General features: G+C 36.0%; 1 protein-coding gene across 2 annotated transcripts; it reads left to right on the forward strand.

Moving 5' to 3' along the window:
• Window positions 1–12,494: 12,494 nt before the first annotated feature.
• On the forward strand, window positions 12,495–54,196 carry LOC138713402 (acyl-coenzyme A thioesterase 13-like). 2 transcript variants are annotated; one of them, XM_069845479.1, is made up of 3 exons: window positions 12,495–12,639; window positions 43,937–44,121; window positions 50,208–54,196. In XM_069845479.1, exons 1-3 carry the CDS (start codon window positions 12,625–12,627, stop codon window positions 50,359–50,361), a joined length of 354 nt encoding a protein of 117 aa, XP_069701580.1. In that variant the 5' UTR covers window positions 12,495–12,624; the 3' UTR covers window positions 50,362–54,196. The 2 variants fall into 2 exon arrangements, with proteins under 2 accessions (XP_069701580.1, XP_069701579.1); XM_069845478.1 differs by lacking the exon at window positions 12,495–12,639 and adding an exon at window positions 36,574–36,730.
• The last annotated feature ends 11,562 nt before the right edge of the window (window positions 54,197–65,758 follow it).

The following is a 65,758-nucleotide window of genomic DNA, read 5'->3' on the forward strand; positions in this document are numbered from 1 at the left end:
GAGCGAGTATCTATTTCGTGATATGAGGGCAAATATTGAAAACGAGAAGCTAAGTAGCTAGGGTTAGAGTTCTGAAGAATATTGAAGAGTAGAGTGGGAGAGTGAATAGTTCTTCGTTCTTTGAGACGGACCCAGGACAGCATATTTAGTGAAGGTGTAATACTGTCAGATCTACGGACATTGCAAATAAATCGAACACATGCATTATGAACATGCTGTAGTCTGTCTGTCAGTGTAGAGAGTGTCACGGTAATCAAAATGAGGTATCAAAGGCGACAAGGAAATTTCGGATTGTTTTTAGTGTGTAAATTTTCATAAAAATTATTTTACATGAATGTGTGTAATTTGAGTATTCCATCTTAAGTTTTTGTCCATGTAAATTCCTAGATATTTTACTCTATCACTGTAAAGGATAATAGTTTCATTCATTTTAACAGGAGATAAGTCACCTGTGTTTAATTTACTTAAAAGTCGTTGATGTCCCATAATAATTGCCTGTGATTTCTTCGAGTTCAATTTTAGTCCAAATTTTTTCGCCAATGAAATAATTGATTTTAGGCCATTGTTAACTTCATTTATTGCGTAATTTAGTGCCGGTGTAGGTGCAGAGATATATATTTGTAAGTCGTCAGCAAATATGTCTACAGTGTTTAATAGATTGTGATGTCATTTATGTAGATCGTAAAAAGTACATGTCCAAGAACTGAAACCTGTGGTACACCTGCACCCACAGTACGCCAGGAAGAAAAACGATCGCAGACCCGCACACATTGCTGGCATGCTTGAAGGTAGGAGGTAAATCACGACACTGAATTTTCTGATAGATAAAGGCAGCGTTGTCAGACAGAGACTAAACGGAGCGGAGCGCTCCACTATGATTCCTTGCATGCTCCGGTGTTTCCACAGACATAACAAAGTTCAAAGCATGGCTGCGTCCACAGCAAGAGCGCTGGAAAATCGAGGTCAAGTTCTAGTCCCTTCTTTGACCCAAGCTGAGAGAACGTTGTTCACAAAAGTGAGGAATAATGTACAGTGTCTAATTTTGTAAACAGTTCCTGTCAGTGAAAAAATTCAATGTGAAGCGTCATTATGGGAGAAAGCATAAAAATGATTACAAAAATATAAAAGATGAGGAACGTGCTGATCTGGTGAAGCGTATGAAATTGGAAAGTGATGAAGATGAATGCAATGTATTTAAACTCTTTTCACAGGAGAATACTATATTACAGTATTATCTGAGCTTCTTCACGAATTTAGCAAACTTAGCCTTGACACTGAATTAGCTGTATTCGAAACTCCATTCTCAGTAGATATTAAAACTGTGTGCGACCCTGCTGTACAGTTGGAACTCATGAGATCGTCGCCTTTGTGAATTACTGAAGACAAATGCTATTGATGTGGTGCAATTCTATAAAGGCCTTGATAAAACACAATTTCAGCACTTACGTAAGAACGCCGCTGAACTTATTTCTATGTTTGGTAGCACTTATGTTTGCGAGCAGGGGTTTTCCGTATTGAAACAGCTGAAAAACAAGAATAGAGAAAAGCTTTCTGACGTCAATCTGAAAAACAGACTTCGAATTTGTTTGGCAAATAGCATCTCAGCTAACATAAAAATATTAGTAGACAATAGAAAATGTCAGGTTTCAAGCAGTAAGCGCACAGTTATTGGAAAGTGAATGAACAATGATAATTGTTTGTGAGAATTAACAGAACAATATTTCAGGTTTTATAATAAAAATAGGATTTAAGAAGATAATTTATTTTATTTGTTCCTAACCAAATGTTTACTATTAAAACTTTGAATACTGGTTAAATATGTATTTTGTATTCTATTATTATTATTATTATTATTATTATTATTATTATTATTATTATTATTATTATTATTATTATTATTAGGCCTATTATTCTTATTATTATTACTATTATTATTACTGTTATTGATATATGAGCATCTGAAAACTAATTTAAGATTGCAGTTGTATACATCTTGATTACACAACTTTTAACACTGTATCACTTCGGAATATGTATGATAAGAATATTCTCAACACACAACTCAATTTTAAAACACATACACTCTTTGACTCTACACTACGAACGCACCCACACAGGAAACAAGAGGCGCCAAGACCAACAACGACAAGTTCCGAAGATGACCGAAAATAGGTCGAAACATGTTAACAAGGTACGTTAAAATTTAACACAAGAAAGTTCTTATCATACATATTCCGAATTGCAGTTCTCTTTGACTCCGTTTCTAAGCTTAGCTTTTTTCCTTTCTTATGTAAGTTCATACTTTCATTACGAGAAAGATCTAAAAACAGAAATCAAGCGAATGCCGCATACAGCTGCAGCTGCTGTTCAGGATACACTGTTGAACAGACCCAAGCGGAGAACGTAAACAGCGGAGCTCACGCTCCGATTGCAGTCTCCAGTTCCACAACCAGTTTTGGAGCTTACAACTCTGACACTACTGGATTAAGGGCTCAGAGCTTGCATAGTAACAGATCAATGTGAAATGAGTCAAAGGCTTTGCTGAAGTCAAGAAGTGTCAAAATTTTTGTTTGTCGGAGGCTTCCCGTATGTCTTCCGTAATGCTGTATTTGTGCTATGTCCAGTTCTGAAGCCTGTCTGATACTCAAGTAAATTGTGTTCGTTCAGGAAGTCCGTCAATTGTTTGTGAACAATGCGTTCCAAAGCTTTTGACAGGGTGGACATGATGCTTATAGGCCGATAATCCTTTAGGTTTGAAGGATTATTATTTTTAGGAAGGGGACGTACATAAGCTTTCTTCCATAAGATCGGTTATGTCGAGGTTATAAGTAAAGCTGAGACATCTAGGACATTTGTCGTTAAGTTACGTGCACTCAAACTATAGCATAGCAAGTAGAGAGAGCGGGGGAGATCAGTGTATAGACTTTGTACGCTGTCCTATAGAGTAAACAACAGAGAATAAGGTGTATACTCACATGACAAATAAACTGGAGCTCAGGTCATGTCAACATTACTGGATTTTCGAGTCTGTTGCAGTAAACACTACCTACGTTTTGATTACGTCTTCAACCCTTTTATAATGTGTAGCAGAATAGACTGCAGCATCCAGCCATGTCCACCGTCTAATTACAACGGGTTGCGACGGTAGAGGGGCTCCAGGAGGTATTTCACTGAATTTAGTAACCCGTCCTGGTGCCTTAAACATATTTCTTTGACATTCGATATGAAGCTGTTCATATCACTGTAGCAGAAGCAACTTCTTCGACTACTTGATGTAGTCCATGGGCTAGGATAACTTTCGGCTAAAGCAGTTGAAGTTCCTTACCAACTTTTAACATATAGGCTAGCATCCGTGATGAAAATAACTATACATTATCATTTTTTATTTCGTCTGGCCATGAGAGGGTAATAGGCGTTTCAAAACTTTGATTATATTTAAATGATCCACTTTCTCAAGAATTTCAGAGGTTAATAAAACGTTTTATTGGGTTTGTGTGGTGGAAGAATGTCCGTAACGACGTTTGGAACAAATTGTCCAGCGGCGTCTGTGCTTTCATTAATGAAATACATATTTTACTATCTCCTATACTTAGTCGTAAGCAAGGTAGACTATAACATTATAATAACATTTCGGTGTATAGTATTTCTGTAAAGTTGATTGACTAGGGAGTTTCCTTTTCACGTATTTCCGCATAAAGCTTCTAAAGTGTGTATTTTCAACGTTATTTATTAGAATGTTGACACATACCATCGTTTTACATAAATCGTGAAAAAAGTCTTTCTTTGTGGTACACATTTAATTCAAACTCAAATGCGATTCATGTCCTACTTCCTCAGTTGAAACTGTCATCAGTGCTTAATGTTTTTCGTGTTACAATGTTGTGCTACGAATTTACGTTTTTTACCTTTAATTTCTGTGCTACATAAATTTAATAGAATATTTACCCCACTTACTGCAAACTATTATGTGTCTAATTCCTCCATCAACCTGTTTCCTATTCATATACTTGATGATTCTGCCATTATAAATATTATACGTTACGTAAGATAGATAATACTACTCTGGAGATCTGTCCACTACAAAACGTAAATGTGTTTTGTTGCTTGAGTCGCATGCCTGTATGCAACCACTCCCCCACCCCTTCATACTATTTACCTTCGACAAACATCGCAATACAGTTAACTTGATTTTGTCCTGCAGTCCTACATGTTTCAGCTTTAGTCGTAAGCGAGACCTTAAAGATGTGTGTTACAGTTGGCAATATTACGTCTATGATTTTACGCAGTAGAACAATGCTGATACAGTCAACTCCTTAAGGTTTTGTACTTACCCGTTTTATAGTTTTCTTTACGTCTAAGTCTGTTACATAATTTGTGAAGAAATATTTCTCGCTCGTTTGACAGGTCGCTTGCAGTAGTTCGTGCAATGTCTGTTTTCTCTCCTTGGGATCAATTGGTTGTGAGTGTATCGTGGTAAAATGGTTATTAAGAGCGTCCAGTGAAATAGAAAAGTCGTTTGTTTGGTCCTTCTGCCTCCCTATGCCCGTTGTTTTCAAGTCTCGCCGTACTGCTGATGGGTTTGAAGATGGTCCAATAATGTCATGCATGTGTCGAATTTCTTATTTCTTCGGTAACTTTGTTACGTAATTGTTTGTACTCAGATTGTTGTCAGATCTGGTCTTTCTGTATTTACGGCAAGCTGCGTCACGTTCAGTCATTAGTGCGTATTAAGGTAGTTAACCATGGGGTTGCTGGTCTTTTCACTCGTTTCGATTTCAGTGGTGCGTGTTTATCGTAAAGTTGGGTAATGTAATCATTAAAATCGAAGCCTTGTCATCTAGAGTGGGAGTAGTCCAAATTGTGTACCAGGGAATCATTTTTGCCTCTAATATTAAAGCTGTCTGGTCAATGCGTCTTAGGTCTCTATATGTCGCTGTTTTACGAATGATTGGAGGGCATTTGAGGGAATAGGCAAGGTAGATAATGTATGCGCCGAGATTCCCGGTGCAGGTATTTGTCCGTGCGTCAATACTTTGTCCCGGTTTGTTGTAGACATTACGTCCAGTAAAGTCTCAGAATGCCAAGTGTGGTGAGTAGGATTGAGGGGAAGGACTGTCAAATTGCATGCTTGGAACTTGTGAATAGTTGTGTCGTACAGTTCGATTGGGTGGCAAGCAGATTTGTATTTAGGTCGTCCATTATAATTACGTGTTCATAATGAAGTAGATGGTTTATTAAGGATTCTTCAATATCCATTATTCTATTGATGTTTGGGGGTTGATATATTACGAAAAGGAGACATTTTTGAAAATATGCAGTTATTTCAATAAAAAGAATTTCAGGGGGTGCAGAATATTCACTAGGGGTAGAATATATAATTTTGGGTTGTAGATCTGACCTAATGTATGCTCCGACACCTCCACCACCTTTATTTGTACGATCATTACGCAATAACGTGTAGCCGTCTATATTGACTAGAGCCGAACAAAGGGAAGATTTTAACCAAGTCTCGGTTAACAACAAGGCATGAAGATTAAGTGGAGAAAATATGTGGTAGAACTCGTCAAAGTGGGCTAATAGGCTTTGAGTGTTAATGTGGGCAAGCTGTAGTGCGCGAGGGTGAAGAGAGAGCGGATTTTAGAAGACTGATTTAGTTCAGCAATTAAAATTACTCGTTAGTTCCAATGGGGTTACCATGTTGTCCGCCGTTACTTAGTCTTTTCAGGTCAAGGGCAGGTTGTAGTTCGTGTTCAAATCGGTTTTGTTTGGAAATTCCCACTGCTAGTTGTCCAAGATTGAATTTATTCTGTTATTCTTGGTACATATTTCAGAGGAAAACGGAATTCTTAATTGATTTGCAGGCTAATTCTTTTAAATTTGAGTTTTCCCAGGAAACTTTTTTCATCTCGTTGGTATTAGATCTTTCCCTCCACCTTTTCTGGTAGGCGGGTCGGGTGACCCCTTGTTTCAGGGGGAAGGTGAGAAGCGGAGTGATGTTAGTTGCGATTATTTGTCCCCTTCCACGCGGGCTTCATGGAGCGGGTAATACAAGAATATCCGAATGTACTTAATGATAAATTAAGTTTGACTAATTTTATAAAACATGAGGTTTTTCTAAATGATATAGAACCTGTTAGGATCAGGGGTCGTCAGCACAGAGTACCCTGGGGCTAGCGTCTCTTACCCGCGGAAAACGCAGTGCACCATGGTGCACTCGTAGTCTGCTAGCGGGTATGCTATCTCTTCTTGCTGCACGACAGTGCACACGGGACGGCACTGCTTACCCTTTGCACATTTCAGCGAGTGCTGACGACCACTGTGTTAGGTTGTTATCATATAAGCTTTCACCCCATGCATGAGATTATGGACAATATTAATGAAATTTTGGCTAAGAATATCATACGTACTTCTACTTGCAGTTATTCTTCGCCTATTTTCTTTGTGCCTAAGGGTGATGGTAATTTCAGCCCGGTTGTTGATTACCGAGTACTTAATAGTAAGATGAAGATCGAGTCTGTTCTTTTACCTGACATCCATACTTGTTTTCATTGGTTTGCCCGAGCGAAATATTTTACCACCCTCGGTCTCAATAGTGCCTATTATCATATGTCCTTGAGTGAAGGATCGAAGCAGTATACCGCTTTATGAACCGACTGGAATCTATATGAATTTTGTCGGCATTGCTACCGGAGCTCAGGTTCTTACTAGACTGCTAGATCAGATTTTCTCCGACGTTAATTACAAATTTCTGTACCACTATTTGAATGATTTAGTGATACTGTACATTCTACATAAATGACATCACAATCTATTAAACACTGTAGACATATCCTATTTGCTGATGACTTACAAATATATCTCTGCACCTACACCGGCACTAAACTACGCAATAAATGAAGTTAACAATGACCTAAAATCAATTATTTCATTGACGAAAAAATTTGGACTAAAATTGAACTCTGAGAAATCACAGGCAATTATAATAGGACATCAACGACTTTTAAGTAAATTAAACGCAGGTGACTTATCTCCTGTTAAAATGAATGAAACTATTATCCCTTACAGTGATAGAGTAAAAAATCTAGGAATTTATATGGACAAAAACTTCAGTTGGAATACTCAAATCACACACACACACACACACACACACACACACACACACACACACACACACACACATGTAAATTAATTTTTATGAAAATTTATACATTAAATAGAATCCTAAATTTCCTTCCGTTGGTTCTCAAGAAGAATTTAGTGCAGTCGCTCTTGATCATGGGTCGGCAACTCGTGCTCTCAAACTGTGAACAAACTCAGTCAGGTAGAACGAACTCTGTGCTAGCTGCAGTGTACGTGGGCCTTGCAACACGAGTGGTTGTTGGTTCGCTTGCGTCTACAGTGATTGGCTGCTTGTAACTGCAGCGGCTGCCTCGGTGTGTGCTTTTTTTGTGCCAAGGTTTTTAGCGCCTTGGGAGTACGAGTTGCCCATCCATGTCTTGATGCCTCATTTTGATTACTGTGACCGTAAGCAACAACTGTGACACTCTCTACACTGACCTTAACATGAGACTGACAGACTACAGCGTGTTCATAATGCATGTGTTCTATTTATTTGCAACGTCCGTAGACCTGACAGTACTACATCTTCACTAAATATGCTGTCCTGGGTCTGTCTCAAATAGCGAAGAATATTCACTCTCTCACTTTATTGGTCTTTATTTGCTCAGAACGGGTTAAGAGAGGGTTATGGTTTTAATGCACGGTGCCACAGAATTTGTTGATTTCGAAAACATTGAGGCTCTAAGGCACATGTTTAATATGGTAAAAAGAACTCCAGTCTATTATGGTTGCCAAATACAAATTTGGAGAAATCTCACATGTTAACAATAAATTATGGTAGCAAAAATATGTTTCACTCCTTTATGATTGTTAGCTGTTGCTTTACAGATAACTTCAGATGTTATCACAATGCTTCATGATGTATAATGCGCAGTTTGCCAATTCCTCATCATGCACTCCTATTTCCAACTTCCTCTGTTTCACAGATGGACACTTGGTTTGGTATATTGATAATGATATTATCTTCCTGTCAAAATGGTTAAATTAAAGAAGACGCAGTACTTTCAATTGCGAAAATAATATTTATTTATACCTGAACTTTTTCCCAAAAACGATATATTTCTATTATTTGGATTTTTGCCTTTAATATAACACTTTCAACGGCGCTATTATCGCCATCCTGAAAGAGAAACAATTTCAGAGACTGAAAAACTAATAGATTCACTGTAGAAAATGAAACAGAGTTTTATATTTTAATCATCTTATGAAGTGGAGAAACATATATAAGAAAAATCTCTCAGTGCAATCGCAAGTTGCAAGACCTATATTCTGTTTTCTTTTAATCATCTTATAAAGTGGAGAAACAGATATAAGAAAAATATCTCAGTGCAATCGCAAGTTGCAAGGCCTATCTTCTGTTTTCTAGCAACAATCACACCTTGTGAGTACAGCAGCCAGCAATATCCAACGGTCTATTACACCCAGCACATTTCGAACTGGCGGATCAAGGTCACGTACAAACGTACTAACCACTCACGAGTCATTGAACTGAAAGTTGTGAACTAAAGCACTGGTAATCCCGGCTATCCCAGCTTACTTCAGTTGAGAAGAATGGTCCAGGAATGGAGTAATCAGGCGTGGCAAATGCAGTCCATAGCTTGGCCTTGATCCACCAGTCCGAAATGCGCTGACAGTGACAGCAGCGAATAGGGATTATAAAGAAGGGACACTGAGCGAATTTTCCTGTGTTTTGTTTCTCTGTGCGCCAGCGGTTAGTTCCACTTTCAAGCGCTAGAGGTAGTGTAATTGAGCATACGCTAAGATAATAATTGAGAATAGAGTTGAGACACAGGATCCAAACATCGCCTACCTCATTGCATAATCCAGTAACGCTTTGCTTCAAATACATTCAAGTTAACAGCTTTTCCTTATTTCTCAGTGACAAACTAGTTGTAATAATAATATTTTATATTTCAGATATAATACATTATAAAATAATATAATACATTATAAAATTAAGTGTCGAATTCGTTTAATATTTGTATAATAATATAATATAGGTATATGGTTTTACTTCTCGTAAGAGTTTTGTTTTTCCATTTTCAGCGCTATCAAATCATTACATATTTTAATTGTTGTTGGGGTCAACGTCTCAACTCTCATTATAAAGGAACTCTAGCGTCTAGACATTGCAGTTAATGAAGGATTTATTATTTTATGGATCCAATTTATTTTATTTGAATACATAATGTACCTAGATGTATTAATTGTATGTGTTATATTTCCGCTGTGTCGACTGCTAGCTGGTGTGATGTCAGCGCCAACTCTAGGAAGAAAGCAGAATCTGACGCTTTAGCTGGCTTGAAGATCATTGAAATCAGTCCGGCTACATCAAAGGTACCGACGCGAAGTGTCCATTCTTTATAATCCCTATTCGCTGGTGACAGTAACTGTATGGTAAAAGTCAATCGGTTTCAAAACAGTGCCAGTGTTCTGATACTGTTTCAGAGGACTTAATCTGTTTCCTTCTTTGAGGTTTTGTTCAATGAGATAGTCTTTAACCAAGTTATTAGAACATTAACACTACCATTTATTTAATTGATCACCTTTTTAAGTCTTCCTCATTAGTGAATGGACAACTAACAGAGTTACTTATCCTGCCCCTCTTACTAACAAGTAGACGTAAACAAAAGTAAAATATATGAAATATTCCGATTGACTACCGAAGAAGTAATACGACTAGCAAAAGCCTAATGTAATCGATATAAAATATATATTGAGTGAAAGTGTGCAGGTTTTAGCTGCTTATACCTTGGATGAAGTACAACAAAAAATTCTAATACCATAATAGTCCCAAATGAATACATTTCTCAGAAAAAATAATGTAACTACTGTATAAATTTAATGTTAACACTTTTCTCTATAAATACTATCGGGACTATTCTGACTATTATACTTATAAGCAGACAAACTGATAAGAAATGCTTCATCCCTTTGGAGTTTTTACATAGAATAAACGGTTTTCTTGCAAATTAAATAAATAAGAGTAACACGTATCGTTATTTCCTGCCATTAGGAAGTTTTGCACCCCTACTGCGATGATTAAGGGTCGGAAGGAACTCTGCTGTTCGGACCGAGTGCGTGTGTGCATTCGTACTGTACTCCAGCCAGGAGAAAGTCTCAGGGGAATGAGACGCAGCGGGGTGATGCTATGAATGAATGTTGATGTCGTAAGGTCACACACGTGAGTACACGCATCTCCATTGGCTCTCAGAGCACAAACGATAACACTGATACACACATATTTATACTATCCTAGTTACAAAATTAGATCACGGTTAATTTCCTGGTCTTTTAATCCCTCCATACAGAAAATAACATATGCAGGAGAGAGCATGTTTTTTAAACTGATGTTATAATTGTAATATTATCTATCTACTTCGCTCCAATAGATGACGCAATAGTAAGCACATTCCTTTCACGTACACGTTTGATACCATTGTTCCCGAATGGGAACACTGGGGAAAAAATTATTTAAAAATTATATAAATGTGAAATGCTTCTGCTAGCCATTTCACATTGTTGCTAAACGTTCAATTTAAAAGTTTTAGTCCATTGTTGGGCTTGAATGTAAATGATTTCCATTTTATTACGAACTGAAGTAGCGATATTTTGAAGTTAGCTGCAGTGCTGTGTATTTTTTTCTATGACTTTCAGTACAATTCTTTATTTTTATTGCTATCTAATATAAATTTATTATGCATATTACATAGAACATGCCTGTGTTCGCACATTAAAAATTTTCTGTAATTAAGTTTATTTATAGTGAATACAAAATGCATGTTCCCGAATGTATAAGCAAACTTCCGTAACGTGTCAGATTTGGTTTCAAATTACGGTTATTATGTTCTTCATCTGATTATCCCTTCAATATAGAAATGTACTGTGGGAAAAGCAATGAAAAGAGAGACATGCCACTGGGTACACAAGTTGTGAAATCTATGCTGAGTTCTGTTGAAAATCCTTCCTGTCATGCAGTATTCATGGACAATTTTTTTACGTCTTATGACTTACTGGCCGAACTACGTATTTTAGGTTTTCGGGCGACAGGAATTGTAAGAGAAATTCAACCCAAGAAATGTACACTGCAAAATATCAGCCATACAGATCAAAGTCGTCGGGGAACATATGATTACAGGGCAGACGGAAATATTCTTGCAATAAAATGGAAAGATAACGAAGTTGTTTGTGTGGCTTCAAATTATGACACAGTACATCCACACATCAGACAAAGAGATTCAGCCAGAGTCAGAAGAAACATATTCTAGTCCCTCAGCCAGCAATGATAAGGTCATACAATCAACACATGGGAGGCTTTGATCTATTAGATCGCTTCATTTCTCAATATAGACAAGCAATAATGTCAAAAAATGGTAGGCCTACTGGCCAATTCTGATCAACCGTATCTCAATGTTGAAAATTGCTGCTTGGCGTCTTCACATTACACTAACACCCTCATCAGAGTCTAGAATGAATTTGCTGAGAAGAGAAGTTAATGGATTGTTTGAATCACCTCCGACTTCTCCAAGATTAGACCCTACTGGAAGATTTTCGTTTCACCCCAAACAAAATTTTGGTCATGATATTCTTCAAGCAGATAAGCAGGGGCGATGCAGAGTGTGAAAGAAGAACAGCAGAATGAAATGTGTAAAGTGTTCTGTTCCATTGCATGTACACTGTTCACCAATGTATCACAAAACATAAATGACTAACGCATGGGACCATTGTTCCCATAGGGAACATGCCACAAAAAGTGAATGGTTGACTAAATTTCATGTTCTCCTGGTTGGAGAACAGTACGTGAGCCGGCAACACGCTGTTGCCAAACTACACACACTTTCAGCCTAAGTTTCTATTTAACCATGCACTTGATTGTAAAACGCGTAAGAGGTGTTTTATTTATTTTAATGTATTCTATTCCTCCCTTCAATCTGCACAATTAGGATATCACTTCCACCCTTTATACAATCAAACACTGCTGTTCGCAAATGACTGAGACACATAGGCTTAATATATTCGTATCATTACACTGGCGTTACTACTGCAATATCTTACCATATCGTGTAGAGATAAAGCATATTTAGTTAAGATAAGATTAATAGTGTCATGAACCCTCAAGAGTAGGAGCAGGATAAAAAAAAGGGATTAAATCACGGTTAAGAATAGGGAAATGAAAGTAGTGTGTAAATATAAACCTTGTTTATTGGTACAGTTATATGGCTACTAATAGTAGGCCTATATATGGTAGGAGAAACCGGAGTGTGGGAACAGAGATAGGTCTACAATATTTGCCTTGAGAGTTCGATATGGCGAAAGGTCAAGAGAGTCAACAAAAAAAAAATGTGATAGTAAGTGAAGAGAAGTTCTGTTGCCCTGAGACGGAGTGTAATCAGTAGACCTGAGATATATGCCATTATATTACCAGTGCGCTTCGTGCGCCTCTAACTTTGAGTATGTCTCAGAGTTGAGGTGAGTTAACGCAGTGTCTTTCGTTCGTAGGAACTCATGCTTATCATCACGGTAAGTTAGTCCTCAGCATTTGGATGGTTGACTTCGAAAAAGAACAAATTAAAGACATCATTTTCTTTGTTAAAAAAAATTGCACTATTTTAAAGACGATTTATTTTCTGTCTGTAGAAAATACACCTGATATGACACTGACAAGTATCAGCCTTATTATTTCACTATGTTAATATGACAGTGTATTACGTTTTTGTTTTACATAATTTTTCATTTCATATATTGTTGCAGTGAATAACAAACCACATTTTCAATTTTCAAAGGAGAATGTTGTTAGAAAAAACAGCCTTATATCTAGAAAAACTTCGTTCCACTTCTGCAGAAACAATGAGGACATATTATTTGAAATATTTTACACAAGTATTATCTGTCTCAAAATCTGTATCATTATTATTAGGATTCGTAATTCATCTACCTATAAACTGGAATGAGGTTGCCTGATTCGAAGTATATATGACGTCATAGCGCAGGTACAGGTACGTTCGTATACAAAATAGTTACGCATCCTCTGCCCTCTTCTTCTAGAATCTAGTGAGTAGTCTTATCGATCACTGTTCTTACTAGTCGTATTATTTAAATCTTTGAAGCTGATTGAAGGTTCATTGCAGAGGTAAAATGCCTTAGGTAAGACGTTCGAGCGTGTAATATTGCAGGGCATAGTTGAGGATATTTTAACTAATATTTTCACTTTCAATATAGACGACATTACACATAAATTGTGGATTGTTTCACGAAAAATTATCCTTATTGCGAGATGTATCGATTCCCAGAGTTTGTCGCAGAGGTCCTGAATCAACCTGTATATAATAAAGAAGCACGTCTTCCATCCATGGCATGAAGAGCAAAACAAATCACTGGAAAATTCGCACTTTCTCTGACTGTTTTGTAATGAAACAGATTCAGTTTATAATAGTTCGAAATAGAGAATGCTTTTCATTGTTTTCATAAATTATGAACTCTGCATCTGAAATTGCAGTAATACGAAAAAAGCATTAATTGTGACCGCATCAACTTTTAGAAAATATTTGGTGGCCTCAAACACTTCAGTTGTAAGTTAAAATAAATAAATCTCAATAATAATAATAATAATAATAATAATAATAATAATAATAATAATAATAATAATAATAAACTCGACAAATTATTGGGTGGGCCCATATAAGTTGGATCATGACCTACTGTATACGGGTTTCTGAACGATAATGTTATGTTTTATTTAACGACGCACGCAACTGCCTAGGTTATATCAGCGTCACCAGTGTTATACCAACTCCACCAATCAGACAGTCTCTGAACGATATATTGAATACTGGTATAGTGAGGATCATGTAAGAGCAGTTCTAAAAGGTTAATTTGACCGTATCTTCAGTGTTACCAACTAAAACCAGATATCACCAAAGAGGGTAAAATCATAATGCCATGCACTACAATAATAATAATAATAATAATAATAATAATAATAATAATAATAATAATAATAATAATAATAATAATAATATAGTATTAAAAATAACGATGTCTTATTTATTTACTACATCAAATCTTTATGTTGGGAGGTTTTTTAAATGGTTCAATAATTTGTGAAAGAGTAGGCCTATATTTTCCTCCTGAACCTCTCCACATTATGTTGCTAATAAATTAATATGATCTAATATTCAAATGTATTTTGTCTGATAACATGAAATTCATTGTTTTAACTAAACAGTTTACGATTCACGAGAACTAACCTAAAATTTATTTTGTTTGATCACGTGAAGTGATTAGTACAAACTCCGAAAACCGAATGCCACTTTGAAATGTATGCTTAAGAATATTTACTCCTAATAATTTTGCTATTCTAGTTATAATTGCTGTCTCCCTGCGCATAATTTCTTCTTCATTATCGTCTTTCTTCAGTTCATTATACATATGAACTATAGATTCCTCAAGCGCACTCTGAATGGCACACGCTTTCTTTCTTGGAGGAGTCACTGCCATGCTATTTCCTCTCTTTGACATTATTGTAAAAAAAATCACAACAAGAAAGAAATTAATTAAAATCAGAAATTATATTTCTATCGATCACCCAAGTACATGCATCACACCGTATGTGATATTTATTTACACTTAACTGACTATAGTCTTGAATTGTAACCACAACGCAACGCAACACACAAAATAACTGTTATGTATTAATATTAATACTGATATTAATTAATTATTAGTATGTTCAAATTTCGCTGGTTTCCAGTAATCGCCTCAGAAATAAGAAATATGAATTTTCAGAATTTGCACTACCGACAACTACTGCCAACATAACAGTTAGAAAATCACTACCAGTTGTAGTATTTCTCAGTACCGAAATTCGAAACGAAGTTGGCAAAAGAAAATTCAACCCTCAAACTAGAAAAGTCACCATAATCCACTAGCATATGTAGTAATGGGGGGAAAATGGTTAGATTTCACCCTTAGGGTACTAAGTAAGCTGATCCGGACATAGTACTGTACATCTATCGATAAGTCGAAACAGTAGCCTACTCTGAATGTGGTGACTCATCTGTACGTTGTTGTTTAGTCAACTGTCCGAAGACAAGTTTGGGCCCCGCTAGTGACACCAACACGGCATCACTCATGAGGCGACTATGTTAGGAGGTAACGGGGTAGGGTGGCCTGTTCCTTTCTCTCTCTCCATTGCATACATCGCTGACTAGCTACATATTACACTAATCAGACTTGAGATGCATACAAACAATTGTTGTTCCTCTGACACATAGCGTCAAGTGCGATGTACTGCCTGATAATAGATGTACATATCAGCCAGAAGCTCAATCAGAGATGTATCTGTATTATATATTGAAAATTAATGTTGCGCCTGGTGCTTCGTCAGTCGTTAAAAACAAGTGTAGAAAACATTTGGGAAGTGACTCAGAATAATTCTCAAGATAAGGAACAATTTTAAAACATTTAAAATATCTACTCTCGATTCTTAACTAACATATCGTGTTATTAACCAGACTATACATACAGCATGCACGTTCTAATTCGCGCGCTGTGATTGTACAGCGAATCAAGTGCAGTATACTTTGGCGCAGAAATGCATTTGTACTAGGGTTGCCAGGTTGTACGCTTTTCCCGTATTCTTACGTTTTCTGAATGCTAATGTGGCCTAACGTTTTTTATTCCCCCGTACAACACTTTCTTCCTTCATTTCAAATTTGGAGCTGAGTAATAGAAAATAATGTGTAACAGTTTATATAATTTTTGTTATTTTATTGCGGGATTTTGATTTTGAAAATCTTTTTATATTGGTACTATTGCAGAGATCACTCCATTGCTTACAATCGAATGTCGCAGAGATCACTCATTGCTATCGATGTAATACCGGTACTTGATTACTGACTACATTGCTAAAGATGATGGTGATGTGTCTAGGTGGGTAAATTCTTCACATTGGTGCATAGGCGGAGCTATGGGAGGCACTGCCCTCCCAAACTTGTCTCAACTATCGTTTTTTCTATTATCGTTAGAAAATATTGAATTCAGAAGATTTTTCTTCCTTTCGTTTATGATTAAGTTTCTGTGCTTAAATTAACGAATTAATGTCTTCAGATCATGTGTCTGAACTAAAATATTTATTTTAAATTTCTGAATGTAGGCCTATAAGAATTTCTATACCTCATTTGAGGAATGGAAACACAGTACCGGTAATGTTTCTTTTGTAACAGCCTATAATCATGTGTTAGAAGTCTGCAGATGTTCAGGCCGCCACTTGGAGAAATATGAATAGCATACTGCAGAACAATGCAGAAAAAAAAAGTGATCCCGGTACAATGTGTAAGCTTAAAGACGAGAGATTAAGTAAAATAATTACAATTTACATTTCATACGATATCTTCAGGAAGGTAAGTCTCAGATAAAAAAGTTTCTGTTAGCACTGTTAAGTAGTGTTCTTGATATATACATATGTTTATGTATGACAGAGAAAAATAGGGAGATTGTTTTCAGTTATCCCTATTATAATTTGTAGTAGACCTACAGTTCAAGACCTTTACAACTCGGTCCGAAAATCGCAGATATGAATGTAACACTGTAAGAAATATGCCCCCCGAAAATACCTTTATGAAATGATCATATTACGATATACTGTACTGTTATTTCAAGTTATCTTGAACTTCCTGAGCGGGGACAGAGGGGCAGAGGGAAGGAAGCGCGTAACGCGGGTGGAGCCAACTGAGTTGTTTGCGCATGCTCCGCATTATAATCTCTTGTCAAGAAACATAGGACTATTTCCTTCACTGCGTACCAGTATTGTTAACATGGAGCAGCAACCACAGGGTAGTAAGTATGGTGAAATCACACCACCGCGGAGAAAAAGTAACGCTGTTATCCACAGCGGAGAAAGAGAAATTATCGCAAATATAGTATAAGTGTTGCGAGGAGAAAAAATTAAACAAATGTTTGCTGGAACCTCTTGATAAGGAATATAAGAGAGCGGCTAAATACCCTGGCAAAGGTATTAGTTCCGTGAAGAGAATTAAGAATACTGAATTACAACCGAATGAATCTCACACTACTCCGGGAAAGAATAGGTAGGCCTATGTAATGTTTAGAAATTATTGCTGTAATAGTTATGTACAATAGTGTGTGTACTGTGAGCGACATAATGAATTACTGTTGTAGGTTATTATTTTGTTATGGTTCTGCAAAACAATCTATTTCATTCCAGAATTAGGACTTGTGTAAAGTAGAAGTGGACGACTTCATCAACATTCGGGATACAATCGAAGAATTCCATCTTGTTCAGAAATTAGTACCTACGGTTAAGAAGATAATTCCGAATGAATGATGCCAATGACGAAATAATAATTAATTTTGGATCAAGCGATGAAGACGATGACGGCAGCAATAATAGGGATCTGGATTGTGTATAATTGTAAATTAATGTAAATTCAAATAATAAGCCTGTAAAATATTGTTATAAAAATATGTACATATCAGCTGTAGGTGTAAGTCATGTAGGCCTATATAATGTATATAAATAGCTGTAGTAACTCCGCCATTGCCGGTCCCCAGCTTGGATGAGAGAGGAGGAGTGTACACACGATTATATTTAAATACTTACTCATTACAGGTTAATTAAAACCTGCTACGAAACTATGTTCTCCTCTCAAAACCGGAGTGTCGTGAGATAATGATGTCTGTATTGAACCAAGTTCTTTTACAGTAGAGAGCCGTGAAGTGAAAGAACCAACGTTTTCTGAAAAGAGTCACGTTACCCGAGGGGGGGCATCCTTGCCGTGCCGTTACGTTGATGAGTACATGCAGTACCGAGCAGTTCCAAAGACAGACTTAGGGGATGTAAGGTTTAAGATAACTTGCAATAACTAGTACCACGGTCAAGCTATAAAGGGTGGAGAAGGTAAATAATATCCCACATAACCTTGTTTATCGAGATTCTATGGTTTTGCTTTGCCCCCCCCCCCCAACGAAACTTTTCTCTCTCCGCCTATGCACTGGTGCCTCAGCAGAAAGTGCCAAATAGTTTCCAACTCATATGTTTCATACTGAGCATAGGCCTACCTGAATCGAATGTGTTTGTGGAACGAGAGCTTTCAATGATGAGGAACAAATGGACTGATCTGAGGAACGGATGTTCACCGGAACTGACAAATTCAGAGCTTCAAATTGTTATAAATTTTGACGTGCCCTGCAAAGAGTTTTTTAATATATTAAAAAGTGACAGTAAATTGCTAAATCAAGCTAAATCAGTTTCAAAATATGAACATGTCGTTAAAAATTTGACACTAAGACACAAAAATGTAAGTGTGTGTACAATTGCAATTTTAATAAAAATTAAGAAAGCATGAGTCACTAAAAATCTCGATAAAATCTTCCTTTTTATTTTGAAAAGTTTGCAAACCTAATTTGTACTGTCTAGTTCAGGCATGCCGAAACCCTGCACATTGTGCAGTAGTCTCTGTGCGATGTGCACTTTCTATTCCCCTACCTGGAAGGAGTGAATCGCTTTGGAGAGGAACGCGACAGGGCTATACAGACCTGCAACAGCATATCAGCTTTTGTTTCAGTAACTCAGTTTCAGGACGGGTACTGATTTGGCTGTCTGTGAATGAGTTGTGGTAAAACCTGACATTGGCGTTGTTTTAGAGTCTGTACTAATACAGCCATCAAAGATTAGTCGACTTACGACTTACATTTCATAAGCTGGTATGTGATGAGAATATTGTGACGAATACATGTAAGGCTCTTGAGGTTGTAAGGAGCGGAGAAAGCAACTATTTGCTAGGCGGAAAAATTTTCTGGAAAAATATATAATGGCAAATTTTCCATCTCACGTCACTATATTATGCTAATATACTTACATTAATAAATCTTTAAACCTGACATAAATAGAATATCGTCGCTTCACAGCTTGTGAACTACACTTTTCATTTCTTTCAGTAACGCTGCCAACTTGTCGATACTTGCTCTCATCGTTTTCCAAATAAGCTATATGTGAATTTAAATTCTAAGCTTAATTTATATTATTTATTAATATTAATGTTAATTTATATTGACTTACAGCAAGGAAATAATTTCAGTGTAAAACATCACAATGTTCTACTGCATGCAATTAATTGGATGTGTATTTTCTTCAACATTTGTGTACCAATGGTCCCAATAAATAATAATGCTTGACGAACAATGAAAGAATAGGGTCTATTACTTCAAAATAATGAAATACTGTGTTCGTTTTTTTGTTATTTCGAAATTACTGCAATATATTTTTTTTCTTCAAATACTATATAAAAATCATATTAATAAATTATGCTTTACAAACCACTACTTTGTCAAGTATAACTGAGTAAGCCTAAAGTTTCTTGTATTACAATTTTCAAATGAGGGGCTCACAACCAGAGTGGACCAGGTCCACCAGTGATCAGTTTGTGGATTAATACAATCTCGGATGAAGAAAACTTAGATTTATTCATTGCCATAACAAACAAAGTCCATAACTCATTTGTTACTCCATAGAGGGCAGCATTTCCTATGGAAGGTGAAGGTTGCTAAGCGTGAGCCAGGAACTTTAAGACTCAATATCTCAGAACTATTCCAGATGGACTTGGTCCACTCTGGTTGTGAACCCCTCATATATAGGCACTGATAATAACCGTGTTTTTTTTTTTCCTTCTGCTAAGTGTGTTTATAATGTCCAAATGCCTATTTAATCCAACCCTAGAAGCGCAGAACAGATTATTGTACAGCCCTCCAGCTAAGAACTGGTAAAGGTGCGTCCAGACTTGCAACAGAACATCGTAGCGCAACCGCGCTGCGATCCTATCTGGACAGCGAACGATACTTCGCAACATCGGCGTGTAACGTGAGCCCGCAACCTGAGCGTTACGGACCGAGGGGCGCTGAGTTGCACCACTTGTCGTTTATTCCAAGGAAAAATCAAATGATCCAGAGCGTTGAAGTTGCGGTAAGTGTGGACGTGCATGGAAGCTGGACGTGTAACACCCATTCGTGCCGCATGTGTGGCTACAGTGCTACAGTGCTTCCATGAAGACGGTCAGGGTTCGGTCTGCGTGGAATGTATGATGGTAAAATAGACGTTGCATAAGGGTTTTCTCGGGGTACTCTGTTTCTCTCTTTCATTCCAACACTACATTTCTCCTTCTATTCCTCTCTCGGAACAACTGGATAAGGCGGACCCATGGCGGAAACATAGTAAAGGTGTGGGACTGCGCATGCTGTTGCGATAGCGGCCGAGGCGTGTGACGTCATCTTCACTGCAGACAGCGATCGCAGCTCATTGCGTTGAGTACATTTTCTTCAATATAACTAACTAGACAATTACAATACATAATGAGTAATTGTGCAGTGTACGGTTGCAGTACTCATTATAGAAAAACCAGAGGCAGTAATATTAAATATTTTTCATTCCCGAAAGATAAACATCTTCGTAAAAAATGGGAGAATAGTTGCAAACGCCAAGATCCTCTACCAAAATCAGACGCTCCACATTTATTGAAATTACACAGGAATCACTTTCTAGATCATGGTTTCAACTTGAACGGATTGAACATTTTATCAGAATCCATTCATGAACGTTTACGTGCATCCTCGTCCTCTGATACAAAATTAGCTTACGAGTTAACTCCTTTACACTTAAGTGTCCGTGGTACCCAAAGACAAAAAGTTAGTTTGGCAGCACAACTATTTTCGAACAGGATAGCAAAGGCTTTGAAATGGTGTGGTGAAAACGAAATAAACTTAAAGGCAATAAAATTAACTAATGATTGGTTTGATTTATTTAATACCGTTTCTAAATTCGGTACTCACCGTGGGCTGCATAGTTACGGAATAAACCTTCAAGATCAGAATATTATACTCTCAGTAATGAATGACTTCATGACCACAGTTAAAGTAGGAGAAGCAAACAGGAAATTACCTTATCAGGAGGGAATTCTAATAAATAATAAGAGTAAATGATTAACAGGATTGTATGAGGCAATGAAGTGGAAGTACAAAATTGAATACATCATCACAAGAAAACTTAACCAAGATCTGATAGAAAAACTTTTTTTTTTTTTTTCGGAAATTAGAAGCATGGGTACAACAAACGATCATCACTCTGCTTTAGATTTTAAACATAGACTGAAGTGGTACATACTAGGTCGAAATCCATTATCCCAGTTTTATGAGAACAAAAACACCTCCGATTTTCTTTCGGAAGAAGAGGCATTAATAATGGGTCCTAGTACAAGCCAATCAGAAGTCAATGATAATCTGCAGAAAGAACTGTGTGCAACGGCAGAATTTCTTAAAGGCATTCTGAAACCGGTTAAATTTACCAACGATGGAGATCCTGAAGAAAATATAGGCCTCCCAGAAAAAATATATTAAATATCTGCAAGACAGCGGATATTCCAGGAAGGATTAAAATATACTGCAGAATATATTACCCGAATCTTGGAAGTCCCACAAAATTGTAAACTTCTGCTAATCAAAAAGACTGGATTACTACAGTGTCGCGTGGAAACTTAATTCTCCCTTCTAAGGATCTACAATTGGTTTCCATGCTTGTTGACAGTATATTCTCAGATGTACACGGAGATTCCGTTTCTCATGAGACATTTATAATAAAAAATACTGTAAATTTGGTTAATTCTGCCATGAAAAACGAAGCAGAAATCAGTTCCCCTCTTCCGCCAGAAGTACGAGTAATTACGACATTGATTAGAACAAGAACATTTATTAGAATTAAAGAAATTAATAAAACAATAAAAATGTCTGGAATTTCAAAGAAAAATGTTATAAAGAAAATGAAAAAGATTGCATAAGAATAAGTATTTACCTAACAGAGAGGGATTTAGAATAGTGAAATTATTCTATGTCGTGAGTGGAATAGTAAGGTAAATAATGTAGTAGATTATAATATATTATGTCTCCATTAGCCTAAATATATAAAAATATTTGTTTACTATATAATGACAAATTATTCAAAAAAATGCGTATACATATAGGCTACGTTAATAAAGATTCAAAAGTATTTGAATTCTTGTATAAAATAATGTATGCTATAAATAATTGCATAGATCTAAGTATGTATATATTTATTGCACACTGTATTGTAATTATTATAAAAGCATGTGTATGTTACAGAAGGCATTATTAATGACACACTGCCATATCAGATTGTTTCTTAAAACTTGGTTTGATATGTAATAGATCATAATTGTATTACGTTATCATTTCAAGGCAGTCCCTATTGTACTTGAATTCATGTGCAATATAATGTGTGTGTTATATGGGCCTAATTTTGTGCATATTTGTAGCATAATGTATAATTGTTATAAAAGTACGTGTATATTACAGACGGCAATTATTAACGTTGCACTACCATATTACATTATTTCTTGACTCTTGAATTCAATTTATTGTTCACTATTTTATAATGTTATCACTTCAAGGTAGACCCTAATATAGCCTATACTGTTAATATTTACTGAATACACAAACCATGATTTTTATTTATTCATTTAAATCTATGGACGCAGATCTAACCATCAACAACTCTTATGTTGACTGTGTCATTCGAGTGCGGCCTGCAGTGAAGGTGACGTCATGCGCAGACTGAACGAAAACACGCACAGCTTGTCCCACACCTCTACCACAGTCTAAGTTTTAGACTGTGCCTCTACTATGTTTCCACCATGGGCGGACCGCACAGCAGCGCCGACTATGCTCGCCACTAGTGACCTGGCCGTACCGAAATAAGACAATCGAAATTTCGCTAGTAAATTCGCGACTATATTCTTTAAGCATTATTTCAAATGCAAGGTTTACGTAGCATAACGGCGGTCTTTTGAATGCACTAGAAGAAAATACAGATTTAATAAGATATTATATCAGGTTAATACAGCTAAATGAAGGAGAAATATGATGTGCTTTAGGAAATATCACTGAAATCACGAAATCAAATTTCGTGGCAATCGTCGTCAAGCGCTCGCTAGGCTACGTAATTATTACCGCATTGGCATTGTATTTTTGGTTCAGAGAAAATAGCTCGTCTTTACGAAAGAAACGTTCAGCTCCCATAAAATTAATTATTGCTTTCATAACATTGCTTATCAATTTTACGAAAAAAATTATCATCAGAACCATGGGCGACTAGAAACATCACTAGCGTCCACCGCTGTGGAGTAACGGTTAGCTTGCCTGACCGTGAACGAGCGGGCACGGGTTCAAATCCTGGTTGAGGTTTTCTTCGGGAGTTTACGTCAACCCATTAAGAGCACTGGACCCTGGACTCATTTCGCTGTCATTATCACCTTCATAGTATTCAGACGCTAGATAATCATAGATGTTGATCGTCTGGCCGCGAAACCAGGTGGCCCGGGTTCGAATCCCGGTCGGGACAAGTTACCTGGTTGAGGTTTAGTCCGGGGTTTTCCCTCAACCAATACGAGCAAATGCTGTTTAACTTTCGGTGCTGGACCCCGGACTCATTTCACCGGCATTATCACCTTCATTTCATTCAGACGCTAAATAACCTAGATGTTGATAAAACGTCGTAAAAAACCCACTACAAAAAATACATCACTAGCCAAGCGAAAAGCACATTCGACCATATTGAAACAAAAGAAAATGCGAGCGGGGTTTTAGTTCGTACGTAGTATAGGCTATTTGTATTTATTTACACTGCAAGTGGCCAAGCACCCGGTGGCAGTGGTATAGCTCGCGCAAGAAACGATTACCGAAAACCAATGGTGGCGTTGCTGTCTATTTTGACGTGTGTATGTAGGCACGACTAGGGAGGAGAGGTGCGAGCCTATGGAAGTAGGCCTACTGTCTCTTCCAAGAAGATGAACGAATGAGGACATCGCTGTGGAAATAAAGAACGTAGCAAGAGAAAAATTCGAAGCTAATTAAACGCGCAATATATGTTTACGAATGAAATAATAATACCGTGCGATACAAGACACGTATTCGCATTCAAGGGAACAAACTAAAGTCGTAATGTATAGCTCGTGCAAAAAACGATTACAGAAAACCAATGGTGGCGTTGCTGTCTGTTTTGACGTGTGTATGTAGGCACGCCGAGGGGGGAGAGGTACGAGCCGTTGGAAGTACTGTTTCTTCCATGAAGATGAACAAATGAGGATATCGCTGTGGAAATAAAGAACGTAGCATGAGAAAAATTCGAAGCTAATTAAACGCGCAACGTATGTTTACGAATCAAATAATAATACCGTGCGATACAAGACACGTATTCACATGCAATGGAACAAAATAAAGTCGTAATGTAACTATCACAACGCTAGACTGATTCTATCGATGTCATTTCTCTTCCGACTGTACTCTTGAATATCATTCAAGTTATCTCATGACCTTTCCTCTCGCCCGCTCTTCCTTATCGCAGTGTTTGATTCGCATTCCTTCCGTCGGTAATCCGCACTTGCGAGACCTATATACACAATATAAGCAATACACAATAAAATTACAATACACAATACAATTATGCAATACAAATACAATAAAATACAAATACAATAAAATGTCTCCTCTCACATTATTTATCCCCTCATCTAATCCACTCCAACCTTGTCGCATTCCTCGGCTTTATGTCGCTTAGCTATCCCCTCATCTAATCCATGAAACCTTTTAACTCGCAATATGTACGCAAATAAGTTGCGTTGCAAAATGATTCAACCCCTATACATGGCAAGTACGGGTTTCCGATGTTAATCTAGGTTCTAAGGGCTTGAGGCTCCAGGTTCTATTCGGACTCCTCTGTAGATGATGGAACCTTACCTGCAGAGCCAAGGAAGGATAGCCCACCTGTTAGCGTAGGATTAACGTCAATTAGTCAATCAATCAACCATCAATCAACCAATGACTCAACACCCATTCGTATGTCTGTGTTGACAATGAACATGGAATGGACAGAGCAAAACACGTTGCACTTTATGAAATTATACGGAGGTAAAGAAATTTTGTGAAATGTCAAACACAAGGAATTTTAACAAAAGTTTAAGGAACGAAGCTTGGGAGCAGCTGGCGCGACCTTGACGTTACGACCCAGCGTTGCGGACCGGGACGCTCAGCGATCCATCGCTTGACGGTATTTCTGCGTAACAATCAAAGGATCCAGAGCTCTCTAGTTGCAGTATGCGTAAAGGCTCCCCCAAACAGACGCGATACGGAATGCGTTACGATAGCGTTACGATTTTGCGATAAATGTTTTCATTGCGTTCAGTGATTGTGTTCACACACACGCGATTATCGCAATATGCGTTATAATCGCAGCAAGTAGAACGCGACGATTTTGCGTTCTATTCTCCCGGAGATGTAGATCGCGAGAACGCCACGCGTTTATTTTGATGCTGGGTTGAAGTGTGTCATTTATGGATTCATCTTCAAAGGAAGAAGAACTTCTCTTTCTTGGATGAGAATCGTCGCAGGCAAAGTAGGTGCAGGTAAGTCCATGGTAGTCATGTATGGTTAAGATAAATAATATAAAAAGGTATAAAGTGATGATTTAGCTTTTCTTTGCCAAGAACGTGAAATAAATAACAAGTACGCCTACCCGATTATAAACTTTATTTTTTTTTTTAATTTGCTCTTTTTGTTGCAGGAGGTTGTGGATTCACGAGTTAAATGCCACAAGGGAAGAAAAAGATTAATTTTATACCTTAGTTCAACAACTAACCTTAGCACTCTGCTAACCTTGAAGAGCCTACTAGTAAAGAATTTCAATGTTTAGAGTACCCATAAAATAACGAATTTTAATGTGAAGTAAATTCAGTAGTAATTTATTCTAAACATACCTACGTCTAATGATTTACTTACATAAGTATATCTAGAGTGTGGTAAGATATTGAAAGTAATAAAACTCCGACAAACAAATTACATAACTTTTTGTTTCCACATACTTTATTAATTTTATATTTCTGCACAATTATTTATAATATTGTACAAGCATTTTGCAATTTGCACAAATATATTTTTTTTTCATTTGTGCATTTTTGCGACAGTTATTTATTTTCTACCTTAAACCCCGCGTCAGTCTACAAGCCAGTACGACATCAAATTATAAATAAATAATTGCACTTATTGTTTACATCTAACTTTGTAGCTATCTCCTTCCATTTCTTCTCCTTTTCCATGCCACGGATTTTCCTTTACGAACTCAATAAAAAATTCCACGTTCGTTTACAAGTACATAATCCGAAATCGCAATCTGTGAGCACAAGTGATATACACCTGCTGAAGGTAACTGGTCTTTGCGCTGTGGCTGGAAAACTAAAATCCGCATATGTGGTCACCCATTACGATATTCTGATTGGCTGGGGAGTTAGAATATCGTATATCGCGGACGCGCCAGTTTGGGCACCTCTTCGCGATAGTGCGATATTGCGTTATCGCGAAATCGTAACGCTATCGTAACGCATTCCGTATCGCGTCTGTTTGGGGAGGCCTCCGAATTATTATTAAATTCAGCAAACCATGTTGCACCAGTACCATGTTCATGCTTTATACTTATTTATGTTTATTTTATGTTCAACTTCATTATTATTATTATTATTATTATTATTATTATTATTATTATTATTATTATTATTATTAGCATCATCATTATCATCATTTATATTCATACGACTATTTTATTGACTCTGATTATTTCCTGATTTATTGTAGTATTCAATGAGATCCAAAATTGTAACATCTATGTTAATTCACATTCGGAAACCAAAATCACTATCCATATACAAAATATTACTGTCAATAATACGAATAATCAGCAAGTATGAAGTTATTGGCATGTAAAAATATCTCAATAATATATTATTATACTAGCAAGTATAAATAATAATTATTATTTGTATACATACTGCTGATGTCTATACTTCGCTCAAACACACGCCATAATGAATTACTTATTAAACATTAAATACACGCAAACACTAAAAAGTAATTAACACTTCTTAGGAACACAAAATTGAAGTTACTCTCAATTTCTTAATTGTTAATTGAACATAATTCAATACACCGATACGAAATGAGTTTAAATCACCGCCAATTACGGTGGTCAACTCTCTAGATTTTAACTTATTAAACAATAAAGTACCGGTACTACAATAATTAGGCATATCATATTTCTTCTGTCTGTGACTTTCTATTCTTACAGTTCTGCATTACGTGCATTAAAATCATGGCAATTTACTCGTAATATTTTATTATATTCAGTTTCGTCATGCGTAAACAGCATTAAACATTTATAAATATAAGTATAGGCTATACAAAGAAATACCAAGATTCTGTATTCCTAAAAAAGAAAAAAATTAAAAGGTTTTGTACTAAAATTACAAAATCGTTCTAATAACTCGTTTCTGAGCAATAAAGACTCTGCTAATATTTACAGCATTTCTCCTTAAAAGATACCATGGTTAAAATGAGAATAATATATAGATAAGAAAGAATGTACATTCAACGTAGACCTAAGCTGTAAAAATAGCAAAATTTACGGTATTTAGCTTTTTTTTTAAATAAAATCAATATAGGCCTACCACTGTAAAGTGTTGTCGACAAAAAATTCAAGGAACATAATATTATCCACAGATGTAATATAATTATTAAAATTGATAGATGGATGGACGGACAGGCAGACAGACAGACATATTTATTCGTTCCATAATATCTTACAGTTGCTTTAGAGTATAGAATAAAGAACATGTCAAATTCTCTCGTTTAAAATATAAAAATGCAAATATGAAATATATACAGAATTAATACCTTAATGACAATAACATATTATACAATAGAATATATTTACCATTTCATAGTATTAAAATATTTACACTACCAATATGTGAAATGTCAAGAATTCATCTACAGAATAGAAAGTGTGAGATATTAAGTACGGTAATTTTTAGTTCTACTTTAAATAATGCAGGATTTTGATTATGACTCAATGTCTTGAAGACTACTGAAAATTTTTATTGTCATGCAAGGTACTCCCTTTGATAGCATGATAAGTTTGATGATGGCGTTTGAAAATCATTCTTTCTGCTGGTATTTATACATGTATGGCTAAATTAGTTGGAAAATTTCTTTATTACATTAGAGGAAATGTATTGAAGAGTATAATGTACTGATTTGTTAAAGTCAGAATCTCAAATTAAAAAAAAAAAATTGGTCTACACGATTCTATAGCCTTTGCTGCAACTATTATTCTAATTTCTCTTTTTTTAATAATATATTTTTACTATCCCCAAAATATTATTTCGTAGAACATAATGAAATAAATATAGGCAAATATATTGTCTTTAAGATACTCTATTTACGAATTGTTGTAACGACCTAATTGCGAAGCATGCTGAGCTACGTTTGGGGGTTATTACATTAATATGTGGTTGCAGTTTAATGTAGATCTATTATTAATATGCAAACCAATAAATTTGGTTGTTGATGTTTCTAGTAGAGGTATATTGTTGATAGTTGTGTCTCATGTTTCAGAGATTAAATTTGAAGAGGTTTTAAATTGAATTATGTTAGTTTTATTAATGTTTAAAGCTAGTTTATCGGTTGTAAACCAGTCATAAATTTTAATGAAAAGTGTTTCTGTTTTATATTTGAATGTGGCGAAGTTGCTGTCTGTAATTATGATACTTGTGTCACCTGTAAATAGTATAGAATAATCTGTTCCTTTTATTAAGGGGCCAAGATCATTTATAAAAATTAGAAAAAGAAGAGGTCCTAATAGAGATCTTTGCGTGACCCCTGTATGAACATTTCCCCATGTTGAAGTAGGTTTGAAGGTGTCACTGAATGCGTTGATTTCAACTTTTGTTTTCTGATATGGAGATATGACTCAAACCACTGTTATGCTATGCCTTTAATAACATAGTATTCTCATTTTTTAAGTATAATTTTATGATTAATACAATCGAAAGCTTTGGAGAGATCACAAAATATCCCTCCTACTTGTAATTTCCTATTAATAGCTTCCAGAATTTTATCAACAGTAATCTCACTAGACGTTTTGATTTTATCGATAAATTTGCGAGTGGAACACGAGCAGATTTATCTAGAGAAAATCAAAACTCGAGTGGGATTTAATTGACTATTACACGATTAGAAGAAAGTATATAAAGATTAGAAGTAACGAAGTACTCCAATACAATAAAATATTAATTGACTTACGAAAATACACCTGTCTTCAAATGTATTATTGTACCATCTCAACATTACAAATATTACGCTAGATGCATGCTAGATGGCAGTAGTGTCTTATACAGATACTGTAATGATTACTATCAGAGCCTTCTTTAGTTACAAGCCGGGGCATAGGTAGGTTTGGTAACGCAGAGTGGAGGCGGGAGATTTTAGAGTGATATTGTGTTTGCTCATTGCTTTCGTTATACGTAACGCGTATTTTTTCAATATTACTTCATGCACAAAGGTAAGATCAAGATTCAGAGTAGTGATGTAAATTATTACGGGTTCGAAAATAGTGTTTTATTGCAATCAATTAGCTATACTTCAGAATACGGCGTAAGTAGGCTACTTACATACAAAGGCTGCCACTTAAAATAATTACAAAAAAAACATGTTTTTATTGATAGTACGAAGGTAAATAAATAAATAAAAAAGATATTCCTTGCACCGAAAATAATAAAATCAATAATGCAATAAAGACGTAAGTTCCTACGCAGTATTCTTAAGTTCCATTCAGTTAACAAATTTGTGGCTAGCAAATTTACAATGTTTTGCGACTTAATGGTGTTTCATCTGTGAAAGGTTTAGGATATATTTTAATATTATCTTCTGCGATTATCTATCGTGTTTTTCTACAAATATTTCAGATGCCTAGAAAGTGCTGTGTGCCTATGTGTCGTAGCAACTACACTTATAATTTAAAAAAATAAAATAAAAACATACTTGTTTTTTTATTGATGGTACAAGGGAAAATAAATAAATACTTAAAGAAATGTTACTTGTACCAAAAATAAATAAAATAATGACGTACTTTCGCAATACCCTATTCCAATCAATTAACCATTATGTGGCTAGTAAATTGACAATGTTTTGCCGCTTAATGTTGTTTCACCTCTGACATGAAAGGTGTAGGATATCATATGCATTTTAATTTCATGTGATTATGTCGTGCTTTTCTACAAATATTTCAGATGTCCAGGAAGCCAGTTTTAGTTTGAACCTGGCCAGTCACCATAACAATACTGTTAACCTAAATTATTTGTTATAAACTTTTTAAAATATAATTTTAAATAAATATAACTACAGAAAACAAGCTAAGAATGTGAATTATGCAAATAGGCCTAAAATAAAATGTAAACAGAAGAAACTATTGACATTCCTATTATAATAAAAGTATGAGGATGTAAATACAGTTAAGCCAAGTAAAACAATCTATGAAAAAATGAAAACACATCCCTTCAACATTATACGTAACAAAACGCAACATTATCTATTAAGTACATGTATGTATCAATTAGCGTAAACTCAGTGGACTTTAAATCCTGTAAATACCAAGTGGGTGAATGTAGAGTATCCAATGCCCACTGAACGAATATTTCACTTTTATCACTGCCAATGTTGCGCTATAATCGTATATGCAAGGTAGGCTATAACAAAAACTAAACTAACCAAACCTAACCTGTCAAAGAAGCAACAAGTTATACTAAATATGTGTAAAATTGGCCTATGTCTCTATAGTGGGCGGGACATAAGTAACATTGACCAAACCAACAAAGTGATTATATGCATGTACAAATTATAGATAGTTCTGACGTATAGCAGGCATTCCGAATCTTCAACAAAACTGCAACATTTATGGGATCACAAAACAGCTGTTTACAATGACTTTGAAAACCAACGGCGTAACTTTATTGATATAGCAGGCGAGACCCAACAATTTGACTAGAATTCTGATACACACAAATCACAAATAAGAATATAAAAATGTGATTATACAATATTTAATAGAATAGTCAATTACTTTGTCATCCATAACCGTAAAAATTTCCAAAGACTGCAACCATTTTATTTTCATTTATTGTCTTGTTTTTATCACCAACACGCATTTAGTTTATAATACATCAACAATTAACGTTTGGTACGACCGCAAACATAATTCCATCGACACACACTTATATTGTAACATTAATTTACATTGGAAATCGGCATTAGCAAAAACACGTGTACTGTACGGTCAGCCTCCGGGTGACAGATAATTACAGTGTTGCCGACGTATGGCCCCGGCTTGTAACTAAAGAAGGCTCTGTTACTATTCAATAAATCTTAATATTAAACAATCTCTGATACGTGACTATCCATAATATCATATAGCAGAAGTTCTTTTTATCCTCTCAGAGCAGAAGCTATAACATAACCTAACTAATATACGCAAGTGTTAGAAAAGTTTTAATTAACGACGATGACATAAAAAATAAACATGAATAATTTTAAAAGGAATAATTATTGAATGTACAATTTTCAAATTTGAATGTGGTTGGTGGTTCAATTGATGTTATATTGGACGTGTGCGTAATAGAAGTGGAACTCGTTGATTTAGGCCTACATGGTGTATTCAACTTATTCAGAATTTCCGAATGAATAATTTTAAAAGGAATAATTATTGAATGTACAATTTTCAAATTTGAATGTAGTTGGTGGTTCAATTGATGTTATATGGGACGTGTGCATAATAGAAGTGGAACTCGTTGATTTAGGCCTACATGGTGTATTCAACTTATTCAGGATTTCCGAATGGTGCTCTTCATTTATTTGTAAATCGGATTTCAGAAGATGCATAGGTATGATCAGTGATTTTTATTAATTCTTGTTCTTGAATGCCAATGCGAGTCATATTTGAAACTGCTGTGCATCGACTGGAGTGGTTTGTAATTTTATATATATTTTTGACGTCCAGACCAGCGCAGTTTCAAATGTTGGCAAACAAAGAAACAAATGCTAGGGACGCGATAAAATTAAACAAATGCTAGGGACGCGATAAAATTGTGCGATAAGCAGCCATGATTGGTTGAAATACGTCCTTTCGTACCGTTTTATTGGTCAAAAGTAGTATGACGTAGTAAGAGTGTAATAGTCAGTTCAATTAAGCGAAGCTTGCTCACTTGATGTATTCTTTCTGAATCCACATTATTGTTCTGAAATGAGATTGTTGCAGCAATTAAGATGTTGATATACTCTTTTATAAACAGAGTGAACAATAAGTATGGAATATTGCTAATAACTTCTTAAATTTTACAAAAAAAAAAAAAAAGTAAAAAAAACTGTTGGAGATAAACCATACAATATGATACCAGTGTTCGAAAAAAGTTAGATATTCAGACATAAAGAGTAAAGTTAATTTTTTTAATGATACTCTATATTAAAATTTACATATTCCGATTCTCCATTAAATGTTATGTTTGAATGCATACAAATTTTAGCCACCGAGTTAGTTCTGTGGTAGCAAGTTCTACATCCAGACTAGCCGGTTCGATTCTGGCGGGGTCAGAAATTTTAATGTAAATAGTGATAGTGATTCGTCCGTCGGGTGGGGACGTTAAGCCTGGCGGCCATCTTGGTGCTACTGGGCAGAGTAGGCTACGTACCGGCACCGAGTTTCCCCTTCTTCCTTCCTCACCATCATTATCCTCACCCATTCCCTACACTACACTTACACATACACTTACCCTAGTAGCCTACACGACATAATTCTTCATAGATACACATCATACATAACGTGGCCCGCTGAAGTGGTGTGCAATTTGAAAGTGGGCCACAGTCCTGCCATCTATGTGCAGTATGCGGAACCCGAGTCACGCAAGTGAAGTGAGTAAGTATTAGATACACAGATAATATTAAAATGGATTTGAGGGAGGTGGGATATGATGGTAGAGACTGGATTAATTTTGCTCAGGATAGGGACCAATGGTGGGCTTATGTGAGAGCGGCAATGAACTTCCGGGTTCCTTAAAAGCCAGTAAGTAAGTAAATAATGTTCCTAGTTGTTTTGATTTTATTAGTCAAGTTTAGAATAAATTGTTAAAGTAAAGTTATTTGGCTTTTAAGATTACTTTGTGTTTCATTTAACTGATAAAATTCTGGAAGCAATTAATAAAAAATTACAAGTAGGAGGGGTATTCTGTGATCTCTCCAAAGCCTTCGTTTGTATTAATCATAAAATTGTACTACAGAAATTAGACCTATTAATTTGCGGTCATTACTATTTCTACTTTAAATATATTGAGTCCTCTTTGTGTCTTGTGTAATCCTTATGTCTTGTGTAATCCAATTATTTTTAGATGTTTGAGAATTTTTGTGCTTTACAAGAAAACTTAGTTCAAAGATATTTAAGAATGTATTATGAAACGCATTGAATTTACTATTCATATCTTCATTGACATATACTGATTTCCAGATTTCATTTTTTAATTTAGCTTCAAAGTCCTTTAAAGATTCTTCATTTATGATTCTTAACCTAATTTTAGTCTTGTGTGTTGATTCAGCAATGTTATTGCATATTATTGTACGGTTGCCAGAAATCGCATCGTCACTGCCACTCTTTCTTGAACTGAATGTGGTATCCTTCTTTGCAACATTAGGCGCCAGCAAATATTTAAAGTCTGTAGGTGACATTCTGGTAAAATTTTCATAATGTCCAGCAACTGTTTTGAACTTCAAGTCAGCCAGAAAATTTGAATCACCACATTTATTTCTACTTGTATATGAGATGTAACTATGTTTGCCACCATTGCCTCTGTTTCCGTTTCTTTATGCACGTAAAATGCAAATAAATGTAGGCTGCTGCAACTACGTCCATGATTCAAAGTAGGAGTACCTGAACTGGCGGACGCTGGTAGGTTAGGGCCCAGTTTCACCAAACTTCGTTACAATAACGCTAACAGCATGTTAACTAACGTGTTGTTAAAAATTAAACATCCTGTTATGTAATAGTGTTTCACCAACCATTTGAGATAGTTTGGTTAGGTAACATGATGTTAAGAGTAATGTAACAGGAATCAAAGAAGCAGTGATTGTATGAAAGTTTGCTGAATGTGTCTTTAATTGGTGTAGTCATTTGTTTTAGCGGGGAATTGTATTTTTTACATTATGGAAGTATTGGAGACTAACATAATTACAACGGAAATCGAGAAAAAGGAAGTGTAAGGAGCAGTAATTTTACCTCATATGAGAAATATAATTATTTTAATATATCTAGCAATTATATGAATGTAATTGAACTCAAACGTAGTGATGGAACTTTCATTAGGAAAAAGGAACAAAGATGGGTCTCTTTAACCCAATATTTTCTATCGCCATTTGGACGTGAAAACGCAAACTATGAAACAAATCAATGTTATGAAAATATTAAAAGAAATGCTAAGACGGGTCATGCACAAGATACAGTGGAATATTTGAAAACTGACGGTGATACTTTCACTCTCAAAGTTGATATTTGTACGAAGATTCTTTCAATTATCCAGGATCAAATAGAACCAATAGAAAATGAAAATAATAGTGATGCTGAATAAGCGTTAATCTTATTTTCATATCTTATATATCTAACATATCTTCACACGTTATTAGTCATAATTACATGTGAACTCTTAAATCAGTGAAATAGAGAAATATCGTTTTGAAAATCTGCAATTACATCTGAGTATTAATACGAAATAATAATAACAGAAATGCTTACGTTAATAAACACATATCTTCTCTTTACTGTGGATGCAGTGCTAATATTAATATGAATAATTTTAGTATTTATGAACATATCTATTCTGAATAATTAAAAATGCTGAAGTAGTTTTCACTGCAAATATATCTCGATATAATAATGCGGCGTGTAACATGTTCTCTGGCAGCCATGATTCACGCTGTAACAGGACGTTAAGGATTTAACTGAGGGAGTATGCTATGTTAATTTAACAGTGGGTTTAACATGATGATAGCAGTAACAACAGTTGATGAAACATCACGTCCGTTAAGTTTGCTGTTAAACTGCCTTAACGTAATGTTAAATATTTAACAAGAGTTGGTGCAACCGGGCCGTTGTGTTGCGGACTTCGGCGCGGGTTGAAAAAGTTCATCCCGCAACGTAATAGCGCAACCACCGTGCGTAGCATTGCCCTGGCGCGGGTCGTGGTTGCGCTACGGGTTTCGGCGCGCATATCTGTATGAGACTTAAGAGCAACCCTTCAATGATGCAGTCTGCACAGACCGGCGATCCGCGCAAATAGAGTCTGATTTCTGGCATGCCTGCAGTGGCGTAGCATCAATGTAAGCTAAAAAGCTCAGCTTCCCCAGTTAATAACTCCATAATAAACTGCAGTTTATGAACAAAATTATTTATTAATTTTAATACAATTTATAAGTACGCCTTAAATGTTGTGATGCGGCAGTTCAGGATGATTTGTGATGCAGCAGTAAACATGAAGCCTGCACACACCAGCTTACAATCCCTTCCACAGACTCGTTTCTTTCACACATTCTTCTATGTAACGCACCCCGCAGATTTTCCATCCCTTTCTAACTAAACTACCCTGGTCACAAGGCTCGCAAGAAGCTACCTTTGGCATTGGAAAGAATTAGCATCCGAGTTATCCCTTTCGTGAGTTGTGTTCAGTTTAAGTGTTAGTGTGCACTGTAGCTGATATAATAAATAATGAGTGAAATAACAGTTCCCGACACTAATTTATGTGGTCAAAAATAATCTTCTGATAAAGATTTTAACGTTGATTTTTTTACTTGGTTATTTAACGACGCTGTATCAACTACGAGGTTATTTAGCGTCGATGGGATTGGTGATAGCAAGATGGTATTTGGCGAGATGAGGCCCGAGGATTCGCCATAGATTACCTGGCATTTGCCTTACGTTGGGGAAAATCTCGGAAGAAACTCAACCAGGTAATCAGCCCAAGTGGGAATCGAACCCGCGCCCGAACGCAACTCCGGATCGGTAGGCAAGCGCCTTAGCCGACAGAGCTACGCCGGTGGCTTTTAACGTTGATTGATGTAATTTTACTAACACTGTATCTATTGACCGTTAATATTGCGTTTTTTCTAAATATGACAGGGAGTCAGCTAATGTTAAATAATACGTATTGTATATGTCTATAGAGATATGTGTAAACAATCAAATCATATTTTACTATGTACCATTTGAGGTGATGCCTTATTGGTGTTACTTATGAGGGTCCAACCAATCTTCGGACTGCTGACTTGACAGCGACTACTATTTATTTTAAGACGTACATGAGAGACAACTTGAGTTAGCTTCCCCTGCTCAAAATTTCATGCTACGCCACTGCATGCCTGGTCTGGTTTGTTGACATTAGGTTTGTCCTTGGGTTATTAAACGAATGCTCGTTGTTGAGGCGTTACACTACAGATGGCAGAAGAAGTACATAAACATCATAAACATATTATGCAACTCATCTTCCTTTTAGCACAGACACTTATCAGAATTAAGTGAACGTTTCAAGTGAAGATGTCAGGAAATGGCTTGAAGATTGCGGAAAATGTATTCAGGAGCTTTGTTTCTTCTAAAGACTTCAACAGAGTTTTGGAAAAGGTAGGATGTTTATTGGTAGTAGTGATCTTAACTTTGGTTTTATTTCAGCATAGATGTAGGGCAGACTGTATCAAGGACAAGTCAGTGACAGTTATCAATTATCGGTATGTAGGAATTGACTTACGGTTGGTAGTAGCTACTCAGCTTACATATTTGTTATTCCATTAATAACCAACACGAGACATGACTTACAAGAAAACTTTATCTATAATTAAATGTTACACTAGGTCAGTGGTTCCCAAAGTGTGGGTCGCAATCTCATGGGGGATCGTGTAAAAAGCTAAAAGCTGGTGAGGATCGCGAAATTATTTACAAAATAAAACAAAAAAAAAAAAAGCCTTATTAACACACATTTATGTTAGCGTTAGAAATATGAACAACGAAAATAAAAATTTTAAAAATGTTCGGTAGGTATATTAGTAGTTATAAGATATTGTTACTTAAAAATGTTGTGATTCAGTCATGTGACTTATCAATTTTAATGTAATCTACAATATAATTTATATTACGTATATCTGTTGTGAACGTTTTCGCCTTAAGGCCGGCATCTTCAGACAAATGAAAAGAATTTAAATATCATATGAACGAATTGCATAAATACTAAGTGACATATACATATAGTGTTTACAAAAGGTTACATGAGTGAATATACATACTGATACACATAGTTACGAAACGTTACTGTTAAAATTACCACAGCCAGCACACGAGATGCATACACCATACGCACTACTGGATACAGATAACATTAACCCAACTCCTTGTAGAGATGGGTAAAAAATAACACAACAGTTATTTTGGAACTGTTCCGGTCTCGGAACTGTTGCAAAAATGAACAGTAGGTCGGAACCTCCTGTTCCGAAATAACAGTGTTCCGACTCCGAGCTGCTCACTTGCCCAGCTGTTACGGGCTCGCAGTACCGCGTTGCACAAGATATGTTCCGACTCCCTCGGAACTGTTGCAAAAATGAACAGTAGGTCGGAACCTCCTGTTCCGAAATAACAGTGTTCCGACTCCGAGCTGCTCACTTGCCCAGCTGTTGCGGGCTCGCAGTACCGCGTTGCACAAGGTATGTTCCGACTCCGAGGTAACAGTCGGAACGTCGGAGCCTGTTCCGATGAACCAATGACAGCTGCAGTTACACTGTTCTCGTTGTTCTTTATGTTGTACTTGGAACTTCGTTGGATGAAGTTGGTACTTGAAACTCTCACGTGGTTGGAGGGGGCGCATGGAAATTGAAATCCTTGCGGTGGCGCGAACTTTAATATCAACATTTGTAAGACTGGCCAATCATCTGTAATGTTATAGTAAGTATTTAATAATCTGTAATATTCATTCCCACTTTATGGTTTATTTCACCATTAGTTGACTAGTTCTGTTTTATAAACATTCTACAAAGTCATAAAGTACGCATACTATTATTAATTCATTGATCAGCTGATTCTATACAAAGGTTAAAGTCGTAAATGGTAATGAGTGGTTTAGTTACAATGTCTGTATGTCGTTTGTTGAGGTTAAGTCTGACAAGCACAAGTTTTTGTGCTATCTTCTCTGTTATCAAAGAACGACAAAAATGTTGTAGCATTATTTGTTGGAAACTACCCATATAAGTACTGATTTGGAGAGCGAGGTTTAATGCGAAGTTTAAATTACACTTTGGTAAAGATGCGATTCCAACATTTTACTAACCCACTGCGGGGTTTCCAGGTTTCAGTACTGCCAATATATATCTTTTTTATTTATGAAATTGTAATATTTATTATTATTATTATTATTATTATTATTATTATTATTATTATTATTATTATTATTATAACTGTGCATTAAGAAAAGTAAAAATAAAAATTAATGATTTGTTTTTTTTTTTTTATTATGTAATAGAGAGAACAGAAATTACATACCATATGTTTTAAATGTTATGTTATTTTTTTTAGTTGGCTACCATGTCTTTATAACTTTATGTACGAAAACAAAGTGTTGTATTCTATCCTTGTAGTCAACAGCTGTGTAATTACTAACATTAAGCTTTTGAGTTCTGTCCGCATGCACAGCAATTTTCCAAAATCGATTCGAATGTGCATTGCAGTGCCATCTATACATAAGAATGTGTACTATGTCATGCCTATGAGTGTTCCAGTGTGAGCTGCATGGTGTTATTTGACTATGGTGAAGAGGGAGGGTACTGTACCGTTCGTTTGAACGACTCAACGACTCCGACTCATCACCACTGGTGACTGTTATTTCGGAACTGTTATTTGGAACAGTATTTTTTCGGAACCGGAACCGTCGGAACTGTTCCGGGAAAAGAACAACTTCGCCCATCACTAACTCCTTGATATTCGATTAATATTCTGTCAACGAAATACATCGCAACTATCTGCACATAAGATCCAAGGCAATCAGACCACAGTACTACACAGCTACAAATAATCTTCAATGTTTATTCACATCGTTCGACTTCTTACATTCATATGATTTATAATTGTGTTATCCACAAATAGGCTTAAGGACTTTACTAATAAACGGTAGTAGCCTATATTATACACACTATTTAAAATTTTAAAGGGTGTAATTGATATTTGTTATTGAAGTGTTGTATCAGTGAAGAAGTGTGTTTTGTCAGTTAAATGTGAAGTGTGTTGTGTAAGTGAAGTGTGTTTCTGTCAGTGAAGCTTTATAGTTTATAGTGGCAGTGCAAAGTATTTGAGCAGTGAAATGTTTTTGAAGTGTTAGTGAAATCAGGATAGAATCAGTGAAATGTGTCGTAGTTCCAATGCAGTGAGTGATTGTCAGCGAAATGAGTGTAGTGCTGAAAGGTACTTTGCAGGTATGAACATATCATACTCGTGGGTTTTAGTTCGAACTTAGGGTTAAGATACAAATTAGATTTACTTTAAATGTTATTTTAAGTGATCGTGCTTCATTTAATTTAGGATGCACCCTGTTATTATTATTATTATTATTATTATTATTATTATTATTATTATTATTAATTTATTATTAATTGCATTTTTTATTAATTGTGTTTATTATTGTCATTATTGAATGTAATTAGTTACCACTGCCACACCGGGTATATACCCATTTGTAGTGCTAATACATACATATATACATACATACATACATATATACATACATGCATGCATACATACATACATACATTCATACATTCTTTTTGTATAACTTCGTGAAACAAACATATGAACTATATTATATGTCTTTATACATATGTGAAATAGATAGTTGAATCACATACATTGTAAATACATATGTGTAATAGTTAAAACCATATGTCTTATAATATCTATATATATGAACATTGATTACAATTGTCAAGAAACAGCAGGCCTATATTTTATTCCGTAATTTTATGAATTAATGCCGGTATATTCAATGTTAAAATTAAAGATATGGTAATACAACAAATTCAGTGAAATTCACATCAAGATAACACGCAAGGCGTAAAATTGTTGTTGTTGTTGTTATTATTATTATTATTATTATTATTATTATTACTATTATTATTATTCAAAGCAACATTGTTTTAACCTAAGTACATAATTTTTAACCTTTTTTATATGTATTTCAATCCATGTAATTCTAACAGTGACATTTTGTAACTATATATATATATATATATATATATATATATATATTCACTTATGTAACCTTTTGTACACACTGTGTGTATATGTCACTTAGTATATTTATGCAATTTGTTCATTTGATATTGAAATTCTTTTCATTTGTCTGAAGATGCCGGACTTAAGGCGAAAACATTCACAACAAATGTATGTAAACTATATTGTAGATTACATCAAAATTGATGTCACATGACTGAATTACAACATTTTAAAGTAATAATATTAGAAATGAGTTATCTGAATCTTCAAAATGAACTTTAGTTCCTTTTTCGTTAACAGCTGCCAGTGTTCAAAATTTAAAATTTAGCGATAAATATAGACTAATAATACACAGTGAAAATTGTTTAGATCCCAAAAGTTGTAAATGTCCACCTTTGAAAGAAGCCACGTATGTCAAATATCTGGGTATCATTATTGATCAGAATTTAAAATGGCCTCATCACATTACTTATCTTTGTAAGAGGCTTCGTAAAACAATTTATAAATTCGTTAATCTTCGATGCTACTTACCTATTAGAGTTCTACGAAATGTTTATTTGGCCATTATTCAGTCTATCATTCAATATGGTATAATTGTTTGGGGTGGAAGTACAAAAATTAATCTTAGTCCGTTAAATTTACTACAAAAACGAATAATTAAAATTTGTTTGAAGAAACGTTTCGATTATCCAACTAAATTAATTTATTCTGAATTTAATGTATTTAATATTGAACAAATTTATAAGTATACGCTCTTAAAATTTTATCATAAAAATCGTAATAAGTTTGTATTACAGACACACAATTATGACACAAGACGAAATATTAATTCAACATTAGTAGAACCTAAATGTCTCACATCTGCTGGTCTAAAGCATAGCATAAATTTTGGCCCTCGGTTGTACAATGCTTTAACTAAATTACACCCAGAACTTCTAACATGTAACCCACTAACATATAACAAGAAAATTAGAAACGTGTTAATATCTTCAATTTGATTAAATAAATTTATAGCCTATGTGTATGAATTAATCAACCTATATTATATTTGTATTCTATAATTTTGAAATATGTGTTAATCCTACTTTTCACGTGCGATATTATTCTTCTCTAGTGTTAATATTATATTATATACTTAATTCCATTGCCGCTGTAATTATATTTTAGTTCCTATTTTATTTTACTTATTTATTTATATTATTAGTATTATTATTATTTTATTTTATTTTTTTATTTTTATTTTATTTTATTTTTTTTTTTAATTTTAATAATATATCTGAACTGCGACCGAGCACGAGCGCTGCTCATTCGGTCTCAAATTTTGTTAATACTACTGTATCTTCTTTTTATATTGCTTGTATTATTTTATTTGTATTTCTCTTTGTTTGTTTTTGTAATTATATTTCTTTATTCTGTATATTTGAATTTAAATAAATAAATAAATAAATATTTTCCTCCCATCTAATTACAAACTAGTAGTTATAAGGTAAGGAATAATAAAATTAACGCGATAAATGTGACTGTTTTTTAGAAAGCAGCTTCTCAAATTTGGATTCTGTATTCGATACATACACAGTTCGAGGAGATTTCTCGCTTTTGTTTTCATGGCAATCATAGACGAAAAACTTATTTTGCATAAAGAAGTGGCTGCAAATATTCTATTATCAAAAAATTGAAAATTTTCTTTTGCAATCTCGAGGTTTTCTTGCTTTCTTTCAATTCAAAACTAGTCTCCGCTCTGCGGAAAAGGATCTAGTTTAGACATTACATCAATAAGTAGACCTACAGTACCAGAAAAAAGTAATGGGCCGAGTCTTGATGGCAGTCCTCCTGTATGTAGGCAATAAGTTTCGCAAGACTGTCCACTAGTACCATATATACAGGCTCTTGTTTACTGCACATGAGCAATGCGTTGTATCTGTAAATTGTTAAAATTAGGCGGCCTATTTCTTTTTTCCTTGAACTGTGTGTAATTCGATGAGTTTTTCTTCATATATTGAAATTCAGTCAGTTGAAAGCGATTCGATAAAAACGAGTTCAATATCCATCTGTGACTGTTGTAATGTATTTGAGTTTCTTACAGAAAACACTCAACAACCGCTGTTTAAAAATGTTGAATATAAAAATAAAATAAATGTTTCAGTACTTATATAATAAAAAATAATAAAATGCGATAAATGCGCCTTTCTATAAGAAAACACTCGTAGCCACTCAAATCTGAACTCTATATTCACAAGCTGTTACAATTTTCAATTTCTTGCTTTTGTTCTGATGGCTATCATAGACTAGAAGCGTACTTTGTACAAATACGAAATTGAAAATAATATAAAAAAATTAGTAGCTTCTTTTGCAAGCTCGAGGTATTCTTACATTCTTTAGAGCCAAAACTGGTCTACGCTCTGCTAAAAAGGAAATTGCAATTTCAACTGGCGCCCCAACTTCATACAGAGTTACACATAGCCACTACCACATTTTCATTCAATAATTAGTTTCAGACTCGTGGTCATTTAACAAAAAACGTTTGTTTTTGTCTCTTCTATAATCCCTAGAAATCTGGGTATTGAATTTAGTTATACATTGTACAATGGACTCTCCTAAGTTCGACTGAACAGAACTGAAAGTTCAGTCCAAAAAGGGTAGTGGGTGTGGCAAGTGAAATGGATACAAATTCTTATTGGTTATCCATCAACGAATACAGTACTGTACTTGCATTTCCTATCCGCCCCGAGGCTTGTTTATACGCTTCTACGAGTAGTAAAACAGTGGGTTTCAACAGTTCCGTCTCACAAACAATACAATTCTCAAATAGAAAAAGAAGAGTTCATTAATTTAAAATCAGTGATTAAATATGGATGTCCTAATCAATAAAAATATTCTGTTTTCCTTTAACAAAAATATCACTACAAGACAGAACCAATTCCCATTCAAATGGCAAACCCATTTCTTAGTGCCCGTATAGGAGCATGTCTAAGGAGTCGAAATATGTGATGTCGAACTTGTTTTCTGTCGAACTTAAGAGCTTCCACTGTAGTTAGCTGGGATATATTAATATTGTCCCTAATATCTATTTTTCAATCAACAAGCATTTACACGTAAATATAGCTTATGAACATTCTAAATCTTTATTGCGATGTCCGTTACTGCACATCACAACATCAGAATTGATTTAAATTGTATTACTGTGCTTTGTATGCATGTCGAATATTATGGCGATAAGTCAATAACTGTACCTTTTGGCGCTCAATTGAAGAAATACGGCCGGCCATTTTTCTTTCCGTGAATGTATGACAATTGTTATGAAAAAAAAAGTTGTTTCATTTCAGAGAAAGAGTGTAATAACGCCGCATCTTTAAAACATTTGATTCTAGTTTACAGCCCTGAAAAACTCACGAACCAACACTAGCCACCACAAGCAGAAGGTATTTCTGGTTACATGGTAGCCTGAGAAGAAGACACAGTTTGACAAAACAGGACAAGGGACCCACGCAGTTTATGTGGAATAAAGATAGACAAGCTACCACTTGCCTGCCAGAATTCAGATCTGACGTGATTCTACTAGACTGCGTTTACGTAACGTTTCAGGTGAAGATACTGAATGCGGGTGAAGGACGTCTCCAGGCAGAGTTAGTGTTGGGGCCCGAGCACCTGAACCCAAAAGGCACGTTGCACGGTGGAATGACAGCCACATTGGTTGATGTTCTGCCTTCTGTAGGATTCAGGACGCACCAGAGAGGTGTGATCGGCGCCACTCTCGACTTGCGCATCTCGTAAGTCATTGCTAGCCATTCTGTAGTTATTGCGTGTTGTGTTAATGGTAGTAGTGTAGTGACATTGGCGATGATAATAATGGTGGTGATACTGGATATGATAGCAGTGATGGTCAGTGCTTCCCAACCTTTTTTGACTGACGACACACTTTACTGAATGCTCACGATATCGCGACACACTTATTTGATTTTAATACTTAATTACTTACTTACAAATGGCTTTTAAGGAACCCGAAGGTTCATTGCCGCCCTCACATAAGTCCGCCATCGGTCCATATCCTGTGCAAGATTAATCCAGTCTCTATCATCATATCCCACCTCCCTCAAATACATTTTAATATTATCCTCCCATCTACGTCTCGGCCTCCCCAAAGATCTTTTTCCCCTCCGGTCTCCCAACTAACACTCTATATGCATTTCTGGATTCGCCCATACGTGCTACATGCCCTGCCCATCTCACACGTCTGGATTTAATGTTCCTAATTATGTCAGTTGAAGAATACAATGCGTGCAGTTCTGCATTGTGTAACTTTCTCCATTCTCCTGTAACTTCATCCTGCTTAGCCCCAAAATATTTTCCTTAGCACCTTATTCTCAAACACCCTTAACCTATGTTCCTCTCTCAGAGTGAGAGTCCAAGTTTCACAACCATACAGAACAACCGGTAATATAACTGTTTTATAAATTCTAACTTTCAGATTTTTTGACAGCAGACTGGATGATAAAAGCTTCTCAACCGAATAATAACGCGCATTTCCCATATTTATTCTGCGTTTAATTTCCTCCCAAGTGTCATTTATATTTGTTGCCGTTGCTCCAAGATATTTGAATTTTTCCACCCCTTCGAAGGATAAATCTCCAATTTTTATATTTCCATTTCGTAAAATATTCTGGTCACGAGACATAATCATATACTTTGTCTTTTCGGGATTTACTTCCAAACCGATCGCTTTACTTGCTTCCAGTAAAATTCCCTTGTTTTCCCTAATCGTTTCTGGATTTTCTCCTAACATATTCACGTCATCCGCATAGACAAGAAGCTGATGTAACCCGTCCAATTCCAAACTCTGCCTGTTATCCTGAAATTTCCTAATGGCATATTCCAAAGCGAAGTTAAAAAGTAAAGGTGATAGTGCATCTCCCTGCTTTAGCCCGCAATGAATTGGAAAAGCATCAGATGGAATATTTGATTTCAATAATAATAATATATAGAAATGATCGGGACGAAATTGAAATACAAACTGTTGAGCCATTTATACCCGAACCCACGCTTTCAGAAGTCGAAATTGCGATAGAAAATCTGAAAAAGTACAAGTCTCCAGGTATCGATTAAATTCCAGCAGAATTAATACAAGAGGGTGGAAGTGCTTACATAGCGAAATTTATAAACTTGTACTTGCTATTTGGGAAAAGGAAATTGTACCAGAACAATGGAAGGAGTCCATAATTGTACCTATTTTTAAAAAGGGGGACAAGACCAACTGTGGTAACTTTCGAGGAATATCACTTTTGTTGACGTTGTACAAAATTTTGTCCAATATTCTTTTGAGAAGATTAACTCCGTACGTAGATGAAATTATTGGGGATCGTCAGTGTGGTTTTAGGCGTAATAGATCGACTATTGATCAGATTTTTTGTATTCAACAGATAATGGAGAAAAAATGGGAGTATAAGGGTACAGTACATCAGTTATTCATAGATTTAAAAAAGGCGTATGACTCGGTTAAGAGGGAAGTATTATATGATATTCTTATTGAATTTGGTATTCCCAAGAAACTAGTTCGATTAATTAAAATGTGTCTCAGTGGAACATACAGCAGAGTCCGTATAGGGCAGTTTCTATCTGATGCTTTTCCAAGTCACTGCGGGCTAAAGCAGGGAGATGCACTATCACCTTTACTTTTTAACTTCGCTTTAGAATATGTCATTAGGAAAGTTCAGGATAACAGGCAGGGTTTGGAATTGAACGGGTTACATCAGCTTCTTGTCTATGCGGATGACGTGAATATGTTAGGAGAAAATACACAAACGATTAGGGAAAACACGGGAATTCTACTTGAAGCAAGTAAAGCGATCGGTTTGGAAGTAAGTCCCGAAAAGACAAAGTATATGATTATGTCTCGTGACCAGAATATTGTACGAAATGGAAATATAAAAATTGGAAATTTACCCTTCGAAGAGGTGGAAAAATTCAAATATCTTGGAGCAACAGTAACAAATATAAATGACACTTGGGAGGAAATTAAACGCAGAATAAATATGAAACGCGTGTTATTATTCGGTTAAGAAGCTTTTATCATCTAGTCTGCTGTCAAAAAATCTGAAAGTTAGAATTTATAAAACATTTATTTTACCTGTTGTTCTGTATGGTTGTGAAACTTGGACTCTCACTCTGAGAGAGGAACATAGGTTAAGGGTATTTGAGAATAAGGTGCTTAGGAATATATTTGGGGCTAAGCGGGATGAAGTTACAGGAGAATGGAGAAAGTTACACAACGCAGAACTGCACGCATTGTATTCTTCTCCTGACATAATCAGGAACATTAAATCCAGACGTTTGAGAGGGCAGGGCATGTAGCACGTATGGGCGAATCCAGAAATGCATATAGAGTGTTAGTTGGGAGACCGGAGGGAAAAAGACCTTTAGGGAGGCCGAGACGTAGATGGGAGGATAATATTAAAATGTATTTGAGGGAGGTGGGATATGATGATAGAGGCTGGATCAATCTTGCACAGGATAGGGACCGATGGCGGGCTTATGTGAGGGCGGCAATGAACCTTCGGGTTCCTTAAAAGCCATTTGTAAGTAAGTAAGTAAGTAATAATAATAATAATAATAATAATAATAATAATAATAATAATAATAATAACAATCTTTTTTCTGGAGAAAAAGGTGGTGGAACTTTGTGTAGAATATTTTATAGCGGACGGGGTTCGGTGCACGGGAATTTTATCGTTTTTAACCTCCTTTTCGTCCAGCTAAGACTTTCAAGGTGTAAGCGGAATTCAAAGAAAAGTTATATTAAAAACATACTTATTCATATATATTTCGGTTCCATGATGAAAAATTCAACAAAAAGGTGTCGGAACGCCGTTCCAGTGCGTTGCGCCAGAAAAAAAAAGCACTGATAACAACTTCTATGTAGTTTCGGACATCCAGTGTTGTAGACAGGTTGGTGTTAACACGCAATAGAAAACTGTAAAAGAACAAGCAGCAACTTGAATGGCATTAGAAAATAACAAAGGTATATATGTAAAAAGTCCCAACCTATCTATGTGGATGTTCGATTAAAAAAATATTATCGTTTTTGGAAACTCGCCTATTTAAATTAATGTGAAGTCTGCGCTTGGTGAGTTGCACAAACTTTCTCTATACGTGGCCTTATGGTTGAAAACTGAACTGAGCATTGTTAGAGGTGTTCACGTTTCATTGGTAAAGCCTGCCTCAAAATAAAATGTATCATATCAAAGACTTCATTGCAAATAAAAATGAGTTGTAAAGGGACTTTCTGGATCGCATAAAATTTATTTTTGAATTCCAAAATTTCGCGACACATTCCATGGAGTTGCGCGACACACAGGTTGGGAACCCCTGGTGATAGTGATTGTGGTAGTGGAAATAATGACAAAGGTGGTGTTTTCTAGTTGATTATTTAACGACGCTGTATCAACTACTAGGTTTATTTATCATCGATGGAATTGGCGATAGGGAGATGGTATGTGGCCAGATGAGGCCGAGGATTCGCCATAGATTACCTGACATTCGCCTTACGGTTGGGCAAAACCTCGGGGAAAAAACAACCAGGTAAGTAATCACCTAAGCGGGAATCGAACCTGCGTCAGAGCGCAATTCCGAATTGGCAGGCAAGCGCCTTATCCAACTGAGCTACGTCGGTAGCTAAGGTGATGGTCGTAGTAGCAGCAATAATAGTATTAGGGAAAATGATCATGTTTAGTGTGCTCACGCACGCATGTACATACATACATACATACATACATACATACATACATACATACATACATACATACATACATACAATCAGAGTTACCATATTTTGTGACATGAAAGTGACAACACTTTTTTTAAATGTAATAAATTAACACACCAATTACATTTTTCCATGAAAATGCATGCAATTTTTTCATATCCAGAAGCTTAGTCTGTATAGCACATTCTTCACAGTGGAAGTATTGAATCGTCAATGGGAACATTTTTACTGTAAGATGATTCCTTAAATCTGTGGCTACACCACAAAATGGAATGCCTGTCTCTGTGAATTATTTTTATCACAACATCAACAGCATGGGGAGAAATTACCGAGTTCATAATCGCTTCTATTTTTGTGTGATCATTTGACACTTTACGCGCTATTTCGGAGTGCGAAAACAGTTTATTCACCAGAGCACTAATACAGTCTGTCGATTTGTAACTATTATCGTGTTTCACACAATGCAATGCTGAAGTCTCTTGAACTAACGAATCTCATCACTTGATCCAGGTTGAACGAAGTTAGTAATTTTATTTGTACATTTTTCTCCTCTAATATTTTTTCTATCTTTCGAAGTTTCCACGTGAGCTTCCAAATCTAAAGACCCTTAATACACGTCTCGTTTTCAGGTAGAAGCTCCCTGTGAAGCAGGCTTTTATAATTTCAAGGGAAAAAATTGTTCCGGGGCCGGATATCGATCCCAGGACCCTTCGCTTTGCGCATGAATGCTATACCGACTGAGCTACCCTAGGAATTATACACCAGAGACTCAACTTTGAGTGTACACAATTCTGTGTGACTTAAATTGTGGCTTCCTGTTAACGTACCTACAGTAACGAATATATTATGCAAATCTGGCTTTTCAGGTAGAAGCTGCCTGTGAAGCAGGCTTGAATAATTTCAAGGAAAAATTGTCCCGGGGCCGGGTATAGATCCCGAGACCCTTCGCTTATACTAAAGATCCTTTCTTTGCTATCGAAATTGCAAACAGTACATTCAGCTTCAGTACATTCGTCCTGTCCCTTCCTGAAACAACAGACTTTCTTGAAAGTTCATCAATAATTTGCATTTTTGTTTCGGCATTTCTGTTTTCAAATGCAACCAAACAAACACAATACTCAGGTAAACAATTCAACTACACGCATCATTAATCATGTAATCAGCAATGAAGAAAAGAAGTGATGAACGAGAGACAAGATTATTTTCTTTTATTTTATACGATATCGATCAAAAATCGATCGTGTATGGTTATGGAGTATTGATAATGATTGAAGTCGTTATCGATTTACCCTGACACCTAGTAGATGGATTGTAACTTATTGGGATTAATATTTTTGGTTTTTTAACATTTTAATTTTTAAGTACTTCTAGGAAACATGGAAAACCCGGACGCCCTTTTTACTAATGAAAAAGAGAACGTATGGTAACTCTGGCGCGTGCGCGCGCACACGCACGCACGCACACACACACACGTCACGAAAGTTATGCTACAGTAGTCTTTGATGGTATTTGTGGCATTTTACTGGAATATTTACGTATCTATTGGGGCAAAATTAGAGATGAAATGTATTTCCCCTTTATAATTAATACTTTCCTTATATAATTTAAGTTATTATTCTCTTTAGAACTTGAACATCTCTTCCTACATTCTATTAATTTTATTCGTTCATAGTTTTCTGCCTAAGAGCAGATCTTTCACTGAAAACCCAGCATTCTTCAATCTTTTCTATTTTCTGTCTTCCTCTTAGTCTCCGCATATGATCCATAGATCTTAATGTAATCTATCATCTGATCTTCTTCTGCCCTGAACTCTTCTCCCTTTCACCATTCTTTCCAGTGCATCCTTCAGTAGACAGTTTCTCCTCAGCCATTGACCCAACCAATTCGTTTTTCTCTTTCTGATCAGTTTCAGCATCATCCTTTCCTCACCCGCTCTTTCCAACACAGCTTCATTTCTTATTCTGTCTGTCCATTTCTCACGCTCCATTCTTCTCCATACCCACCCGAACAGTCTATTTAATATCAATGAAGTACTCTCTAATGTTTTACTGGTTTTAAATAATTCTAAACTAGTTTCATGTTCTTTATTTTTAACAGTTACTTGAAAGCGGCTGAGGAAGGAGAAACAATCGTGATAGACTGTAACACTTTGAAAGTTGGCAAGACGTTGGTATTTCTGGACGCCGAGATAAAGAAGAAACAGACTGGAGAACTGATCGCCAAAGGGTCTCACACCAAGTACATCGACTGATGGTAGTCAGTCTTCATCGTATGTTATGTACTAAATTTCTGGCAAGTAGACGGAACCAACTTGCACTTGCCTAACAAAATCCAATCCAATGTGATAATGACTATTGTCTGCGATATTAATGTGGCAAGAATAAGAGTGATTCTTACTGTAAGTGTATGACGTTTTTCTGAACGTCAGATGTTCACAACAGATATTTCGAGACACAAAATATGCAACTTCCAAAGGATGGCTATCTATGTATTTCGAAAACATTTATAACTTACATCGACGCTCATGTTTCAGGTGAAAAGGAAAACTCAAGTCTATTATTGATTCAGTTTGGTTATTTAACAACGCTGTTATCAACTACTAGGTTGTTTAGTGTCAATAGGTTTTGTGACAGAGAAATAGTATTTATCGAGATGAGGCAGCGAGTTCGCCATAATTACCTGACATTCGCCTTACGGTTGAAGAAAATCTAAAAGAAACCCAACCAGGTGATGAGTCCAAGTGGGAATCGAACCCACGTCCGAGTGCAACTTCGGATCGGCAGACAAGCACCTTAGCCGACTGAACTACGCCGGGTGGCTGAAGTCTGTTATAATTGCATTGGTTGTCAAATGTAACTTTGGAGAAATTCCAATATTAAAAACAAATTTTCAGAAGCAAAAATAGGCTTTACTCCTTTATGACTGCTAGCTGTTACTTTACAGACAATTTAAGATGATATTCACAACATATTATGTTTCATGACTAGGGCTATCAAAAGGGAGCAGTTAAAGCTAGTGATGGTACCGAGTACAACTGCGGCGGGTGGATTGGGGTGAATTTCCCCTACAACTTTACGTAAGCAGCGTACAGTCTGTACCTAGCCTGCCCCTCTTACCGAAAAGTAGACGTAAACGAAAGTAAAATGTACGCAATTTCTCCTTGGCTACCGAAAAAGTAGTACGACTAGCAAAAGCTTAATATAATCCCCATAAAAATATACTGAGTGAAAGTGATAAGTTATATCTGTGCAGATTTTAACAGCTTATTTCTTTAATAGGGTGCAGGCTTTCGAAACAGACAGTCCTACCCTTCAGAATTACGCTTTATAGTCCTAAACTTGTTTCGAAAAATTGAAACTCAGATACAACATGCAACGAAAGATGAGAAAGCGCAAACATATGTTTTAGGGTTAGAATTTAAAGATTATTTGAAGAGATAAACGATTTACTTTATTTTAAAAACATTCCGCTAATCTCTTACATCAATTACTAGATGCGCTGCGCTTCTTTTTCCTCTGGTAGTAGGTATAGGCCTTCTGAAAACATGGAAGATTTCGGAGGTGTCCATAAATCTACTACAAGCTTATTGCGCATTGTACTGTGTGTGGCAGAGAGTCTCCTGGTAAGATTTACTATGGTACCTGATTTATAAACACACTAATAATATTACCTAATAAAATAATTTTGTTTCACTAACTCTGTTTCATAAACATTCCAGATAACTTATAAAATACGCACACTAAAATCACTTCATTTGTCAGTTGATTCTGTATGGAGTTACGTCGCGGGTGGTCACGCATGGTTTAGTCTGGTTGCAATGTTTTTGGGAGTAGACCTATATCACAGTCAGCGTTAAGAAACTATTTGAGATTAAGTCTGACAGACATACTGAAGTAGGCAGTATAGTTCCTCTACAGGTTTTTATGATGTCTTTGTTATCGAAGAACAAAGATGTTTCTTAATGAAGAATCTCCACGAGTGTCGGCTATTTTAAATCAATAATAAAATTAAACAGCTGCTATCGTCTTCTTTTCTTTCCTAGCAACATACCAATCGTATTCCACTACAGTTTAACTTAACCGGGACTCTGTAAAACAGCGCGTTGAGTTAAACCCTCGTTTAGGTTTAACTTAGGTTTAGGCCTAAAAATCTTTATATTATTTTAATGTACCGAAGTACATATGATATTTCCATGCAGATATTCTGCGTCATCATACGATGAAAGAGTAATGGAACGGAGAAAAATTCTCTCCGGCGCCGGGATTTGAACCGGGATACCGGCCAACTAGTCACTCATAACGAGTGCACCTCAGCGCATGTGTGGACTTCAGTCCTACGTTCATAGACATCTATGACGTAGTGCAGAGGGCGACCACTAGAGGGAACCCAAGAGTTGGAACGTAATCTGAGACGATTCTGTCCGACGCCGGGGTGGGTATCCGGTGTGGCTTAGTGGATAAAGCATCAGCACGTAGAGCTGAAAACCCGGGTTCAAATCCCGGCGCCGGAGAGAATTTTTCTCCGTTCCATTACTCTTTCATCCTAACAATCTTTAGATTAACCGTATTTATAAAACCGGGCCTTATGGCAAAGAGGTGAAATCACTGGACAGTTGACGAAGCACAAGTGTAGTGCATCTGATGAGTTTTCAAATTAGTAGTAAGCTGCAACAATGGCTGTAATTAAGCCGCGTCTGTGGCTCAGGTGCTAGCGCGCTGGCCTTCCATCCAGGAGGCCCGAGTTCGATCTCCTGCCAGGTTGTGATGGACAAAGCAGATGTTGCAGAGGGTTGTCTCAGGGTACTGCCGTTTCGCTCTATTATTACACAGTCTCCTTCTCCCCCTCATTTCATTTATCATCCGCAATAGTAAAAATAGGCTGGAGTGAAGTCTGAGTGCAGCACGGGTTTCCGATGCTGATATAGGAAGGGCTTGAGGCTCTGGGCTCCTGGAGCATCTCAGTCTACTCGTATACGGACGGGACTTGGCTCTATCAGGGACTGAGGTAGGATGGCGCATCTGTCAGCGTCGGATTCATTAATATCACCCAGGCCACCTGTCAGACTTGTACAATCATCGCATATAAGGGCTCACAAAGGACCAAACCGTGCCTAAGTGTACTGACCGTCCTGGATGCAGCTCTCGTAAAGTCAAGCCAAGGCTGCAATTAAAACCGTTAAGGGGAATTGCAAAGATTTCGAAGGTGATGTGTCGTCAGTGAAATGATTGAGTAATTTTGTAAATATTGTGAAATAATTCTATTATTTGTGTTACTGAACCTGTTAAAAACTAGCTTATTTATTTTAAAATTAAATTTTTAACCTCGAGCGTCAAATGAATGTCACGAAAATTTCAACTTCTGATATCAGTTGCTTGGCAACGACAATAAGTTAGGTCGCATTATTCTGACATCACTTCTTTACCAAAGGATCATTCAGATGAAACACAGTAATTCTAATGCAAATACTTGTAGAGCTATACTGCTGATAAAAAAACTGAATACTTCATCTTTTAGTTGTAATTTGTATTTTATGCTTCGGAATTTTGACACATTACATGTAACCATCCTCTGATTGAGGTTCTGGCTCATATGTACAGCATATCTATTATCAGGCAGTGCGTCTCACTTGACGATATGTGTCAGAGAAAGTACAATAATTGTTTATGTGCATTTGAAGTCTGATTAGAGTAATATGTAGCTAGTTGGCGATGTATGCAATGGAAGGGGAAAAGGAACTGGCCACCCTACCCGATTATCTCCTGGCCTAGTTGCCTCATAAGTGGTGCCTTCTTGGTATCACTTATGAGGTTCAGACCTGTCTTCGGACAGTTGACTAAACAACAACGTGTAACCTTAACCTTAACTGTGAATATGCATAAATAAAAAACAGAACAAACTTCCAAAATTGGTTGGCATAGCAATGGAAACAAAACTGAATGAAACTAGCAGAAATCTCTACGCTCTTATGAAAAACGTTTATGCGATTTCTGTAGCTTTCCTCCATTGTTTAGTGATTGTTTCAGGTTGAACAACTGAAAGCTGTTAAAAGACACAATCAATCAATAAATCATAATGTTCTGCCCAAGGGCAGGTCTTTCACTGCAAACCCAACATTCTCCAGTCTTTCCTATTTTCTGCCTTCCTTCTAGTCTCCTCATATGATCCATATATCTTAATGTCGTCTATTATTTGATAGCTTCTTCTGCTCCGAACTATTCTCCCTTTCACCATTCCTTCCAGTGCATCCTTTAATAGACAATTGCTTCTCGGCCAGTGACCCAACCAATTCCTTTTTCTGTTCTTGAACAGTTTCAGTATTATTCTTTCTTCACCCACTTTTTCCAACACAGCTTCGCTGCTTCATTTCTTATTCTGTCTGTCCATTTCACACGCTTCATTCTTCTCCATATCTACATTTCAAAGTACTTCCAGTCGCTTCTCTTGACTTCGTCGTAATGTCCATGTTTCAGCCTCGAGATAAAGCTACACTCCACAAAAAGCACTTCACTAGTATCTTCCTTAGTTATTTTGCCAGAAGTTGTTTCTTTTTCTACTTAAAAGCTTCATTTGCCATGCTATCCTCCTTTTGACTTTCTGCCAGCAGCTTATGTTACTGTTTATAGTATACATCAAGTATTTGAAGCTGTCCACTTGCACTACTGCCTCATTTAGAATTCAAAAGTTTACCTTCTTTATTTTTTTAAAACACATCGTTCTGTAAAATAACGAGCAATGTTGCAAGAAGTCATTAGAGCTATTGTATTAAGGGAAGAAGGTCGTGTCACCCTGGGTGGCGCAGTCAGTATAGTGCTGACCTTTTGCGCCCGAGGTTGCGGGTTCGATCCCGGCCCAGGTCGATAGCATTTAAGTGTGTTAAATGTAACAGGCACATGTATGCAGATTTACTGGCATGTAAAAGAACTCCTGCGGAACAAAATTCTGGCATACCGGCGACGCTGATATAGTTTCGACAGTTTGCGAGCGTCGTTAAAACAATTTTAAGAAGATCGTAGCATACGAAATATCGCTACCGTTTTCAATAAAGCCCATAGTGCTGTCTACAATGCTATCTGAAGATATGAAGAGATGGGTCAATACACCAGAAGGGCTGAATCAGGTCGACCATTAGTGTAACAAACAACAGGGAAGATCGACTTATTGTATCATCACTGCTAAGAGAGCGCTTTACAACATCCAGAAGAAGAATGGAGCTCTGTTTTGTTCACGGATCAGTCGTGACTGCATACTGTGGGGAGCTCACGATATCAGCCCTGGTAGGAATGTTTTTTATTCAATGCAGTGGCACTTGACTGGAGTCATTAGCACTTGTAGGAATGTGGAGCAAAGCCAATCCTACATGCAGGCTACATCCAGCGTAACGCCACTCATGCTCGCAGAAAACGACAAATGACACACTACTAACTACATTACAGTAACTAATCAATGTGAAAACATTCGATCAATTTTAAAATATAAACTAAAAGTTTTAAATTATCAACACACCCACACAGAGCTAGTCTCAAACTACCTGATATTTTCAGTCACAGTATAATTAAACATCATGTGCTGACAGTGATGTCATCTTTTTAGTGTCATAACTCGTAACAACTTATCTCCAGTAAATTCTAGGAAGAGCGGTGCTCCATTCATCACTATCTCCCCGCACCGCACCTAATTAAATACACCTCACAGAGACTTTCTTGTAAGCTCCCCACAGTACGTTCTAAAGATGGCTGGGAAACAGTAAGGTGGAGGCCTGGGAAGAAGTATGCGCGGTGTGTCATTGCACCAAGAATTCCTATCAACGGTGGATCAGTCATGGTATGGGTAGGCATCAGTATCGCCGCCTTGCAATAATTGATCACGGATCAATGACGGCAGACAGGTCTGTCACAGATGACTGCAAGATGATGTGATTCCGTTTGCTCCATTGATGAGCGATAATTCCCATCTAATGCACAAAACAGCTCGCCCACATACCGCAACAGTCGTGACAGAATTTTCACAAGAGGTCGAAATTAACACCCTGCAGTGGACAGCCTGCAGTCCAGACCTCAATCCCATTGAATGTACGTGGGACGAATGGGAAAAGGAATTGGAAGAACAAAAGCACCACTAGGAATTCTGGACGATTTCCGAGAAGCTCCTTTAACATAATAAAGACTTATTAACCAAAAAGACATAGCTGACGTCATTCGCTGCTTGATAGATGTTATTATAACTCAAGAAGGGAACACATAATGCAGAAGATGACATCCAAATGAAATAGGACGGAAATTTCAAAGAAAACAACAGACTTGTATTGCGTTACATTTAGAAATAAATACTAAAAAAAAACAAACAAATGAAAACAACACTTTTTATTTATATGCAGAAGACTGAATCATTTTAGGTTAATTGAATTACATATATGAGTATTCGGGTATGTCGTAGTAGCGTTCATGTTAAGTATGAACTTAAAATTTTAGATTTTTTTTAGCCAGCAGTGCATACCGTAGTCCGCATATTCTATAATTAATAAAGGAAAATGATCAATAATACAACACATAAATTAATATAAATTTTATTTCACTCTAAATCATATTCACAATCCCTATTCTAAATAAGAAACAATTTGTTAAAAATCCAAAGAGCACAATAAAATCCAACCGAAAAAATAAACATTTCATGTAATTACAGGATGCTATGAATTCCCTGTTATTAGTTTATTTTTCTACAGACTAATTATGAAGCTTTCACTGCGGCGAATATTCCGTTGTGGAAACTCAGCAATCCTAAACTACGATACTTCTCAACGAAACTGTGATAGAGAAATTCGCCGCTTCTGTTACTCAAGTGCTAGAGGGATGGTCTTTCATTCAGGCGACCCGGGTTCGATCCCCGGCCAAGTCGTGATGGCATTTGTGGTAGACAAAGCAAACGTTGCAGAAGGCTTTTCGCGGAGTACTCCCATTTCACTCTATCATGCCACTGACACTCTCCACTTCCCCCTCATTCATCTATCATCTGCAATAGTGAAAATAGGCTGGGGTGAAGTTTAGGGGTAGTACGGGTTTCCGGTGTTGATATAGGAGGGACTTGGGGCTCCGGATGCCTGGGGCTTATTAGGGTGCTCTTTCGCGAAGCAAAAACCTGGCTCTATCAGAGGCAAGATGGCACACCTGTCAACATCGGATTCACAAATGCCACCCAAGTGATCTGTTGGACTTGGACAATCGTCGCATATACAGGGTGTAAGGGGTATAAGTGTCATTATTTTAACTGATTATTCATGTCATAAGGAAGAAAAATGTCCTTACAACTTTTTTCTAATTGAAATATTTAACCCTAGATCATATATACCCCAGATAGGTCGGCCTTATAGGCTTTGAAGTTAACAACTTTTGTCAGGTTTACTACGCTGCCATCTAGTTGTTACATAAGGAGTCACGTCATAATTCCCATTTGAATTGCATTAACGACTGTACTGCCATCTCGTGTTCGTTTACGGCGGACGGGTGGCGATCCTGGCGGTTGTTCTCTTCAAAGTGCAAACGGATTTAACATAGCGATGACCTATCTGGTTACATATGTGATCTGGGATTTAACTAATTATTACAGTTTACAATATTAGTCGTTTGACAACGTTGCTGGATGGGGAAGGAGGGGGTTTACAAGTACACAGTATAGCTCAAGCGGATACAAACATACCAGTACAAAACAGATGCTCTGTTCGACAATTGTTATTTACATAAAACGAGCAGCAAATACAAACTTTCAATCTCTTTAATAGAACATTATGGTAAATTTCTATTTGATTTAAAAATATTGCTCCTTTTTTATTATACGTCTAAAAAAGGAACGATAATGGTTTACTGCACAAAATCACATGGACATTTTTTCTAATGCAAAATTTTAATCTCTCCCGCTTCCGTAAAGCAGTATCATTTTAAAAGAAATGTCTGGTTGTGTGATTTTCGAAACGGAGTAAAAGACTCCCAGTTTCTAATAATAGTTGAGAAAATTCTACAAAATTTCCCCGATTAGATAACTTTCGTTGCAGAAAACATTGACGGTACATCTTCTTGCCTCACTTGAATTACGACGACTTCCTCCATAAATTAATAACATATAATATTCCTGAACTGTGAATGGCATTGTAAGTTGTTTATCGAATACCTGTACTGGGAACTGTCATTCGCTCGGCAGGAGATTTATGGGCAGGGAGCTTGAAACTCAGCTTACAAAGAAAGCTCACCAAGTGATAATGGATTTTCACAACGATTTTTCCCCCATACGTTACATTTGAAATAAGAAATCTCTCTATAAATGCCTACACCCGGAGAAGGCCTAGCCTTCGAGATAAGATTTTTCAAAATAATCACTTGACACTCATGTAAGTCTCATATCTCCGTTGACATCGTGAAGAAGAAAATGTTTAAGGCCCCAAATGTTTATGAACTGCCCTCAAAATCGGGCAAGCTTATGAAAACTCATCTCTTCAAGTTGTTTCAAGGAGTATACTTTCCGTCAGTGATCATAGCATTCTTTTTGTAGACAGGCTATGGAAAGAATAACTCCAGAAGGTAAAACGGTGAAAGTGTTAACAATTCCAAAGCACACAGCTCCGATTACACCGTTCTGCATGGATTTTGTTGTTTTGAAATAAATGAGCGTTGCTGAATCACAATTTCACACTGATTGCAAAAATGAAATCCGTTTTCGCGTACCACGTCAGAATTTTTTACAATTCAAAATTTTATGTTTTCAATATTTTTCGTAATATAGTAATAATACATATGCTGCACGACAGCTTATACTGTAATTTAAAATTTATTACGTTTGTATTTGATATTTATTAAAATCTACTGACTATATCAGCCTTGGCGGATGTACAAAATTGTACCCTACCTCTTAAAATGAATCGAGGTTAAGACATCCGTTATTTATTCTTGGAGATTTTTATCTGTCTACAACCAACGTTATCTATAAACAGGAAGTTGAAATGTTTAGTGTCACAGGTCATAAAAAATTATGAAGAAAATATTTACTCTTAGAGATTGCTATTAAAACTAACAATGAATTAGAGAAGTGACATAGGGTCCCTGTATATATATATATATATATATATTTATTTATTTATTTATTTATTTATTTATTTATTTATGGAAGTGCAATCGAGCTTATGAGGCTACAGATTTCCTTACTGAGATAATAAACCTATCCCCTTTAAAAAAGTTGTTTTAAATTAGAGGTTCAGTTTTGTGTTGTTGGTTGTCGTGTAAAAGTGAAGTGTGTGAGCTCTCATTTTTCTCGATAGTATAACATTGTAGTGTTGTTTCATAGAAATGTCGAAACGTGGTTATGTAAATGATTCAAATTTGTTTTGCTATATTATATGGGTCATATACGTTAGTAAAATAGAGACAGAATATAACAACTTTTGTAAAGAATACTTACTTTCAATATTTTGGCATTAAGTTAGGAGACCAGGACAATTCCTAGTGCCCCCACGAAGTATGTCGTAGGTGTGTTGAAGAGTTGAGGAGTTGGAAAAATGGAAAAAGGAAGTCATTGCCCTTTGGTATCCCTATGATTTGGAGGGAATCTACAAATCATGGAAACGATTGTTATTTTAGTACAGTTAAGGTAGCTGTATATACTGCTAAAAACAAGAAAGAGATTCTATATCCTAACATTCCCTCTGCCATTCGGCCCGTACCTCATGGTCCTGATATTCCCGTTCCGCTACCCCCTGAATTAGACACATTGCCATCTGCATCCAGTAGCAATGAAACTGAATCTCCAGTGGATCATACTTATGAACCGGACAATACTGGTGATGATAGATGTTTTAATCAAAGTGAGCTTAATGATTTAGCGAGGGATTTAAATTTTCCTAAGGAATCAGTAGAACTATTAGGTTCTAGGTTAAAAGAAAAGAAAATATTGGCTCAAGGTACATATTTTTCATGGTACAGGCATCGTGAGAAGGAATTTGTCCGTTGTTTTTTTGCTGAAGAAGAAAATTTAGTGTATTGACAAGACATCATTGCTGTCTTAAAATTTTTAGGCCTATAACATAAACTATAATTCCAAAGAGTGACATAGATTCTTCTCAGAAAAGTCTTAAAGGTGTTTTGCTTCATAATGGAAACATTGCAGACTATTGCTGGATGTTAAAAAGGAACTACTCTGAACAACATGCGAGGAGGTCAAAGAGGAGAAAGTCTGAAGTGCAATATTGAGGTAAGGTTATGAAAGTGTTTATAATTATTAATTAATATTAATTAATGATTAATTAGTGGCAAATAGCAAATTTTGGCCTAGTTTCTCTCACAAAATTCATGTTGAAAATAATTTTTATGACGTTTCACAAAGCAATAATTTCATTTCTAGTTATTCATGAATTGTCTGAAAACCTGACGTGATGGGGGGAAAATGGAGATTATTTTCGAATTCAGCACAAAAAATCCGTTTAGAATCATCGATCAGATTGAAAACAACAGAAAATAAGTTTTGAAATGCAGAACGGTGTTTTTAGCCTCTTAACGTTTATGGCTTTAGGTCTTGGAAAAATTTCGTTCGGAAGTTTTATGATAGTATTTTGTTACTTGACACGAATATTATTATATTGCATCAGAGAGATAACGTGATAAAATTACAGTCCTTCACACTTAATCAGCTTTCATCTCCTAGATATGTAAATATGTTTAAATATGGCTGACATAAAACCCGGGCACTTTGACAACAAACCTGATAAATTCGTCACTCCTGTAGAATTCTGTTTTCACGTTGATGTATAGAACTGCTCTAAAACTGACTGTGAGAAATTTATTTTTCTGAAATGTTCGTGGTGCAAAGTTTCACTGTGTTTTGAGCATTTTTACAACGATTTCCACTACTGAGATCACGTGATCAGTATGATGAGTAATTTCAGGTACCGGTACGGCAGGCTTACATTTCCTTATCATTTTTTCATAGACTATTCTACAGTCAGTTTCATGAATATTATGTATCTGGTATGCCATTTTCATAACTTATATTATTCAAGGAAATTTTGACAGTACTGTATATGAGATTTACCTATTGCCCGATATGTCTAATATATAACACTGTTTGTTGCATTAGCTGTTATAGCTCTAGATTTAAAAATTTAAAAAGTCATATCTCGAAAACTAGACTTTCTCCGGATGTAGAAATTTATAGGGGGGTTTCTTATTTCAAATGGAACGTATGGGGGAAAAATCGTTGTGAAAATCCATTATCACTTGGTGAGCTTTCCTTGTGAGCTGTACGTGAGCTGCATGAATCTGCTGAACATGTTGCCACGTCTCTCACGCTAGAATATTAAAAAATTTAAGCATGCATCATCATTTTATTTCAAGAAAATTTAATAGAACACACAAATATTTATTTAAACTAATATAAAATCTTTGCTAGATATACAGTACCTACTGATGTAACCGTTTTCGTAATTTTTATTAACGATATAAGCAATATAACGCAAATAAAATAACGAAAGAAATATTTTTTTCTGGGAAAACTATAAAGTTTTGACCCTATTTTTTATTCTTTAGACCGTCCTCGACGACTGTGAAAAGGACGGCACTTATACCCCTTACACCATATAGGACACATCATGAGTCAACGAACCCGTCCCGTGTCAGCTCTCGTAAAGCCAGCCAGGCAGAGAAATTCCAGACACATTGTACATATTATGACCTGTGATAAGAGCTGTATTGTCCTCAGCTGAAGTACTGCACTGAAGTAAACTTCAGTTTTTTTTTACTTGTTCTCGTAATGAACATTTTATCTTGTCTTTTCCCTGAGAATCTTACGTAAGTTTTGTATTGTTTGGACTATTCCAAATAAAATTAGATGCGTCCCTTGTCGAGCAAGTTCGTATGTTTTCCATGTCATCAATATGTTGTTCCATCAAGGTCGTGAGCACGTTCAGGCAAGTTAGGACCAGTCCTGATACACTTGTGACTACCAAGAGCCCCAACTGCAGCCTGCAGACCTAGAATATAAGGGTGCCATTCATAGACATTTTTCTAGCCCGCGCTACGAGCGTGCTAAACTAGCCCTGGCTATCGACTGGTTACTTTTACAGGATTCATGTAATAATATATCGCTAACACTGGTTTATAATAGAGAAAAACGTTAGTTTCGCTGATCATTCACAGGAAGCCCGCGCTAAGAATGTCTATGAATATGGCCCTAAGAATCTATTTACCGCTTTAACCTCTCATACTGTATTTTCGTTTAAAAACGGTAGCATATTTTATTAAAGAAAGAACTCAGATTTGCTTTTGTTTTACGTCATCCTTTAATTTGTTCGTGAACCAGATCAAAGAATTATCGGGTAGATCCGCAGCCAGTGGCGCACCCACCGGGTGGGGATAAGGGGGTTCAAGTGCCCCCTCCCCCAGAACCACATTTTTATTGTGTATTTCCAGCAAAATGAAAATAATTTTTCATTCTCAACCTAAGTTCTCATACTTTCACTTTAATTATGCCTTAGTGATATTTATAATTTAACAGTCTTTAAGTGTTGGCAGGTTATTATTTAGTATATTCTGAATGAAAGCACTTGCAACGCTCCAGTCGATAGAGCGAGAACATGCCATAGAGAGCGAGAGGCAAATAGGCCATTCATGTCAGCGGCCCTATCGTACCCTTGACCTCTTAGATATTCTGTGTTGATATTATACTTTTTTAGCCCACCCAATTCTTTATGCTAAACTTTCGTCTTTTACATTCTCTAGGCTTCTAGAGGCATAAATTGTAATGGTTCTTTAAGGGGTTAGGTACAGCTTACAGCAGTAACATTTTTGGAAATATTCAACATTTTTTTTCTTCCATTATTGTATCTTGTACAATAATGAAAATTGGTATGTGTAAAACACTGCCCTCCTGCTATATGAAAATTTTTTTTTCACGATGTAAAATATATATATATATATATATATATATATATATATATATATATATATATATATTTAATTCAAAATGGTGGCAGTTCACTGTGCAGTGATGAAGCGTTTCCCTCATAACTCATAAACTTGTTAACTTTTTTATGTTCTCTCTTATTTTATTGCTGAAACTCATTTTTACAATATCATGCTCTTTCAACTACATTCCATAATAAACATATTCTTTTTTTATTTTGTGTTAGAAGAAAATACTAATATTTGACTATTTTTTGAACGAATTTATTTTTTATCAGGCAATCTATCAAAGGCAAAGAAGTGATCTTGCATCATATTGTAGATATGACATACATAAATACCAAATTTCATCACAGAATATTGGGTAGTTTTTAGTTATGTGGGAAAAGCTTCATTACTGCACAGTGAACTGAATTTTGAAAAAAAAAAAAATGAAATAATTTTTAATCGTAAATATATATATATATATATATATATATATATATATATATATATATATATATATTGTTTTTTTTCATATTGCAGAAGGGCAGTGTTTTACGCATACTAATTTTCATTATTGTACAAGATACAGTAATGGAGGAAAAAATTTTGAATATTTACAAAATGTTATTGCTGTAATGCTGTAAGCTGTATCTAACCCCTTATCTCCCGCATTTACGCGAGCTCTTAGAATAACTATTAAATGTTTTCCATTCTCTGCTGAGGGTTTAGTCATATCAAACTCACGGAGGTCCCTATGACCTGTCGTCACATGGTATGACTGTTTCGATTATTTTCTTGAGTTTTCTTTTCCTATTTTCCAGAGTCTGAGTTCTCTTTCCATCATCATTACTTAAATCAATAGATAATTTCTTTCCAGAAATAAATTTTCAGTGGCATTCCTTCATGGTTGCTAGCTGTTACTTTACAGATAACTTCAGATATTGTGCAAATCTAATCTTTCAGGTAAAGCTTTCTGTAAAGCAGATTTGAATAATTTCAAGGGAAAAATTGTTCCGGGGCCGGGTATCGATCCCGGGACCTCTGGTTGAACGTACCAGCGCTCTACCAACTGAGCTACCCGGGAACTCCACCCGACACCGTCTCAACTTTTCCCTTTATATCCACACAACTCGCGTGGGCTGACGAAACGCCAGAGACCCACATCGAGTGCACACAAACTCTGTGTGACTTGAAATTGTGGTTTTCTGTTAACGTACACAGTTACGTAAATATTATGCAAATCTAATCTTTCAGGTAAAGCTTCCTGTAAAGCAGATTTGAATAATTTCAAGGGAAAAATTGTTCCGGGGCCGGGTATCGATCCCGGGACCTCTGGTTGAACGTACCAGCGCTCTGCCAACTGAGCTACCCGGGAACGCTACCCGACACCGTCTCAACTTTTCCCTTTATATCCACACAACTCGCGTGGGCTGACGAAACGCCAGAGACCCACATCGAGTGCACACAAACTCTGTGTGACTTGAAATTGTGGTTTTCTATTAACGTACACAGTGACGTATATATTATGCAAATCTAATCTTTCAGGTAAAGTTTCCTGTAAAGCAGATTTGAATAATTTCAAGGGAAAAATTGTTCCGGGGCCGGGTATCGATCCCGGGACCTCTGGTTGAACGTACCAGCGCTCTGCCAACTGAGCTACCCGGGAAAAAAAATATTCAACTTCAGATATTATTCACAACATTAGGTTTTATGACGTATGAGGAGCAATTTGTTAATTTCTCTCCTCAACATGCCCTTCTCTTTCTGTCTTCCTGCGTTTGATACATATTCATGGAAGGACACTTGTTTTGTCAATTTACAATGAAATCTTCCTTTCGGAATGGATAAACTAAAGCAGACCGTGTCTTTTATTGAAAAAATGATTTGTACCTGAAATAGGTACAGCTTGGACTTTTTCCAAAAATGGTATTTTTGTATCATATGTTTTTAGTCCTAATATAAATATTTCAATGATACTGTTATGGCCACCCAGGGAACAGAGTTTCGAAAATTGGAAGAGTGATAGATTCTTAGTATCAGATTAAATAAGATTTTTATATTTTAATAACATCCTAAAGTGGTGAAAGAGACGCAAGAAATATTTGTCAGTGCCATCACAAGTTATAAGACGTAGTTGTTGTTATTATTATTATTATTATTATTATTACTATTATTATTATTATTATTATTATTATTATTATTATTATTATTATTATTATTATTATTATTACCTAACTTCTCTTTTCCAGCAACAAGCCTTCCTTGTGAGCGTTATTTAAATGTTAGTAACATAACAAATCACCGCGCATCGTTAACGATCTACTAACAATTATCAACAATAGCTATCTACTAGTATACACCTCTGATTGAGGTTCTGACTGATATATACCGATACGGAATTAAAATTTGGAGCGAGTCTTGATGGGAGTCCACTTGTATGTAGGCAACAATTTCACACGACTGATCGCAAGTAGTATAGACTTTGATCCATACACACTATACTGTCAACAAATGTTGGCAGCATGAAACTTTTCCTGGAGTCCATCAACATTCTAGCGCGGGAGAAAGGCTGATAATAGTGCATGCAGGGGGTAATATGGTCTTTGTCAAGGTGCAGAACTAATTTATGATTCGAAGACAAAATCTGCCGATTACCATGATGAGATGAATGGTAATAATTACAAGTGGCTGGAGGAAAAATTGATTCCGAATCTTCTACAAGGCGCCATT

Source organism: Periplaneta americana, chromosome 14 (assembly GCF_040183065.1).
Source record: "Periplaneta americana isolate PAMFEO1 chromosome 14, P.americana_PAMFEO1_priV1, whole genome shotgun sequence".
Classification (NCBI taxonomy): domain Eukaryota; kingdom Metazoa; phylum Arthropoda; class Insecta; order Blattodea; family Blattidae; genus Periplaneta; species Periplaneta americana.

Bases quoted from the DNA above. Each gene is read 5' to 3' on its own strand.
- LOC138713402 (XM_069845478.1), top strand. From the start codon at position 36,647: ATGTCAGGAAATGGCTTGAAGATTGCGGAAAATGTATTCAGGAGCTTT. The intron at 36,731-43,936 runs GTAGGATGTTTA...GTAACGTTTCAG, and splicing joins TCAACAGAGTTTTGGAAAAG to GTGAAGATACTGAATGCGGG. The intron at 44,122-50,207 runs GTAAGTCATTGC...TATTTTTAACAG, and splicing joins ACTCTCGACTTGCGCATCTC to TTACTTGAAAGCGGCTGAGG.